The sequence below is a fragment of the Choloepus didactylus genome, chromosome 6, assembly GCF_015220235.1.
Source record: "Choloepus didactylus isolate mChoDid1 chromosome 6, mChoDid1.pri, whole genome shotgun sequence".
Classification (NCBI taxonomy): Eukaryota; Metazoa; Chordata; class Mammalia; order Pilosa; family Megalonychidae; genus Choloepus; species Choloepus didactylus.
Window position 1 is genome coordinate 134,250,161 of NC_051312.1, and position 61,957 is coordinate 134,312,117.

Here is a 61,957-nt window from a genome sequence, read left to right on the forward strand (position 1 = left end):
ATTCTCAACCTTGGCTTCACATTAGAATCACCTTAGGCAGTTTAAAAATTCCCAGTGCCCAAGCTGCACTCCACAATAATAAAATCAGAATCTGTGGGGGTGGCACCAAGGCATAGCATTTTTAAAGCTCCCCAGCCAACTTTGTGAATCAGTGGTATAAGGATACGCCAGAGAAGATGTGGCATACATGGGGAATACAATATATAAGGAAGTGAGCAGGGTGTTGAAAGTGTTGGTCAAACACGTGCCACGGTGGGTGCCCATAATAGAGGGGTCTATTGGGAAAGTAGGATCTCGGGTTAGGAGGGCTATGCTGTAGGGATATAAGATAGGAATAAAGCATAACCATGGAATGGAGCATGTGTAAATCGGGAATTCATTCTGTCTCTAACAAAATTAGGGTCTGTGTGTATCTGGAGGAGATAGTGGGCAGTGCCATCCAGATCTCAGGCAATGTGTATTTAATTATCTTCTCTTTTGGGAACCCTGGCCCAGGGAGCTCCCCCTGTCATTAAACTGTCCGGATGGTCTTGACATCACTTCAGCACTAGCAGAGCAAAGGGAGGGGTTCCTGGCTTTGGAAAGCCAGTAACAGGCATAAAGGCCACAAGAGAGTGAGTGGCCTTGATTCTTCCTTTAAACCAGAAGTTCTCTAAATCTGAGCTGTATCAGAGTCACCTGAAGCATGCATGCTTAGAGTGGGGCCCAGGTATCTACAATTTTAGTAAGTCTCTGAGGCTCTCAGTTTCAGAGCCACTGCTACCCCTGTGCCCGAACATGACACCTATTGAAAACATCCCAAGCTGCACCCATTCTCAAAGCCCAGTCTTCCAAGTGGGTAGAGAAGGATAATGTGCTTTAAATGACAAAGGGGTTCTGATCCCAGTTGATCATGCAGAAGGCAAGTGCAGGGCAGGTGCAGTTCCTGGGGAAAGGGAGAGTAAAATGCAACCTTCTCAACAGGGGTAAAGGGATGTAGAAGGGCAAAGGCTGAAGACGTCCTCATAGCTAAGGGCAGCTGTACAACAGTGGTCACGGAGCCAGGGCCAGGCCCCTAGGCAGCAGTGAGACTTTGTCACACACACCACCCACCTTCAAGTCTTGACAAGAAGTGAGTCCCAGGGCCCCTTGGTGCCTCTTCCGCCCCCGCTCATGATGTCATGGAAACCCCACAGCTTCTCTGTGGCTGACTCCTGGACTCCGCAGCCCGCCCTCAGCTGCGGTGAGGCAGCCAAAGGGCTGTGATAGGAGACTGAAGTCAACAAGCAACGGAAGGAGTGTGGTGGGGTGGATGCTTCACCCAGGGGACTAGAAAAGCCAGTGGCCAGGAGCTGAGGGGAGGTGGCCTGCCACCCTTTGTCCATGCGGGGCAGAGGATGGGCAGAGATGAAGGAAGGACACATGTGCAGGGTGGGCCTGGAGGACAAGGTCACGGGCAAGTCAGGATAATGCCCACCCCTTGTTGAGTGAAAGAAGACATTCTTTGTTGGCTGAACAAGGAGAGAAGGTACAATTGATAAACGGTGCTCCTCTAAGCCACCTGTCTCAGGTTCACTTTTTCCGAGGCCGGTTTCCTCCAAGATGGCTGTATTGACCATCATCCCGCTCTCTGAGGGGCTAAGAGGCGAGAAGGGGGAACAGTGAAGCAGGCTCAGAACTCTCTCAGACAGGACCCCAGCAGGCCCCAGAGATGAGAGCTTATGTCTCCCGAATCCCCCAATAGGACCCTTTGCACATACACGTCACACCTAGTATCAACCCCTCCATCCTCACCCAGCCTTTCCCCCATTCTTGTCTCTTCCCCCTCAGGGCTCACCTGATAGACCTGTTCATTCCTCAGCAGAACTTGAGTGTCCATAGCTAGAAGAACCAGGGAAAGAGAGTCATTAGGGATCTAGGAGGATGGGCCAGGGAGACCCCATGGGCACTGCAAGGGGCTGCAGCGGTCACACCCTCCACCTCCTCAGGAGTCCGCATGAGCAATATGGGCACACAGGTTATTTCAAGAGCCAGTTGTAGGACAGTCTTAGGGCATTGGAGAGTGACTCCCAGGTGAGACCAGACCTCACCACCAGTCTTACTCCCTAGCAGGTACATAAGCTCATTCACCCACTCTGCTCCCTCCACTTACCTCCAGAGGATCTTCCAGTCTCATGTCCAGCAAAGCAGTAGACTCCTACGGCCAGGAGCAGAGTGGCAATGATGTCGGTGATGATGATGCCCACCAGGGTGGCGGAGTCCAGCTCCACACAGTTCTGGCACACTATGGGGGGAGGGAGGAGAGAGGAGAGGCGGAGAACCTTCAGGATTGGGGAACAACCTTCTCCGCCTCCCAGAGCAATCCCAGCATCTCTCATGTCAAGACCCAAACTTCAGTAAGATCCTGGGAGGAAGGTGTGCTGATGGCCTTGCTGTGTCCACCTCCACCCTTCATCTCCAGGAATCCAAAAAGTAGTCTCTGCTTTGTGCCACCTTAAGCAGCAGGTGGGCCAAACCACTCTCCCAACCAAGCCTGCAGTCCCAGTTCCCCTCCTGCTCTTCCTCCCTCAGCTAAACTCTGTCTCCCACTCTGAGGCCCCCAAAATCCAGGCTCATACTATTAGTATTTTTCTAGTTTTTTTAGAGAACAGGTTGGTTCCCCACAGCCCCTCCAGCCAGAAAGTTCTCATACAGAGGCACATTCATTCCATCCCAAAGGGTCCAGGAGGCACGTACTTCGATAATATACTTGCATAATGGATACTTGGTCAGTTTTATCATCCGTCCTGTTACACTGATACACTCCTCGTGGGTCCAGGATGCGTCTTCCCAAGTCCATACTTTTATCTTCTGAGGACAGTTCTCCCATTGTTCCCTCTAGCCTCATGATGCTGGCATTGCAACTCAGAAACACTCTGTCCTCAATTTCGTCTAACTTGAAGGGGCTCACTAAGAAAAAAAAAAAAAATACCACAGTTGGTGCCAGCTCTTTTCTTTGAATTAGACCCCTTGTTCTGCAAAGGCTTGTACTAAAGAAAGACCACTTTGCTAGTCTAGGACAGTACATGGTTTCACGAGAGAGAGACAGACATCACAAGAGAAAGGCTTCAGAATGCTCCTCATGAACTACAGAGGCAAGGACATGAGGATGCAGTGCAAGCAGAGGACAGGCCTTGAGGGACACAGAGCAAAAGAGGAATCCATGGAGCTGGGTTGATGGAGAAACTTCCCAGAGATGAGTTCACCACTGACCAGAAGTGGGAAGCATGGACTGCTGAAGCACACAAGGGAGATGGAAAGGCAGATGCTTCCTCAGTTGGAGATGCCCCATCTTTTTCTCCAAGAAAACCTCTAATCCTACCTCCCAGCCATCCACAACACTTTCTATTCAACATATCATCCTCTTCCCTCTTCATGGTCCCCTCCCTGCAACAACAACCAAAGGAATGGGCTCTCACTACCAAAGCCTTAGCCAGGGCTAGTGATGGTTAGGGGTGGGGGAGAAGCTGGTATAAATTGGCAGCCCAAGGTTTCAGAATGGGAATTCCCAAGTAAAGATTTTTAGCTGTTCCACTGTTGCTGAGAGAGAGGGTAAAATTTTTTTATTGAATCCTTTCTTGGAGCTCCAACTCTGTGTCATCCTCACAAGTCAAGGCTTGTGGGAGCAGAAAGCTGGAGGTGGGCACAGGGTCTTTCCAAATCCACTAAATTGTTCTGACAGACCTCGAGCATCTCTGTAGCCCACCGAGGCACTGAAACCTATATCTCCAACCCCAGGGAAAAGTGGAATCTGCATTATCCCTGAGTATCATACTCAGTTACCAATTTGGATACAAGAGTATCTCATAGGACACTTCCAAATAGCTGCTCCTTGTGCCTGTGAAGCAAGCCAGGAGTGGAGTGGGGGTTGGGGGGTAGATACTCAGGGAGATGCATGTACATGAGACACTTTACATCCTATGGGTATATGTTTCTTTGGGATCTGTGTGCAGTGGAATCCAGGTATCCAGTGCAGCTGACTATTAGATGACCAATCATCCTGGTTTGCCCAGGACTGAGGGGCTTCCTGGGACCCAGGACTTTCGGTTTTAAAATCAGGACAGCCCGAGACAAACCAGGACAAGTTGGTCGTCCCACTGACTGTTCAATAACTCCCCAAGTCTGCCCTCTGTCCAGCTAAACCAATAGTTAACTTTTCTCTTAAAGCATTCCCTTGAGTGTTGGGACATGGGTCCAGGTGGTGATGTCTAATCAGATAGCCAAAGGACCAAGAATCCTGATCACAGAGGCTACCTGCCATTACCACCCTGGGCCCAGGCATGCACACACCACACCATTTCCCACAGCTCTCCGGCCCTCAGAGAGATATTCAAGACCAAGATGCACCCCTAGCTGGAGTCAGTCAGAAGTCAGGGGCCCATGTTATATCCTAACCCTGCCCTCCTTGACATCCGGGGGGTGCCCGGTGAATTGAAGCAAGACTGAGGACTTTCAGGTGGACCTCACTCTCAGTGGTATTGTCCCTCCCAGGAGCCTTCTCCAAGATTCCCACCCACCCAGAGAAGCCTTACCTTGGGGGAGAAGGGCAGCCAGTATCAGGCCAGCCAGAAACTTGCTGTGCTCCATCTTCCAGCCAAAATCATGCATTTGACCAGAGTCCGGAACTATCAGTCAAGGGAGAGAGCTGCCCTCCCCCACTGACTCAGAGGACCCGGAAAAGGTGAGGGGTAGGGGAGGAGCCAGAAGGCGCCTACTTCTTTGATGGTGGAAGACTGTTAGGGTTGGGGTAGGCTGGGGATGGGGTAGGAAGGAAGCAGGTGCAAATCGCACTTTCTTTGAGCTGGGAGCTTGGGGGTGGTGTAGAAGGGAGAACAGAGACTATGGAAAAAGTTGCCTGGGCTTCTAGGAAGTGAAAGAAGCTTTAGGATGGCCTTTCCTGTGTCACCCATGAAAAAGCAATAACTTCAGAGTCCCTGTTAACAACAGAACTACATTTATGCACTACCTAAAAACTGCCATTTCTTGAAATCCCTTGCCTCAGAGGAGCTGTGAGCCCCTCGACAGCTTCCTCTATCCCTGTTTTTTCATCAGGTTCCCTTCACTGGGCAGTCTGGGACACCAGACCAAGCAGCTGCTTGTCAGTGGAAGTTTAGGGTTTGGAGCCATCCAGGCAGAAATTTGAATCCTGGCTCCAATACTACCTACCTGCAGGGTCTGAGCCAGTCATGTAACTTTTCAGAGCCTAATTTGCCCCAGGATTATTGTAAGGATTCGAACAAACGTATTGCGTGGTGCCTAACACATCACGTGTGCTCAATAAGAGGTAGTATTAATTATAATATAAGTGATTCACTGGCAGAATTGAGCCTCCCCAGGACATAAATGGACTTTCATGCCCTGAGGCCAATGGGGATCTGAAAATCTACACTGCCCCGGTTGGACTGCAGTTTACCTGAGGGCAGAGATTGTGCCTGTCTCGCTCACTGTTGTGTCCCCACACCCAGCTTGGGCTGGCACATGGAGAGCTCTGTAAATATTCGACTCACTGACTGTTGGGCTGAGGGAAACAGGGACCTGAGGTCCGGGAAACACAGTCCCAGCCCTGGCCCCTGGGAATGTGCTGGCCTGTTTTGTGGAACTTGTCCCACCTACGCCCTCCCAGGCAGGCACCACTTTGGTGATGTCATCTTAAAAGAAAGGGAGAAATCCCTGAGTGAAGACCTGGGCTGAGGTGGCTTTCCATTCAGCTCCAAGCACCTGAGGGTCCCCAACTAAATTCACTAGTTCTAGCAAAAACCAGTAGCAAGGAAATGTGCCTTCATCCCGAGGAACAGGGCTCAGGATCATCTGCCACCCAGCCCTCTCTCCCTCTCCTTCCCTACCACCTCCCATCCCCACTCCATCCAGACCCAGAGCAGCCTTAATGGAAACACAAGAGACACCTGCAGCCTGCTCAGCGCCACACCCCACCCCCCTTCCCGCCTCCCACACTTGAAGCAGAGGGTGGAGGCCCTGTTTTCTTGCCTTGTCGCCGGGGCGCCAGCCCTGTGGGGCTGGGTGGAGCTACCGCGCAGGCTGGCTGGCTGCTAAAGGCTGCTCAGTGCTTCTGAGAGGGCAGGACAGAGGCTGACATGGAGCAGGGGAAGGGTCTCGTTGGCCTCTTTCTGGTTATCATTCTTCTTCAAGGTAAGGAGTCCCCAGAGGGTCTGGCAGCCTGGGAAACAGCTTAAGGAAGAGGCCATCAGTGGGGAGCCGGGAATATTAGGATCCCTAACCTCAAACTTACCTCAGCTGTCACCCTGGAGTTGGAGAGGGAAGGGGGAAAATAGAGCCTCCTAGCGTTCTGTGTTAGAGAGAAGCAGTCCCACGTGAGAGAGAAGGGGTTCTTGTCTCTGAGAGATCAAAACAGAGAACTTAACTGGCTAGACAGGGGACCCTTCTGCCGCCATCTTAGGCTTGAACAGAGCCGAAAAAGCCAGGAAGCGGAGAGGAAAAGGTACGCGTTCCCTAACAGAGCTGGAGTTAGGAGCAGGCCTCTGAAGCAGTCACTCACCCAGCTGGTCATCTGGTCAACAAATATGACTGAGGAATGCAATAGGCCAGGGAGACATAAATAAGAAAAAAAGTCTTCTACCCCAAGTTGCTCACGGTCTGATGGGGAAGAGAATTTCAATGTTACCAGTCTGGGTTTGAGGTACCTGTATCTATATTTGTTTGGAAATATCCAACAGGAAGGGGTGAACTGGGCTGAAGCCTGCAGATTGGGCTAGAGATGGTTCTCCACACATGGAGGGCAGCTGAAACCACGAAAGTTGTTGAAATCACACAACAAGTGAGGCATGAGGGAAAGGGGGCTGAGGACAGAACTGTGAGGACACGAGGCTTTAAGGAGCAAGTAGAGAAAAAAGTTCAGGAGAGACAAAGCAATGATCAAAGAACTGGAAGAATCAGGTGAGCATAATTCGATGGAAACCAAGGGAGTTGAGAGAATCACCCCAAGGAGAGAATTACCAAGAGTATGAAATGCTACAGCAAGGTTCATTAATAGAATAATATATTTAAAAGTTTAAGTCTGTGGGATTTGGCAAAATAAAGGTCATGGATGACTTAGAACAGTTTCAGTAGGGTATTGTAAGTGGAAGCCAAATGGAAATGAATAGACGGTGAAGGGCAAATGATGAAAAGCAGCAAATGTAGACTATTCTTTAAAGAAGTTTGGATGAGAATAGAGGAGAGATTGAGTAGTAAATAGAGGAGGAAGTGCAGTCTAGGGAGAATTTTTTTTTTTTTTTTTTTTTTTTTTTTTTTTTTGAGAGTGAGAGAAACTTGAGCATATTTCTAGGCTAAAGAAAATAGAGCAAGATCCTGGTATTGGTTTTGGAAGGCAGGGGTCAAGAGCACGATCCAGGGCAGAAAGGGAAAGGCAACCTTACCCTCTGAGACTTGGAGAATGGAAGTACAGATGGCTGTGGACATGGATGGAAAGAAGCTGTTCCGGTTTGCTAATGCTGCTGTTTTGCAAAACACCAGAAATGGATTGGCTTTTATAAAGGTGGTTTATTTGGTTACAAAGTTACAGTCTGAAGGCTATAAAGTGTCCAAGGTAAGGCATCAGCAATTGGGTACCTTCACAGAAGAATGACCTTTGGTGTCCAGAAAACCTCTGCTAGCTCAGAAAGCAAGTAGCTGGCGTCCACTTGCTCCCCAGTGGTATTTCAAAATGGCGTTCTCCAAAATTTTGCTCTTGGGGCATTTTGTCCTCTCTTACCTGCAGCTCCTCTTCAAAATGTCACTCTCAGTTGCTCTGGGATCCTTCTGTCTGTGAACTCCTTTATAGGACTCCAGTGATCCAATTAACACCCACCCTGAATGGGTGGGGTAACACCTCCATGGAAATTATCCGATTAAACATTCCACTCACAGTTGACTGAGTCACATCTCCATCTCAAAGGATTCCAATCTAATCAAAACTAATACATCTGCCTCCACAAGACTGCATCAAAGAATATGGCTTTTGGCAGGACATAATATCCCCAAACTAGCATAGAAGCTGAAGGGAAAGGGCCATAGCAGCATCAGCGTTATCAACAAACTGAGGAGGAGCCAATGCCACCTGCTGAAACTGAGCTTGGTGGGGTTCCAAGGGGGGCTTGAAGACAATGGGAGTTTAAAATCATTTCTGAGGGTACAGAAGGAAACCCTGTGTGAACTTGGGCACTGCCTCCCACCCCCTCCCCCATCCCTCTGGGGATCAGTTCTTAATCCAGGAAACTGGCTGCATGAGCTCTTAAATCCTAGGCAGTAATAAGACTCAGATATGCAAACTTAAAAGATGTCAGCAGTCAGTTTGATCCTCTCTCCTGTGGAATTTGAGTTATAATGAGGGTTCTCTCTGTCTGTCCCATGGCGACAGGTGCTCAAGGAAAAGGACTAGAAGAAATCTGCTTAACTGTTTTCTTTCTTTTTTCTTCATTAATTCATTTATTCATTCACACATTCATTCAACAAATATTTATTAAGCAAGCTCCTAACATGTTCCAGGCACTGTGCTAAGTACTATTCATGGACAGTTCAGTTCTGCATGAGATTTTTTTTTTTCAGAGGTGTACAATTTTTATTTCAAATGATAAATACAGTCTTTTTTCTTTTTTTCTTCAGCAGTTTTATTGAGATACATTCACGTACAATCTGTCCAAAGTGTACAATCATTAGCTCACAGTATCATCACATAGTTGGATACCACATTGATACCATTTTTTGATGCCACAATTGATAACACAATCAATTTTAGAAAATTTTCATTATACACACAAAAAAAAACAACAAAACTCAAAACCCATCTGCATGAGATTTAAAGACAGTTGACTCCTTCCTGGAAAGGAGGATGTGATTCCAGTTATTCCCATCGCACTCAGACTCAGACCCAGCTCTCCCCTTCACTAGCCACACCGTCTCTCACGTACTTTTCATATATTCCAGTATTCTTTGTATTCAGGATGCCTTTCCCTGTCTGGTGAATTTCTATTCATTCTTCAAAGCCAGCCAGATGTCATTTCCTCTATTCAGCCTTCCCTGACCCTCTACCCTTGTGCAAAATCAATAGCTTTTTCCCCTCCCTATGCATTCATATATATGCTAAAAGAGCATCAATAAGTTCTATTATATTAATGGTATGTGTGTTTATTTTTCCACTTCATTGTAAACTCTTTGGAAGTAGTGACTGGTTCTACTTATGACTGCCCTTTTCTTTGACAGTGTCTAAACTTGTCAGGTATATTGTACTTAGTAAATGTTTGATTGAATCCAATTGAATTGAACTCCAGTACAAGGTTTCTCTATATGTCTAACATGAACCTCTACCATTTTGAGTTTTGAAACAGATTAGGGCTATTGGATAATTAACTCCTTGGGATATCCAGGGTTTCTACAAGAAATGGATCATCAAGGCTGAAGATGGCTCTAAAAGGTTCTGGATCTTTGTCTAGGGCACACATACTCCTTGCCAAGCTTTTAGCTGCTCAAGGGGCAGAGCATTCTAAACTGTACAGCAGTACCCTGAATCCAAATCGGTGATTTAGGCTATAATCCGGGGAAGTGGGTATAGATACTGTGCTTCCCATGGATTAGGATCTCCATCTTGGCCTCAACTGACAATGGAAATGATACCTCCAGGCATCTGAACGATCCCATGCTCAGCTGATCCTCTGTCTCTCTTCTGTCTACAGATACTGTGGCCCAAAGCAAACAAGGTAGGTGAAATGGCTTCTTTTCATCCTCAGATTCTGAGGAAATTCACATAAATATGGCTTCTTACAACAGTAGTCCTATAGGAGTGCTTAGGACCAATAGGATGGTGGGGGGATGGACAGCTGACTTCTCTGTTGTCAGCTGAATCGATGACCAACCATGAACTGTTCTTGGCAGAGCAATTAATTGCCTGGTTCTTGCATGAAAACAGGACCTTAGTAGCTAGGCATGACTCAAAATGTGACCCATGAACCAACAGCATTGGCATCACCTGGGAGCACGTTAGAAATGCAGAATCTCAGCCCCTCTCCAGAACGACTGATTAGACCTGAATTTTGTTGTTATTGCTGTTTGTTGCATTTATTCCTGTAGAAGTTGACAGGTGAATAAACTAACATAGTTTTCACTCAGTGGACTTGGCTATTCTCCACTAAATTCTATTTTTTTCACTTTTTATTTTGAAATAATTATAGATTCAGAATAAATTGCAAAAGAAGTACAGAGAGGTCCTGTGTACACTTCACCCAGCTTCTCCCCATGATAATAAATAACTGGTACATGATCAAAACCAGCAAATTGAAATTGGTACAATACTATTAAATGAACTATTATTTGGATTTCACAGTTTTCTTTTTGAAATAATTTTAATCATTTTAAGAGTACAACTCGGTGACATTAAGTACATTCACAATGTTATGAAACCATCACCACTATTTCTTTTCAGAATTTTTCACCACCCCAAACAGAAACTCCCTACCCATTAAGCAATGACTCCCCCTCCTCTCAGCCCCTGGTAACCTCTAGTCTACTTTCTGTCTCTGTGAATTTGCCTATTCCAGATATTTCATGTAAGTGGAATCATACAATTGTCCTTTTGTGTCTGGAGGATTTCTCTTTCATAATGTTTTCAAGTTTTTTCTATATTGTAGTATGTATCAGAATTTCTTTCCCTTTTATGACTGAATAATATTCCATTGCATGGATATACCACATTTTGTTTATCCATTCAACTGTTCATAGACACTTGACTTGTTTCTACCTTATGGCTATTGTGAATAATGCTGCTATGAACATTATGAGCAAGTATCTAAGTCCCTGTTTTCAGTTCTTTTTGGTGTATACCTAGGAGTGGAACTTCTGAATCATAAGGTAATTCTATGTCTAACATTTTGAGGAACTGCTGAACTGTTTTCCACAGTGGCTGCACCATTTTTATATTTCCACTAGCAATGCACGAGGGTTCCAATTCCTCCACATCCTCACCAATACTTATTATTTTCCATCTTTTTATTATAGCTATCCTAGTGGGTGTGAAGTGGTATCTCATTATGGTTTGATTTGCATTTCCCTAATGACTAATCATGTTGTGCATCTTTTCATGTGCTTATTGACCATTTGAATATCTTTGGTGAAATGTCTATTTGAGTCCTTTGCCCACTTTTTAATTGGGTTGTTTTTTGGTTTTGATTTATTTTGTTTTGTTTTGTTGCTGTTAAGTTGTAGGAATTTTTTATATATCCTGTACATTAATCCCTTATCAGCTATATGATTTGCAAATACTTTCTCCCATTCTGTGGGTTGTCTTTCCCTCTCTTGATAGTGTCCTTTGCACAAGAGTTAGAACCTGAATTTTAGTAAGATCCCCCTGTGACTCATGTGCACATTAATGTTTAAGGAGTATCCCTCTCTGCTCTAATGGTCTTGTCCTGGTCCCCTGGGGCAGGGAGAATTTCAGAGACAAAACCCATACCAGGACCATGGCCTTTTCCTTTTCAGGAAAACCTTCAGTAAAAGTAGATACCAATCAAGAAGATGGTTCGGTACTTCTGATTTGTGACTCAACTGAGAAGAATATCAGATGGTTTAAGGATGGAAAGGAAATCAACACCCTAAATTCAACTAAAAATACGTGGAATCTAGGAAGCAGTATGAAGGATCCTCAAGGGATGTATCAGTGTCAAGAATCAGGGGTCAATTCACTACCACTCCAAGTGTATTATAGAAGTACGTAATCCCCTTGGGTTTATTTGTTTGTCATCAAAATTAAGCAGTACTTGCTGTTCTGGTGAGCTTCCTGCCTGGGGTAAAGACAGAAGTAGTTGCTGAGCAGTGGTATAACATCCAGTTTTCTTAATTTCAGCTTGCCTCTTTTTGAATATAGCAGGTCAGTTCCCTCAGCTTCTTGAGAAAACATAGCCAGTTCCGTAATGCCTGGCTTACCTTTGAATGGTAAGCATGGGTTGGAGCTGTTCAGCTCCTTCTGTAAACTGGGAGGGTGAGAAGAGGATGGGGGAATTACAAGGTGAGCAGCAGTGTGGAGTGCAGGGCCTTTGAATAAGAAGGGGATCTGCTCTTCCTCCTATTCCATATAGTTCCTAGTAGTGAGACTACATAGACTTCTCTAGGGCTCCTGGGAGCCCAAGGAACATCAAGCATTGATTCTTTGTCCAAGGATATCCCCAGTAATTCCCCTGCCATATCACTCACAGAGGGAGGAACCTGCTGCCCCAGATGGAGACGTTATTGCTGTAGGCAGGAGAAAAAGATCCAGGAAGAACAATGTTCACACCCTGATGGAGGCTTGTCCCTTCCTTTTCCCGCAGTGTGTCAGAACTGCATTGAACTGAATGCATCCTCTGTATCTGGCTTTATCTTTGCTGAAATCATCAGCATTTTATTCCTTGCTGTTGGGGTCTACTTCATTGCTGGGCAGGATGGAGTTCGTCAGTCAAGAGGTAAAAGTATGTTCTTAGATGAGAGATGTGGCCACCTGGGACCCTCAGCTTCCTTTCTACTGAAAAAAAAAAAAAAAAGACCCATAGAAGAAAGTGAGTTGGGGCAGGAGAAAAGGACATTTGGTGCTGTTACAGGATATTTACCTGTCTCACGTTCCCACTCACTTTGTGAGTTTGTTTTTTTTATCGAAGTAAAACATACATAAAGAAAAGTGCATGAGTCACAAGGGTCCAGCTCAAAAAAAGTTAACGAAGCAAACATACCCATGAATCCAGCCCACAGTTTAAGAAAGAGTCTATTCCCTTCACCCCAGAAACCCTTGTCATCACTTCTAGCCACTGTGTATATCCAAAAGTGAGCACTACCCTAACTTCTAAGAGCATGGATTAGTTTTGCCTGTTTTTGTTTTTTATGTATATGGACTCATACAGTAAGCACTCTCATATGTGGCTTATTTCACTCAACAATATGCTTATGAGATCTATTCATATTGTTTGGTGTAAGTATAGTTCACTAGTTCTTATTGCTATTTAGTATTCCATTATGTGAAGATAACCCAAATTTATTATCCATTCTACCTTGTGTGTGTACGTGTTTGTTTGTTGTGCAGCTTCAGACAAGCAGACTCTATTGCCCAATGACCAACTCTACCAGGTAAGAGGTGAGGAATGAAAGTGACATTGCTACAATTACTGAAGGTAAAATTTCAGGATTTGCAGGCAAGTTATTTGGAAGATACTATACACCTGCCAGATGAAGGGATAGCTATTCCTTTGAGTAAAAGTGATAAAAATAAAAAGGGTTGAGAGAGACTGAGGTCAGGAGCTAGTGAGAAAAAGTTGAAGAACACGCTCAGAGGAGCATTCAAAAAAACTGTATATAGAGCTTCCATCTCCTTGCTCTCTCTCTGCCCCAGGATTATGAAGTACCCACTCAAAGCCTTGCATATAAAAAGCACTTAATAAATAAGCATCAAATTAATAGAGCATGGAGGAAAATGGGCTTATGACTATACTATCCCTTTCAGCCCCTCAAAGATCGGGAGGATGACCAATACAGCCATATTCAAGGAAACCAACTGAGGAAGAATTGAGCTCAGGACTCACAGTAGGTATATCCTTCAAACACCCATTCAAAAAAGTATCTTTGCATTACCTGCCCTCCCAGCTGCTGCTAAGTCTATCTCCCTTCCTTAAGCAGCTATAAAGATCAGACTATGAGGTGGGGCTAATAATCATGGAAGCACTTTTCTAGGAAGACTGGGGCCAGTACTGATTTTCTTGGCTTAAGAAAATGTGAATGCTGTGTGTATCTACAGATTCTCTTATAGCAGGACCTTAAGCAATAGAGATGCTGATTAGTAATTAATATAAGGGATTCTCACTCTTGAGAATCTGCACTATTGACATTTTTGGCTAGATAATTCTGTGATGAGGGGACACCCTGGGCACTGTGGGATGTTTAGCCACATCCCGGCCTCTATCCACTAGATGTCAGTAGTATCCCTACAGTTGTGGCAATCAAAAATGATTGCAGACATTGTCAAGTATCTCTTCCAGGGCCAAATCACCCTTAGTTGAAAACCACTGACCCAACTAACATTTCAATCACTCCTCAGAAGTTCTGATTCATTCACTCAGTCGGAAGCTTTACATTAAGGAAGACAGGACTGCAAGCATTATTTGGTTTTCTGAACCATTTGCAATTTTTATTTTTTCAATCCAGGCATTCTCCTTTCTATCCAGCTGGCAGTATCATTTGGAGAGCTCTAAATCTAGACTCAAGATTCCCAGAGATGACATATGGAAAAGAGAGGCCATCAGAGAAAAACTTGGGCTAGTCGTAAAATGTAAAAATAGAGAAACTTGCAAAAAATGTGTGATGTGCAGGAGCGCCACCTATCGGGAGATTTTTCAGTTAAGGAAAAATGACAAGATCAAATAATCCCATCTATTTGCATAGAATTTTTAATTTAGTTCTTGCATAGATCATAATTCACACGGTTCAAAACATGTAATAAAGTCTCCTTCCACCCAGCCAACCAGAGGTATTATAGGCATATACAAGCAAATTCTTAAATCCATATTATTTCTCCCTCCCCCATTTTTTACACCAATGGTTTGTTACTATGTATCTTGCACTTTTCATCTAGTAAAACCTGATGCACCAGTATTTAAAGAGCTCCCTTTTTTCTTCTGCAATCATACTGGACAGATATACTATAATTTATTTAACCAGTCTACTATTGGACATTTAAGTTGGTCCCAATCCTTTGCTCTTTCAACAATGTTCCCATGACTAACATTGTATAGATGACATTTAAAAAACAATTTTATTGAAGCATAATTTACTTACCATAAAATCTACCCATTTAAAGTGATTTCACCTGTTTTCAATGATTTTTAGTACATACACCCAATTGTACAACCATCCCCATATTCCAGTTTTAGAACATTTCCATCATCCCCTTAAGATTCCTTAAAAGGGGTGATGGACACTCTCTGTTTCCACCCCAATCTCAGGCAACCACTAATCTATTTTCTGTCTCTTTAGATTTGCCTTTTCTGGACATTTTATATAAATGGAATCATACAATATGTTGTCTTTTTGTATCTTCTTCTTTCACTTAGCATAATGTTTTCAGGGTTCATCAATGTTGTAGCATGTATCAGTACTTCATTCCTTTTTATTGCTGAAGAGGATTCCATTTTATGGCTATTGACATTTTGTTAATCCATTCAACAATCAATAGATATTTAGGCTGTTCCCACTTTGGGGCTATTATGACTAATGTTGCTATGAACATTTTCATGAAAGTCTTTGTGTGCACATATATTTTCATTTCCCTGGGGGTAGATACTTAGAAGTGAAGAATTTCTGGATCATGTGGTAAATTTAACTTTTTAAGAAACTTAGAAAACTGTTTTCTAAGGTGACTGTGCTGTTTTACATTGCCACAAGCAATGTACAAAGGTTCACACTTCTCCACATCCTCACCAAGATTTGTAACTGTATTTTTTATTACAACCATTCTATTGGTTGTAAAATGGTATCTCATTGTGGTTTTAATTTGCATTTTCCTAATGACTAATGATGAACATATTTTCATATGCTTGTTAGTCATTCATGTATCTTCTCTGGTGAAATGTCTATTCAAATCTTTTGACCATTTTTTAATTGGGTTGTTTGTCTTACTATTATTGAGTTGTAAGAATTTATATATTCTGAAAACAAGTCCTTTATCACATATATGACTTGCAAATATTTTCTCCCAGTCTGTGGCTTTTCTGTCCATTTTCTTAATGATATCTTTTGAAGTACAAAAGTTTAGAATTTTGATGAAGATGATCATATGAATTTTTTTTAATGGCTTGTGCTTTTGGTGTCGCATATAAGAAATCCTTGCCGAATCCAAGGTAACAAAGATTTTCTCCTACATCTAAAAGTTTTATAGTTTTAGATCTAACAATAAATGTCATTTTGAACATGTTTAAGATTAATTGCAACATAAATACAAATAAATTTATTTGCTAGGCCATAATGTATCTGTGCTTGTGATTTTTAAAATACTGCCAAATTGCACTTCATAGAGGTGGTACCAATATATACCACAGCCAGCAATATAGAGTGCCTGTTACTACATGATCTTTCCAACAATGTATTAAACTTTTGAACTTTGCCAGTCTAATAAGTTAAAAATGGCATCTCACTGTATTTTTTTTAATTGTGATAAAATGCACTAATAAAAAATTTACCATTTTAACCATTTTAAAGTGTACAATTCAGTCGCATTAAGTACATTCATCACTGTCTAGTTCCAGAACTTTTCCATCACCCCAAAAGGAAACCCTGTATTTCTTTAAGCAGTCACTCCTCATTCCACCCCACCCACCCCCTCAGTCCTGGGCAACCACTTCAGTGTAGTTTTAACTTACATTTTTTAATAAAAAATGGGAGTGAGCCATTTGTTTTCCTTCTTCATGAAATATTGGCTATCCCATGGACTTTTTCTTATTTACTTCAACAGCCTTACGCACGTGGGAAATGAGGTCTTTTTTGTTATAATAGTTGCAGATATTTTTCCAATTTTGTCATTTATTTTCTGACTTTGGTTGATTTTCCATGCATGTTTTAAAAATATCTGTATGTGATAGAATTCTCTGATCTTTTCTTTTATGGCTTCTAGGTTGTTTCATATTTACAAAGGTCTTTCCCACTTAAAGATTACTCTTTTTAAAAAAGTTCTCCCATGAATTCCTCTAGCATTTTTCTGGTTTCTTTTAGACATTTAAATCTTTGATCCACCTGGAATTAATTTTAGTGTATAGCCTAGCATAATTGATCAATTTTTTAAAAAGCAGTTGTAGGTTTACAGAAAAATCATGCAGAAAGTAGGGTTCCCATATAGCCCCTCTCACATAAAGTTTTCCCTGATCAGCTGTCTGATCAACTCTTAAAACAGATAGCCACCCAGTTATTCCAGAACTATGTACTGAAAAATCCATTTTGTTCACATTGATTTTAAATGCTACGTTGCCACCCCACCCTCACCAGATTGTAAACTCCAGAAAGGAAAAGACTTTCTTCACTGCTGTATCTTCAGGAACATGCTAAGCACTCAAATATCTGAGTAAAGAAACAACTTGCAAAATTCCCATTGCCAGAACTCTTTCCTCTTGAACGGCATGATGCTTTCACTGCCTTCTGTATTTCATAACAACCGTGTAGAATGTACGTTTCCACTTTCATAAGAAAACTGAAACCCAATCAAAGGTAACGTATTTTAGCACACTGCTTGAAACCTAAAAGGTGCTCAAAATTTTCAGCCGTTATTATCGTCGTCATTATACCTGCAAAGAATAGCAGAAGCTGCTTCAAAAAGGCATAGGACCGGGGGTGGGGAGAAAAGAAAGTAAAAGCCCACAGAGGTGGCGGACAGCGTCAAGGATTACAAACCCACTTCTGCAGTCCACACACGAGTTTCCAAGACCGCGCCTCATATGCCACTAATTTCCAAACCGCCCCACCCGGATCCCCGCCCCCAGAACCGGCCCACGGCCACTTCCTGTCAATTCCGCCCCGCCCCCAGCCGGGGCCAAGCAAGCTAGCGCGTGCGCCGTGGGGTGCTTGCGCGCCAATTACCGCGCAGCAACAAACTCTGCTTCCGACGCGGAGATGACATGCCACAAGTTCTGCGCCTAGTGATTATGTAAGTTCCGGTTGCCAGGCTGACTCGGAAGTGGGAACCCTTCGGCCACTGAGACTGTGGTGTCGTCGCTGCTGGCCCTTTAGGCTCTGGTAAGAGAGGAAATAGCTTGAGGGGAGGGAATCAGAGGGTCTGCATTGGGAGTGTTTTCCTTAGTCGAATGCTGGTTCAGGCTTCTGCACTTGGTCCTCCTCCAAATTCCTTCTTCTGTGCCTTTCCTGACCTGTGACCCTCTCCTTCATGAACTTCAACCTAGTCTAATTTGGGGTCTCTTACAGTGTCCCAGCTTCTGGTGTCTCTCTGCACATTTCTCTCCCCCTCTTTGCCATGCCCATTGTAGAAAAGGCCGGAATACTGGGCTTGCACATCTTTTGACTTTCTTTCTCTAGAATGTGCGCGGATTGGGTGGATCTCCCTTCTTGCTCCAAATCTCTTATGGAACCTAAAGAGACAAAATATGAAGAGCAGAAAATAGGCGGCCACATGCCAAAGAAGATGAAAACTAAGTACGAGTCGCAGAGTAATCAAGCCATTTGAATACATATGTTGATATGTCTTAAGGCGAGTTATCTGTTTACCACTCAGAACTCTGTTGGCACACTGCTTCGTGCCCCCTCAACAGTTATATCTAGAAGATACTGATAAAATTGAGTAGTCACAGCTCAGAAACTTATGTTTTCGTGGCTTTTCCTTTTCGGATCAATTTTTTGCTTCCAGAGCAAGGATGTGTTTAGTCTCACGGGCATAGACTGTTTGGTTCCTCTTAGGAGCCTACCTGAGATAGAATGAAACTCAAGAAGAAATAATGTCTGCTTTTTGACTCCGTAAGACCCTTGTTGCCTGGATGTATTGGAAGGATCTGTGGCCTTATTAGCATGGCCTGAGAGGATTATTGGGTGAAACAAAACAATGAAAAGTTTTTTGTAATTCCTATTTTGGTTTGATTGGATGTAGTACCCATCAGGACAGAGCCTTTGTGGAGTATGATTGTAACAATCCCAGTGTTACAAAATATTCCAAATACTTCTATTTAGAAAGAATACCAAGTCTGATGGCAAAACATTTGAGTGCTCATCCCTTTAAGAGCTGATAATGAACTGATAAAGACACCTAAGGAATTAGTAGTACTGTTAATAAACAAAAGATTGACTCATGGGAAGATAAAAAAATTTTGTTGGGCTAGTAGTAGACAGCTAGATGGTAACCCTTGCAGGGGATATATGACAGAAACTTGTTTTCAAGTTTCAAAAAGAATCAAATCCAGAAGCTTCTAAGAATTGGTGATTGGGTACCATCCCAAAGGCTAACAGCAGGATAGTACTGTATCTCTTGTATGAAATTTGAAAATAGGAGATTATAAATCTCAAGTGACTGTTGAATATTAAAACAAACAAAATCACGGTTTCATTTTATCAGACCTTTCTTATGGGCTGGGTGACATTCAGGTACTCTCATTTAAATTTGTAAGACCATTGAACAGATCTAAACTGGCGTTTCCACAAAGGTTCTCACCAAGTGATCAGTCCTCCCTTTTCCCATAAAACTTTTCTTTAAGCGTGTAGACAATTTCAGCCCTTATCCTATAGATATAGTTTCTGCACAGATTTGAAGTACATATGAAAAAGATGAGTTTGGTAAGATAGGCAAAAACCTTTTTGTTTTTCACAGACAAGAGAGATTTGTTTCCTTTCTCTTATTCTACACAAGCTGAGATACCAGAGAGGCACAGGGCTATTCCTATAGCTTGGACTTCCACTAGAACCCAAGACAGATAGTAAAGCCCTTAACTTGAAGTAGGATCATGAGTGCTGCTATTAATTACAACGAGGTCAGGAGTAAAACTGCAGGTAGTACTGAGATATTCAATAAATATTTAGGATTTTGTAATTATGATTATAGTGCCAGACAGAATAGGAAGAATAATCAGATACGAACCTGTACTCAAAGAGTAAAATAAAAGATCTGCATTAGGAATACAATGTAGAAAGCTATAAATTCTAATAAAATATAGCTAAAATGTAATAGAAACTAGCTTTTTTATATAATGTGATAGTATAATTTTGAGAAAGGAAGAAATATTTATGATTGGTCTTAAGAGCCTTTCTGTGCCATATGTTCTATGTTTACAGCTTTCACTTTCTTTTTACATAGGTGATGCAGGTGATGCATTTCCTTTGTGTTAATCTGAACTTGAAAAAAACCCAAAACATTCAAACTGGCTTATAAAATAAGGATAATTTATTGGCTTTTATAACTGAAAAGTCCAGAAGATTTTCCCTTACCATCTCTCAGCTCTGTTTTCTTTTTGTTGGCTTAGTTTTAGACCAGATTTTCTTCAGATGATGGAATGATAGCAGCTTCAGGTTTATACCTTAACCAGCCTAGCAACTCAAGCAGAAAAAGAGTTCCTTTATGTGTAGATTCAGTCAAAGGCCTGGAGCTGGTGTTCACTCTCTCTGATAGTCATCATTAGGGCTTGTGTCCACTATGAATCAGTCACTTTGACTGGAGGATACTGTACTCTTTTTGGCCAGGCCAATTCCTGGAGCTAGTGGGTAAGGTCAGTCTCTTTTGAACACATGGACTGAGAGGAGGGTGATCCCCAAAGGAAAAATTTGGGGTATCATGTAAAAAAAGAGGATAATATTTTTTAGATAGAACATAACAAGATCTCACTACACTTTTTGTATTCCTCTGGACTTCAAGGTACATTAGGTTGGAGGTAGGGTGATGGTCAGCTAACAATGAGACAACTCTTGGGGTCTCTGTATATTAGGGGTAATAATTAAGCTTACTCCGTAATTGGAGGGGGGATAGTTCTCTCAAGGATTGTTGCTGATTCCATCTGACAGTCCAGTCCCTTGAGGCAGTAAAGCCCTATACCATGCTGAGAGGAAACTAGACTGCCTAAGTCATTACAACTGATTAGCCATTAGCGCTTATGCAGAGGAGCATGAAGCAATTGGTAGAGATGCCTCCAAACTGTCAAGAAATGTTATAATCTTTCTTCCACTAATAAACAAGGGTAACTTTTCCTACTTGGATTAGCATTTGTTAATACGATTCTGTAAGGTGGCTTACCTCAGTAAACTAAAGATAGACTAAATGGTCTTTTTTTTTTCTCTTCCCTTATTACCCCCCACCCCCACTCTTTCTAAGGCCTTTGCCCTTGCAGCAATTCCTCATCCTCAAGAACAGAATACTCATATTCTTTGTCTCTTCCCAGCCTTTTCAGCGTTGTATTTCTATGCTGTGGCCTTTCAGATAGGGGAGAAAGTCTTTCAGGGAGCTCTGCTCATCCCATTGTGCCACTGAGTCCACTTGATGCTTGAATGAGGAAATGTAATCAGAAGAGTACAAATGCAGGTTCAGTCAACTCCACGAAATACCTTTGAGGTGTATATCTACTTCCTATCACACATATTGTCCCTGACAGTTGGAATTTGCTTGCTTCCTCAGTGTTGTAAAAAAAAAAAAAAAAAAAAAAAAAATCAGATAAACAGTGAAAGTTAGCAAATAAACAGTGGAAGTTGAGCAAAGATCATTTACTTTTTAGTAGGAGAAGTAGCAAGTTTTAAGCCTAGAAGTAGAGATAGATTGCATAATATTTATTAAAAACCCACAACATGAAGCAAATCTGTTTCCTTTCCTGATTTGCCATTTTAGGTCCAACATATAGGCTTAAATTTAGTTTAAGCATAGCTGAAGAATTCCCAGCTCTAACTGAGCAAGTGTTCTTTGTTCTCCGCATGGTGAAGGAGAACTGGTCTGTCAGATTCATGGGAATTCAGTAGTTCTTGTTTTATTATTTTTAAATACCAGAGTGTTGTTACTATTAGTAGATGAATTCTCTCTTTGGCTTCAATAACTATTTCTGTTTAACCTATATTTTTAAGCATATAGCAAATAAAAAGATATGTCACCAGATAGATGAATTCTGGCTGAACATTTTTTAGGTTTTTTGAGTTTAGCTGCCTCCAAATCAAGCTACCTTGTCCAGTGGGTAGGTTTGTAAACATTTTGCCAAAAATGACTTGAATCTTGGAACAAGGATTGGAAAAAATGTATTCAAGGAATGGGAAAAGAAACAACTGTGGGTAAATTACAGCTGTTATGTTACCTGCCTTTCTAGGTCTAACACTTGCTGTTTTCTACAGCCCCTCCCCCTAGGTCTGGATGGAGAATACTGTAAAGTGAAATGACAGACCAGGAGAATAACAACAACATCTCAAGTAACCCCTTTGCTGCTCTTTTTGGCTCCCTGGCTGATGCCAAGCAGTTTGCAGCAATCCAAAAAGAGCAGCTGAAGCAACAATCTGGTAAGTGGAGGAGCCAATAGCAGCAGATGAGATGACCAAGAATGGAGTCTTCCCAAATTAAGTATTCTTTGGTTCCTTAATTGTAATTGGAATTTATAATTAGGGCAGGAGTTGTTTTTGTTTGTTTAGGGCATAAATTAATATTTGTTTGTTTTGTTGTTTGTGCTTTAGGGTCTTCTCTCTCGCTTCCCCTCCCCCTTCCCCTCTATAAAAAGAGACAGGATCCTAACAGGTGGTTCCATAGTAACAGATGCTATTCGTGGTCCCAAAGCTGTCAAGCTGTTTTATTTAAAAAAAAAAATAAAAAGAATTAACTAATAAAATTTACTTAAATAAGTCTGCTTTTTAACATGGGAAACTGAGCTTCGAGGTTTAGCTGTGGAAAGCAAGTCACATGCAGCTGTGGAAAATAGATGTGTGAAGGGAAGAATTATAAAAGTTTTTAGGCCTATACACAAATAAAAATTTGTTCCTAGAGCCAGTACTTCACAGGTCCCTCAAGTGAAACACTTCTTCCATTCCACTGATGGGCCTCTTTTGTAGCTTATTGCCATTAGGACAAACTTAGCCCTAATGTGAAAAAAAAAATTAGAATGATACTTCACTATCAGGAAAATTGCTTTCCTAATCTGGGATTGAATTTAAGATCAAGTCCATTTTCCTGCCATCAGGAAACATACAGATAGAAAAATTATGATGATGTTTCTGAAACATTTTAGTCTTCTGAGGGTATTCACAGTCTTTCAACCAGAAATTGTTCCCTTTCTCCTCCCTCCAAAAAGAAAGATAGTAGCTTTCTTTTAAGAAAAAAAATGTCAACATTTTCCCTTTATTTGTTTATTTTTTAAAAAATGTATTTAGATGCATAGTTGAGTTGTGGCTTTGCTCTCTGGTTAGGATAAAAAATAAAGAGCAAGCAAGACACAAGAGTAGTAGACAGGGTGATGGTGATACAAGAGAGGAATAAATGTGATGCTGACTTTTCTTTTTTTAAGCAGTTCTGTTGACATATAGTCACATACCGGATAATCCATCCAAAGTATACAGTCAGTGGCTTTTCGTAGCTTCACAGCATTGTGCATTCATCACCACAATAAATTTTAGAACATTTTCATTACTCCAGAAAGAAAAACCCCATACCCCTTAGCAGTCACCTCTCAATCCCTCTTTCCTTCCCCATCCCTACATAACCACTAATCTATTCCTGGATGCTGACTTTTTAACATGATTTGAAAGAAGAGCTCTGTTTCTCTGCTTCTGAAATCTCTCCCAGATTTCTATGGTTAAGGCTGAGAATGTAAAACCCTGGATTAGGAGATTGTAGGAGCGAAAGGAAAGTGAGGAATAGAAAAAAACAAGGAAATGGGAAAGAATAATTAACAGGGATGTGGCTGAAGGAAATTTCACTAACCAGGTTCTTAGCTCCGATCACTGGAGTTCAGAGAACATAATAGTATAGGGGCAAAATGACAGAATGCCCTGTTGACTGCTGTCAGCAGACAAGGCTGGCTAGAGGTGGGAGCGTTGCAGGCACCAGGCAGTGGGGACAAATCAGGCACATGCCCTTCTGTTACTATTTTGGCACCTCATCATCTTAGTTTGTTTACACTGGGTTTGTCATGCTATCAGGTCCAACCTGTTTTCCACAAGCAACTGGTATTCTGCCAAAACTTTTGGCCTTCTGTATTGAGCTTCACTTTTACTGAACTCTCACACTGGAGGCACTCTTCTGAGAGTTTTGCCTGGACTTTCAGAGTAACCATTCAGTCAGTTGAGAAAAGCAGATACAGACCTCATATGTGGCTTTTAGTGGATAACACTAAATTTATAGTCATTCAGCTTGAGTGTGATTCTGAGTGATATTTTTTTTTAATTCAGTTTTATGGAGATATATTCACATACCATACAGTCATCCATGGTGTACAGTCAACTGTTCATAGTACCATTGTATAGTTGTGCATTCCTCACCCCAATCTATTTTTTGAACATTTTCCTTATACCAGAAAGAATAAAAATAAGGATAAAAAATAAAAGAAAGAACACCCAAATCATCCCCCTCATCTCACCCTATTTTTCATTTAGTTTTTGTTCCCATTTTTCTACTCATCCATCGTACACTGGATAAAGGGAGTGTGAAGAGGCATTTTTTTAAGGTGCTTTATAAAAAATTAAAGGGTCAAAAAAGAAAAAACTAACAATCCAGAGAGAGAAAGAAAAAAAAAAATGATATCAATAAGCAATTCATATATGACAATCAATCAAATGATTAAGAAATCCATTCTCATTAATAATTAGTGAAAAGCCAGTTAAAACAACAGATAGTTTTTCACCTATGAAATTTGTGAAGATTGAAACAGGCACTCTCTCATATATTATTGGTGGGCATGTAAATTAGAGCAGTTTTTCTAAGGGTAATTTGGTAATATATGTTGACTTTTAAATGTTCAAGCTCTTTGACCAAGCAGTTCTGCTTCTATGAATTTATCCTATGGAACCTCTCATATAAGCGCACAAAAAGACCTAATTATATTCTGTGCAGTATTGTTTGAAATCATGAAAAATTGGAAACCCAATTTTTGAGAAATAGCTACATAAATCACAGCACATGTGTACAATGCAATACAATGAAACTGTTGAAAAGCATGAGATAGGCCTATAAATGACTTCAAGGAAAAAGTGTTCACGTTGATTAAGTTTTAAAAGCAAGCTGAAAAGCAGTGTGTACAGAATGAGCCTACTGAAAAAAAAAAAAAAACTAAAAAATCACAGTAATAAACATTAGCACAGGAATAGGGAAACAATGTGGAACACTTTGCTAAAGTGGTTATAGGGAATTTGGCTCACCAGAGACTTTCTACATTACATTTTCCTGTATAATTTTAAATTATTACAACAAATGTATCTCTTAAAATCAGGAAAAAGCCATATGGTGAAAATAGAGGTATTTTGATCTCTTAGGTAATTCTTCATTCACTAGGATTCTGTAGGGAAGGTAATGAAGTGATTAACTTGTTTCACACCCAAATTGTCCTCCTCTTGTATACATTTATTATTTTTGGTAGTATACTTATTTCTTTCTTGAAGAGAGGGCTGTAGTGTTTAAAAGTCTTTATTTTCTTGCAGATGAAACCCCAGCTAGCCCAGATGACTCGGATAATAGTGTGTCAGAGAGCCTGGATGAATTTGATTACTCTGTGGCTGAGATTAGCCGTTCATTCCGTTCACAGCAGGAAATATGTGAGCAACTCAACATCAATCACATGATCCAAAGGATCTTCCTCATTACTCTGGACAACAGTGAGTTATATAAACTTTTAGCCAGTCTATTCATTATTCTCTTCTTTCTACTTGAGTAGGGACTTGTTCTCAATAACCTATTGCTTTTAATAATTAAATGTACAGTATTCCCTGGAACACAGGGTTTATGCTACAGCGAAGCTTTTAGTGTGATCTAAAAGCAGTATTTAGGCACAGTTCTAACATTCATTCCCATTTTGATCCTGACTGGGCCATATAACTGCTTGCTTTTTCTACCTTAAAAGAGAAATGAGAATGATAGCCAAACCCATTTTCTTCCTAAAGGTGACCTAAAGTGTCAGATGGAAGCCCCTATGGGAATCAGACAGTGTTTTTCCTATGTGCCCAACTGTAGTTAAACCCCAAAGTTAGTGCTGCTATCTTATCACTGGGATTTGCTCTTTAAACTTCATGATGTTAGGTTTATAACAAAGCCCATGCTGTGTTACTAGGGGGGGAAATGTAAGTCTTAGATACTGCTTTGTGTATGAGGATCATTCTGGTATTACCTGAGGACTCAGAGTTCAAGACAAATGCTGTCAAGATAAGTTTTTTTTTTTATTAGAAGCATTATCCTTAACATACCAGATTAAAAACCATTTCCCAGGTGACCCGAGCCTGAAAAGTGGGAATGGCATCCCCAGCCGTTGTGTATATTTGGAAGAAATGGCAGTAGACCTGGATGATCAAGACTGGCTTGATATGAACAACATTGAGCAGGTACCATTCTCACGTTCCTATCATGTACCCTCAGCAAACATTGGCCATGCAGCTGAATTTTGCTCGCCTTTCTCAAACTGACTTTGCTTACCTCCATCTCTTACACTGTGGTGTTCCTCTTTTGGAATCTTCTCATCTGCTATGGCCATGTGTCCAAATCTACCCATCCTATAAAACCTAATGAAAATACCATCTTATTTATAAAGCCTTGCCAGGTAGGAGTTGTTACTCCCTCTGAGTTCCCAGAATAATCTATGGACATCTTAGGCAGTTGTCACTTTCTGTCTCATGTACTGGATTTTTTATGTATCTGTCTTATCTCCCCTACCAGACTCTTTTTGGGAGCATTGCTCCTCTCTTTTTCATCTTTATATCTGTTCCAAAATCAAAACAGTGCTTTGTATCTTGTATAGGTGCCTGATTGACACTAAAAGAACAGAAGTATGGTGAGAAGGCACTTGACAACTTGCAATTTAACTTTACACATTTAAATTACCTTTCTATAAGTCTAGGTGAGGTCAGCAATCACAGAGTAGTAGATTTCACATAAAAGTTTAATCACAGATTCTCAACACTGTTCAACAAATTTTCTTTTCATGCCTGCTGTGTGGTAGGGACTATACTAGATACTTAAGGCTTGATTTAAGATAACTATATGTCTACAATTGTTGTCTAATATTTTATGGGAAGAGGCACTCTCTGAAATAATAAGATACTGGGTCCTTCTTTCCCTTTCACTCTATTTCCATAGGTATGATTTTCATGATACTTACTATCTAGAGATAATCTATGTCAAAATTACCTTACATATCTTGATGTTCTAAGATTAACTTGACAATGGTTTAGTTTATTCTTTGTTTGTTTTCCTTAATAGGCCCTGTTCACTCGCTTATTACTTCAAGATCCAGGCAACCACTTGATTAACATGACTTCTTCTACCACGTTGAATCTCTCTGCTGATCGAGATGCAGGGGAGAAACATATTTTTTATTACCTTTACTCCTGCTTCCAAAGAGCCAAGGAGGAGGTAAAGGAATAATCTCCACTGAATACTATTATTATGCTCTTGCGTGTGACTTTGATATGTAAACCAGGGTTGGGTCAATGTCTTTTATGTTAATTTTATACCCATCATAGTATACCTGGAACTGTATATCAGAAGCATTACTAGTTTTTCTTCTAAAGCTTTGGTCTTCCCTTTCTGTGGCTTATGGTTCCTTGGGCTCCTTTCTCCAGTTAACCAGTGCCTCCTACTCTCTCTACAAATCTCTTACCTAAGCACATTCTTAAGAAAAAAATCTGATAAACTCATTTCCACTGAAGCGTGAACAGTAGATTAAGCTAAGCATGATCACTTCCAGGGTTGGAATTTTTAGCACATAGGTGATTCCTTAAGCCAAAGAAGAATATCATAAATTTTCATGTATCAACAGAAAAACAATACTGTCTTGGGACACAGTGTTTTTTCCATTTTGTGCTGTGATGACCTTTGTTTCAGGTCATAGAGCTAGACTCTTCCCTCTCTTCTTCATGCCATTTACAGATTACCAAAGTTCCAGAGAACCTGCTACCCTTTGCAGTGCAGTGCAGGAACCTCACTGTGTCCAATACCCGAACAGTTCTCCTCACTCCAGAGATCTATGTTGACCAAAACATCCATGAGCAACTGGTAGATTTGATGTTGGAAGCCATCCAAGGAGCCCGTGAGTACATAAGCAAGATCTTTGAGCATCTGCGTTTTGATTTGGAACTTAAAATTCCTCCAATTGCATTAGAAAGTCTAAATTAAGGAAGAAAGCTCACGCCTTTGGGATTGAATACCAGTTAAGGTAGAAAGCTAAGTATTATTTCAGTTAGACAATATCCAACCAATTGGTACTAGAAAATTGAAGTTTCACAATAGAATTATCAAAAGTATTGGAAGAGTAAAATGCCAGTGTGTGAAGGCATATAAAAATGCTGTTGGTCTCCTTTCTTTCTTACTTATCTTGGTTAGATTTTGAAGATGTTACAGAGTTTCTGGAAGAGGTCATCGAAGCATTGACAGCAGATGAGGAAGTTCGAACATTTCCAGAAGTCATGATTCCAGTGTTTGATATTTTATTGGGCCGGATAAAAGATCTAGAGCTCTGCCAGATCCTTTTGTATGCATATCTAGATATTCTCCTGTATTTCACTAGACAAAAGGATATAGCAAAGGTAGGTCTGAAAGGTGTTATATTTAGTTAAGCTGGAGATTTGATATTTCATACTTCCCTATTCTGGGGGTGATTTTAGGTATCTATTCTAATGTTAAGTATTACCTACAGAATAAGAGAAAGATATATTTATTGATTGTTGTGTAGACGTAACTCTTTGAGGCTCTATCACCCCATCATCTTTGGTATCTTACCATATGGAGGAATAAGCAGGACTTGTCTTCTCCTACAGGTTTTTGTAGAATACATTCAGCCGAAGGACCCCAGCAATGGGCAGATGTACCAGAAGACCTTGCTGGGAGTAATTCTGAATATCTCCTGCTTGTTGAAGACTCCGGGTGTGGTGGAAAATCATGGCTACTTCCTGAATCCATCTCGCTCCAGTCCCCAGGAGATCAAAGTACAGGAGGCCAACATCCATCAGGTGGAACTGTTTATCAGGATATACCAGTCCCCTGATCTTAAATTAAGTAGAGTTTCTTCAGGAAGCAGATGCAGATACGGCTGCTTGAGCCTCTTTGGGAAAGCAAATTGATCTGGTTGGCTTTCTACCATAATTGTGGAAAAAAAATACTCTTTTTAGAATGTGCTAAGACATGTATGACCTCTATTTGGGCTTCTCAGCATAAATCATAATAAAGGTCTGGCCGACATGAGGCAGTAAATGGCTGAGTTTGGGGAGTTTAAGTCTCCCATTTCACCATTTAATCAACACATTTCTAAAGCAAGGGTTGGCAGACTGCAGCCGTGTCCAAATCTGGCCTACTACCTGTTTTTGTAAATAAAGTTTTGTTGAACACAGCCATCCCCATTTGCTTATGTATTTATGGTTTGATTTCATGTTATAAAAGTAAAGTTGAGTAGTTTCTACAGAGACCATATGGCCTACAAAGCCAAAAATATTGATTTTCTTGCCCTTTGCAGAAAAAGTTTACTGACTCCTGCGCTCAGACTCTCAATCTGCATTTTGGCATCTCGTCAGGAAGTCTCTCATAGGTTCCCAGATATATATATTCAGAACTGGGGGGATGAGATTCAGGGAGAGTGAGGGGAGAGATTAGGATTAGCATATGGTTTGAAACTGCCAGTTGCTAAGGTTTGGGAGTAAAAAATAGGACTGTGAAACTGGAATGTTCTGTGGTTGTGTTTTCTGGTTAAACAGTTCATGGCTCAGTTCCATGAAAAGATCTACCAGATGCTGAAGAACTTACTCCAGCTCTCTCCAGAAACCAAACACTGTATCTTGTCCTGGCTTGGAAACTGTTTACATGCAAATGCAGGCCGCACCAAGATTTGGGCCAATCAGATGCCAGAAATCTTCTTCCAAATGTATGCCTCGGATGCCTTCTTTCTGAATCTGGGTGCTGCTCTCCTGAAGCTATGCCAGCCATTTTGCAAACCCAAATCCTCTCGGCTCCTCACCTTTAATCCTACTTACTGTGCCCTGAAGGAGTTGAATGATGAAGAACGAAAAATTAAAAATGTACACATGAGAGGTAGGGCAGACCTGGGCTTCTCAAAACTTTGTGTGTGTGTGTGTGATGTCCAAGACATTCACTCCCTTATTCTTTTTCACAAAGGCTCCTCTTTCTTGAAGATGAAGCAGAGAGAAAAGCTATTTTGAATTTTAAAAAGAGACAGACTTAAAAAAAAATACTGGTAGCTTTCAGATGTGCTTTAGTGAGACTTTCTCTCTAGATTCGACAGCCTTGGGTATTCATTCATTCATTCTTTATTTAAAAAAATGATCAAAGCATAGTTCCTGGCCTTTTTGAACTCAGAGGCTCCAGGAGAAGGCAGATATATTAACAGAAGATCATAAAATGGTATAGGGCTAAACTATGGGAACACAGAGCAGGAAATGAATAATCAGTTCTCCAGAAATTGGGGGTAAGGATGTTTTCATAGCTGAGTCTTAAAAGAGGAGTTGGATTTTACCAGGCCAAAAAGCCTTATATAGAGGGATTAACAACTATAAAGGTACAAAGCTATGGAATGGCTTGACCAAAGAATAGTGAGAAGCTCAGTGTGGCTAGAGCAAGTGGGAGGAGAAGGAAGGGGGTGTGGGAAGTGGCAGGAAATGAGTCTAAGAAGGAAGAACGTTGGGGCCAGATGGGAGAAAACTTGAGCAATACAGAGAAATATAAAAAAGAAAGTAAAAATCACTCATAATCCTGCTATTCTAATTGAATTCCTCTTAATTGTGTATTTCCTTCCTATGTTACAATTCTCCTAATTCTGAAAGTAATATGTGCTCAAAAGCAAATAATCTTAAATACAAAAAACACGGAACTTAAAAATAATCTGTTGTTATCATTTGGAAAAATCTATGGTATTAACATTCCTTTTGACTTTTGGTGATTTTATGGTCAAATTAAAGAGACTTAACTGTATTTTTGTAGATTGAGAGAGACCAAAAGATGTTTTGAAACAAGGAAGTAATGTGATAAGATTTATTTTTAAAAAGATTTCACTGGTAGTAGTATGAATGTTAGAACTAAAGTAGAGGCAGACTAATGACCAGGATAGATGTCTATGATAGTTGTCCAGCCATTCACTGTTGCTTTTAACTTCTTTGAGGTTTGGACAAAGAAACCTGTTTGATCCCAGCTGTGCAGGAACCGAAGTTTCCTCAGAACTACAACCTTGTAACAGAGAACCTTGTCCTGACAGAGTACACTTTATACTTGGGATTTCACAGGTAACTCCTCTGATGTCAGTGGGAAAGGTCTAGTTAGTTGTGTTGATAATCAGAAAGTTCAAAGTGATTCTTAGAGATCTCACTTTATTGTAAAGGCTCATGGTAGGATCTAGTAGGAAATGAACACTGTGTGCATTTATTTGTGTTACATGAATTGGTTTTGTCTAGATAACAAATTTGTTTTCAATTTTTGACTTAACTTTTTAAAATTAAAGATACACTAGTATTTTTCTCTAAATTTGCAAATTTTTCAATCACTGTCTTCCTATTGCCATCTGGGAAAGTGAAATTATTTGCATTTTACATTTCACTTTCTGTTCTTGAATTTTCATTACTTACTACTTCTGATGAGGAAAGACCAAGCTCTTTTATGCAATGTAGAAGCAAAATTGGCAGAATTAAGGAAATGTTAGTATAAGGGATTCAGATGGGATCAATAGGACCACAAAAGAACTATGTATCTAAGGTAAAGAGGATTCTAGAAATGTGAACATTTGAGAACTAGAGTGTATGCCCTCTAAAAATGGTTCTGCTCAGTCTGTAATTTTCTTTGCCTGATTTAGCTGATTCCGACTACAAGTAAATAAGGAAGAAAAATAGCAATTCAGTCATAGTGCTAGTCTACTGACAGAATATAGAAAGGAATATTAGGGATAGCAAATTTTCATGCCTTTTCAGGATACTTAACACAGAACCTTTCCCAAATCCCTCAGCAAATTTCTGGAAAAATGAAAATAATGAAATTGTGTCTTTTTCAGAAATTTATTAAAAGCCAGGTTCTATCTGTTTTCTCAAAAGAGCAACACTTCTTAGAGTTTTTCTGTCACTGACATTTAAAATGATACAATAGGTAAAAATTCATCATGTGCCTAACTTGTTCAGCTCCCTAGATTCAAACACAAAAATAGATGTCTACCAGCTACCTCATAACGACTAGCCCTAGACATTATCTTCATGGCCAAAGGAAATTACTTTGGACTGTACACATAGAGACAGTTCTCCATAATACTACATTGTGGGTCTTTCTTTAGAGAGCATTTGACTGACCCTCTGTGAAGAATAATTTAATTTTGTATTGAACCACAGAGAGCTTCTACTGCATCCTGGGTGTCTACTAGTTTATATGTGTTCTTTACTAATGCAGAGTTCCTTTTCACCAGCTTAGTTCTCTATTAACCATAGAAAGACCATCAGTATAACCCCATCAGAATATAGTCATTGGCACTTGTGTGATGTAAAACTATCCTGCTGACATCTTGTGCTTTACCTAGTATTTATTTTACGTAATAATAGTCCATTCTACACATTGCTCAACCAGGCTACGCTTCCTTGGATGGTGTGTTTCAATTAAAGGCTGCTAACTATTTGTAATTGGCTTCAATTATGTTAAATACTTGATAACAATTTCCTGGTCCTATGTGTCTCACCTCTGTCCTATCAGTAACTTTTGTGAATGTCTTTGTGTCATAGCAAGTGCAACTCCTTACATCCTAAAAGAGAATTCTAGAATAAATGAGGATTTGTAGACTGTTCCTGTATGAGCCTCCTTGACCCAGTCTCTTCTGCTTTCCTGGGGGCAGGTTACATGATCAGATGGTAAAAATCAACCAAAATCTGCATCGGCTGCAGGTTGCCTGGCGGGATGCTCAGCAAAGTTCTAACCCTGCTGCTGACAGCCTCCGTGAGCAGTTTGAACGACTGATGACCATCTATCTTTCTACCAAGACCGCCATGACTGAGCCGCAGATGCTGCAAAACTGCCTAAATTTGCAGGTGTCCATGGCTGTCCTTTTGGTCCAGCTGGCCATAGGCAATGAGGGCTCACAGCCAATAGAACTAACTTTTCCTTTGCCAGATGGCTACAGTTCTTTGGCTTATGTGCCAGGTAAGCAGGCTCTCCCTTGGGAACTTCCTATTTATAGCCATCTAAATTTATAGCCATCTAAGTTTAACTGGGTCACTGTGGAAGTTTAATCCTCAAAGTAATCCTTCCCTAGTTATCATTCAATGGTTTTTGGAGAAACAACTCAAATATGTAAATATTATCTGCTGGTGAAAGTACGGGGGTCCTAACAGCTTAATCTTCAGCTTTGTGTCCCCACTACAGTCAGGGTTTTCAGAGCTGTTAATTTCTGTCATTAATATTTTTTGTTATTCAACTTATAAATTTTATCTGTCTAACTCTCCCTGTGTTTTTCTTTAGAAATAAAATCATCTCCTGTTGGTTAATCCAGAAGGGAGAGGGAGATTGTGTGGATATATGTTGGGGAGGGGGTAATTGTTGTCCATTGAAACGGATTTTTTGTTCTTAATCACTGTATTAGTGATCTATTGCCGCATAAAAAATTACCCCAAAATATAGCAACTTAAAACAACAAACCTCTTAGCTCACAGTTTGTGTAGGTAAGGAATGCATGAGTGGCTTAGCTGGGTGGTTCTGCCTTGGGGTCTCTCACCAGGTTGCATCCAGGCTATCAGCCAGGACTGCAGGCATCTGGAGACTTGACTGGGGCTGGAGGAGTCACTTACAAGCCCAGTCATGTGGTTGTTGGCAGGCCTCAGTTCCTTCCTGGCTATTGGCCAACAGCCATGTTTCCAGGCCACACAGGCCTCTCCACTGTGCTGCTCACAATAAGACTGATGGCTTCTCCCAGAGCCAGTGACCAAAATGGAGGCTGCAGGCTGTGGTAGCCTAAACTTGGGAATGACATCCCTTCAATTCTTCTGGGGTGTATTTTCTACCCTGAAACAGTTTTGGGGAGGGAAACTAATACAAGGGTATGAATCCCAGGAAGCAAGGATCATTGGAGGGCCATCCTGGAGGATGGCTACCATAATCATCTGTTATCCTTATTACAGAGTCTCCATACATCCAACAGGTTGTTTAAACCACAACTAAACTTGAGAGTAAAAAAAAAAAAAAAATTAGTTTACTTTCTTAAACTCAGTAATAGGAGTTTTTAACACTACACTTATGAGTTAATGGTATTTACTATTCATATGTAATTTATCCCAGTTTTACATTTGAAGACATAATGCCCAAAAAGGTTCATATACCATTCATATATTTACTTGGATAAAAATGAAAATTAACATATTTAAAAAAGAGTCTACATTTATTAACTTGTCACTATTCTTACTGCCTACAAAACAGTAACCTTTAACTTTTATTTTTAACCTTTTTTTAACCTTTATTAAGGAGGTTGAAAGAGAGGAATATAAATGTATCTTAGTACAGATAGATAGATGTTTGACTAATTCCAGAGGATATTTTCTCTTTCAGAATTTTTTGCAGATAACTTGGGTGATTTCCTCATTTTTCTCCGCCGCTTTGCTGATGACATCTTGGAGACATCAGCAGATTCCTTGGAGCATGTCCTTCACTTTATCACCATTTTCACTGGAAGCATAGAAAGGTGAAGTAGTGACAGCTTGGCTGTGTCACTGTTTAGAGCTGCAAAACATTCAGAAGACTTCTAAACCAAGAGATAAACAAGCCTGAATCATAAGGGGTTGCCTTCAGAAGTTATGTTAACATTAATGAATCAGCTGAGCATCCTTATGGGTAGCCAAAAAGCCCATTCTTGAGAGGCATAATAAGCAAAGGACTTTGCCCACAGAGAATTTGAAACTGCATATAAGGTACCGACGGGAATTCTACTGCTAGTCCCCGGTTAAAATAGGTTCTATAATGCCAGAAACCTTACCAGGTGCAGGCAGGTTCTAATATTCTTCTAATAATTGTATGATAGCAAAGTTGCTTTGGGCTGGATGTGCAGTAAACTTAGGTAAATATTCTTTCTGATCTCAAATCTTGTCACTCAGAGTTCCCAGTCCTCTTTCCCAAAGAAAGATGTTCACTGTAACCTGTAGAGTTGTCTTGAATTTTTTGGTGCCTAGGCTAAAGGAAACAGAAGTTCTATGTATTTAAGTGAAGATGTGCTGCAAAAAAGAGAGAGAGAGAAAGAGAAAGATCCACTCTCCCCTGAGCCATGTCTGTGAGAACTAGGTAGAAGCCAATCCTTCACTGGGCTGAGCAGACCAAATGAGAAATCCTGAGTCAACAAGTATTTATTAGGCACATATGGTATGCATTGTGAGTAATAAAGAATAATTGTATCCTGGCCCTTGCCCTCAGGAAGCTTGGAAAGGCATATTCCCAGATAAAACTGTCAGAGAATAGTGAGCAATAAATAATATGTTATTATAGAGAAGTGAAAAAGAATGGCTGAGCACTAAATAGAAACTTAAGTATTCACCCCCATACTTAGTAAGCTGTCTTCCCAAGAGCCAAATGATGTGCCATGTATTATGCCCCAGAAATTAGCAAGTTTAAAACTGCAAAAGCAGATATGTTCCTGTAATGGTGGTATAGGATGTTTTGAATCCTCATGGGGAAAGAAAAAAGTCATAAATTTGGGAGTTAAGTTTTCTTCCTGGTCATCTTGTTTTCTGCCCTATTTGCAGGATGAAGAACCCCCATCTAAGGGCCAAACTAGCAGAGGTGTTGGAAGCAGTGATGCCCCACCTAGATCAGACCCCAAACCCCTTAGTATCCAGTGTGTTCCACCGGAAACGTGTATTCTGCAACTTTGCACATGCACCCCAACTTGCAGAAGCTCTGATCAAGGTCTTTGTGGATATTGAATTTACAGGTAAGGCAGTCCTGAAGCCAGGGTCCAGCATAGAAAAACTGATCCCGGTGGATTTTAATCAATATGTGAATGTCAGAGAAATATCATCAGCCCCCATGTTGAATACCTGCTATGTGCCAGCCTTGATACTGACCGCTTTTTTTTATTCATCTCATTAATTGGTCACCATCAGAATTTTATCCAATTTTCCATTGGAAGACATGGATGCCCAAGAAGGTTAAACTATTTTCCATGTCGTACATCTAATAAGTAGTAGAATCAGGGTTCAAACCCAGGTCTGTCTCACCTATAAAAAACCTATATACTCTTACCAACTTTATTATATTGTTTGATCAAATCATATTCAAGAAAATTAAATTGTCCAGTTAAAACCTGAGTCCTTATTTTTTTCTCTGCCTCAGATTTCATAATAGTGGGTAATGAGACAGTGTGCTGATAGATTCTTTAACTTAAGCAGACTGACTGTTAGATTAAGAATACCACTGAATTGTATACTTGAAAGTGGTTAAAATGGAAAATTTTATATTGTATAAATGTTACCACAATAAAAAGTGAAAAAAAAACCCAACACATTAGAGTAAACCATACTGTAAACTATGGACTTTAGTTAATAATATTGTTTCATCATTTGTAACAAATGTACCACACTAATGCAAAATGTTAATCCTAGGAAAAACTGTGAGGGGAGGATATATGGGAACTCACTTTTCTGCATGATTTTTCTGTAAACCTAAAACTGCTCTAAAAATTTTTTTAAAAAAAAGAAAGAAAAAATGAAAAACCAACAGGCAACATTCCCTTCCTCTCAGCCTTTTAAGATCTGACCCTGAGCCCTTATGCTTGAATAACGGCACTCCATCTCAGCCAATAAATAGGTATGTGAGGCAGTTATTTAAGATCTGTTTTTAAAGGGGATCCTACCATCCAGTGATATATACAACCTACATTTAAAGAGGCAATTAACATTTTACTGACTTCCTTTCCAGTCTTAGAATTTTGGCTCCCCTCTGAACCTTAGTTTTGGCTCCCCTCTGAACCTTAGTTTCCTCATCTGTAAATTGGGTCAAAGTGATGATTAAGTGAAATAGTGCATGTAATTTTCATAATACATAAGGAGTTGCACAATAAATCACATCCATTATTTCATTGTATGACCATTATACGGTTGTAATGATAGGACAGGTATTCTAATTTCTGTTTTATATCCAAGGAGGTAAAAGTTGAAAAAAAGGTTGAGACTTACTTAAGTGGAGCTAGAATGAAAACCTAGGTGTTCTGACTCTGTGTCCTACACTCTTTTCTCTATTAATATGATCCAACCTGAGAGCTCTAGTGACATCTTTGGTGTGTCAGAAACAATATAAACTTTGTACTTTTAGCTCCTTACTTGATTTTCTGAGTAATCAAGAACAGTCAACTACACAGTTGCAGTGTGGACTCAAGAATGTGGGCTTTACTTATGTCCTTTATAGCACATAGCTATCACTGCCACATGGCCAGCTCACAGGTCCCATTCAAAGTCTGATAGGGTCTCTGCATTTGGATATGGGAGGATTTGTTTCCCTTGGCTTTTATTTTGCAACTTGGTCCTTGTCCCTTGCTGAATGAGTTGTCCTTTATATCTGTCTCCCCTCCTGTACTGGAAGTAAAGCCACACCTCCAAGGCTTCAGAAACTCCCAGTGCAGATTTTGCCAGTGGGATTTGATTCATTCAGAATAAAAGAAAATACCCATACATAAACACAAGCTTCACTGTTTCTCTAATAGCACCACCTTTGCTCAATCTTTGCTCTTGTCTTACTCTAGGAGACCCCCATCAATTTGAACAGAAGTTTAATTACCGCCGTCCCATGTATCCCATCCTAAGGTATATGTGGGGGACAGATACCTATCGAGAAAGCATTAAGGTGAGAAATTTTGGTAAAAGCAGTTACTTCAAGTGACCCCCCAGTGAGTTGTGGTTTAATACTAAAATGGTTTTTTCTTGGGGTGGTACTTACAGGATCTGGCTGACTATGCTTCTAAGAATTTAGAAGCCATGAATCCCCCTCTTTTTCTCCGCTTTCTTAACCTGCTAATGAATGATGCCATCTTCCTTTTGGACGAAGCCATACAGGTAAAAAACAGATTTAATTGCCCCCATACCACCAAATCACCATAAGTACATAATCATAGTAACACAGTCCTTATGACCTTGGTATCAGTCTTGAACATCAGAAATTTGTGAGTAATAGCATAGTGTCAGACTTGCAGTTACAGACTTTTCTAGGTTATTGTTCCATTAGAGACCAAGATCAAGGGGCATTGAAGCCCCGTAGGCTGGGATGGATACTTTGGCAGAGTTGGAAAGCTAGTACAATGAAGCCAAACCTAGCGTGCACTGGCAGAACTAGTTACTGTAGAGAGAAATTAGAGGGTCTTGCTTTTGGTTAGTGACTTTCAGTCTTTTTCCAACCCAACAAATTGGTAACAGTGGCTCACTAAGGCAATGATTCTTAACCCTCTCTCCTAATAGATTACGATTTTTTACCACTCCTTGAAAAAGATCTTTGATTTGGGTTATTTTTTCCTATAAAGGCTCCAGATTGCCAGTGCTCTTCATCTACCCACCGCTTCCCAGATCCTTAACTAAATACAGCCAGGTGCCTCTCAGCTCCTTGGGTGTTTCATTTCCTTAGCTATCTCTTATGGAACTGCTTATTGCTTCTATAAAAAGTTCCCTTCCCTGTGATGGGAGTAAGACAGAGGTCTATCTTATCTCAGTTTAAAAAACAAGGAGATGAAGATTTAATCATGAGGGTAGCCAGTGGGACTGCCATGAGCTCCTCTTACTCATCAGCAATCCCCAGAGTAATTTGTATTTGACATTTTTATATATATTTATTATTGATGAGAAAAGTTTGATCTGCTTCTTGTCATAATTCTGTACTTTAAGATTTAAGATAGTACTTGTCTTAGACAAAGAGAACAAGTCTTATTATAAACAGACTCTCTTAAGCAAAAGCTGTGTAACAAAGAATAAAGCAGATGGTATTTTCATGGGACCGTAAGTTTAATACATTGTTCACTACAACAGCAAGCATGCTGAAAGATAGAGGGTTTTAAATAAATAATTAAGGTTCTCCTTTTAGACATTTTGCATATTTGATAGACCTTTGATTTTTTGGTAAGCAGTTGTTTCCTCTTTTTCGTGTTGTTGGGTTTTTTGTTTTGTTTTTTTTTGTTTTTTTTGTTTGTTTGTTTTTTGGGTTTTCCTGTTTTTTACTTCAGGAAGGATTCATCTTTTTTCCCACTGTAGCCTGTTTGTTTGGTTTTCCCTGGGTTTCAAAAATTACAGTATTTTTCCTCCTTTCTATTTCACATAGTATACTATTTCTTAGGAGAATTACCTTGGAATCTACCCAGGCTGAAATGAGTCTATATGAGGCCACACTTTTTTTTTTTTTTTTAATTCAGTTTTACTGAAATATATTCACATACCATACTGTCATCCATGGTGTACAATCAACTTTCAACATACTGTCATACAGTTGTGTGTTCATCACCCCAATCAATTTTTGAACACTTTCCTTTCTCCAAAAAGAGTAAAAATTAAAAAGAATGCCCAAAGCATTCCTTCCCCCAATCCACCTCATTTTTCATTTAGTTTTTGTCCCCATTTTTCTACTCATCTGTCCATAAAGGGAGTGTGAGCCACAGCGTTTTCACAGTCACACAGTCATACCATGTAAGCTACATAGTTATGCAGTCATCTTCAAGAATCAAGGCTACTGGGTTGCAGTTCAACAGTTTCAGGTATTTCCTTCTATCTCTTCCAATACACTAAAAACTAAAAAGGGATATCTATATAGTGCATAAGAATGCCCTCCAGAGTGACCTCTACTCCATTTGAAATCTCTCAGCCAGTGAAACTTTGTTTCATTTTGCTTCCCCCTTTTGGACAAGAAGATTTTCTCAATCCTAGGATGCCAGGTCCAGGCTCATTCCCAGGAGTCACATCCCACGTTGCCAGGGAGATTTATACCCCTGGGAGTCATGTACCACGTAGGGGGTTGGGCAGTGAGTTCACCTGCTGAGTGGGAAGCCACAGTTCTTTTTAAACTTAAGCCTTATGCTGAGAAATAAAGATCTATGTCTCTTATATTGTCTCTGGTTTTCCCAGCTTAGTTGACTGGATTTTAAGTCAGGCTTCTTAAATGTCATTTTCCTTTTGATTGCACTTTCCTCTTCTGATCTGTCCCACCTCTGGTTTCAATAGTATTTGAGCAAGATAAAGATTCAGCAGATTGAGAAGGACCGAGGTGAATGGGATAATATGACTCCTGAAGCCCGCCGGGAGAAGGAGGCTGGCCTACAGATGTTTGGACAGCTGGCACGTTTCCATAATATCATGTCCAATGAAACAATTGGTACCCTGGCCTTTCTGACATCAGGTAAGGATTTGAAGCATTGTAATGCTCAAGGTCTGCTTCACTTGAGGGATCAGTCCAGCTGAAACTAAGAATTCAGACTCTGGTGATGGTATCCTCTACAGTCTGAGAGGGAAACGAATCACTAGAGATGCTTCCCCAAAAAATGATGATGCCCATTTTGACAAAGGAAAGAGGAAATGCTCTTCTTCACATAGCTGCCAAAAAGCACAAGTTGGTATAGTGTTTCTTGAGGGCAGGTTAGCCATATAAATGTGTGTGTATACATGTGTGTGTTTTAATCTAAAAAATGTGTTTGCACTCTGGTTAAATGTAGTGGATCATACAAAGACATTTATCTCCACTCCCTCAAAAGCTGCACTGTCCAATTCAGTAGCCAGTTTCCACTTGGGGCTATTGAGCATTTGAAATGTGGCTAGTCTGAATTGAGATATGCTGTAAGTCTAAAATACACACTACAAGACTTAGTCTAAAAAAAAGAATGTAAAATATCTCAGTAATTTTTTACATTGATTACATATTAAAATGACAATTTTTAGTGCTTCAGTTAAATATGAAATGACAAGAAAGGAGCACTAGACATTTGAGGAAATCCTCCAGCATGAATGAAACACAGATAATTGAAAACTTTTTTTTTTTTTAACTTTAAAAAAGAATCTTCATAATAGTCTCAGAAGCATAAGAGAATACAGCATTTGGGAAACAACCAAGAGGCAATAAAACGGATTATTCAAGATAGAGTGAAAATATAACTTCAAAAATTTTAAAAGTTTATTTGAAGGGCTAGAACATAAATTTAAGGAAATCTATGAAAGTGCAACAGAAGTTAGAAAAGAAAGTGTGGAAAATAGAGGAAGCCTCAAAAGAGAAAAATGGAGGGAAGGAAATGATCAGAAATAATACAAAAAAAATTTCCCAAAGACTGAAAAAACAGACTGTGGATTGAAGGGGCCTAGCTAAAGTGCCCAGCACAGTGAATTGAAAAAACCCACACGATAGTATATCATTGTGAAATTTCAGAAAATGGGGTTTAAGAGATGATCCTACAAGCTCCCAGGGAAAAATCATGTCCTGTACAATGGTTTAAGTATCAAAATGGCTTTGAACTTCCCAACAGTGATTTTTGAAACTAGAAGATAATACAACCTGCCTTCAGATTTCTGAGGGAAAATCTTTTTTTGGTTTAGAATCCTATACCCAACCAGTCAGTTCAGTTTGAGGGACTTTTCCCGACATCAGGGTATCAATTTACTTCCAGTGTATCCTTTCTTGAAAAGCTACAAAAGAATATACTCTGTCAAAATGAAACTATATAATCATTAGGATACTATGTAGCTTTGCTGTGAATGATATTTACATAGTATTAAAGATATAAACTCTTAATTATATATTGGGGTGAATTTGTATTTGGGGGAAAGGGAATAGAAAGTAAGAATGAATATATGCATATGAATGTAAATATGGGAAAGCTGGAAGGATATATAGCAAAATGTTAACAATGCTTATCTTTGGGTAGTAGGTTTGATTTCTTTTGCTTGTCTATATTTTCTAATATTACTGTAGTGAAAATGTATTACTTATATTATAAAAAACAAGTAATCCTCAGAGTTCTTCAGGTAAAACTCTTAAGGCATGAAAAGTAAAAGATTACTGTTGATTGAGTTTTCAGAGACTTTGGCTTTTTTTCCAGAGATCAAATCACTGTTTGTGCACCCCTTCCTGGCTGAACGCATCATCTCCATGCTTAACTACTTCCTGCAACACCTGGTTGGCCCCAAGATGGGGGCCTTAAAAGTCAAGGACTTCAGCGAATTTGACTTCAAACCGCAGCAGCTTGTTTCAGATATCTGCACTATCTACTTAAATCTTGGGTATCTGAGATTGAAATTGGACAAGCCAGAGGGGATTCTAATATTTTAGTTTGGGGTTTGATAGTGGAATGGCTGGTTGGTAATTTTATGGAAATAGAAAATAAATAGTTCATTTCTAGTTGGTGAATGAAGAAATTTTCTTTAGTTTTAAATAATGAGATTTTATATGACTGGGTGGGACATTATTTAGGATTCCCAACATTCTGCCTTGGTCTGTACAGAGATAAACTTTACTGGCTGTACCACTGTTTGGAAAAGTAGTACTCTTTTAAGGCCACAGGATACTTGATAGACTTACTAGAAAAATAGAACAAATCTTTCTATGTCAAAAGAACATTCATGACTTCTAAGTGATGGGGAGCCTTGTTCTACAACTCATTCATTATCTTCTGCATTTGACCTGTCCCCTGATGCACAGTTTCTTTCTGATGCTGACCTTCCAGGGACGAGGAGAACTTCTGTGCCACTGTGCCCAAGGATGGACGTTCCTATTCCCCGACTCTCTTTGCACAGACAGTCCGAGTCCTGAAGAAAATAAATAAGCCTGGAAATATGATTGTGGCATTCAGCAACTTAGCAGAGAGAATCAAGGTGAGGAAGAGGGAATTTGCTGTATGTTAAATAAAAATCACATTGTCACTGCACCTCAGCTGTTCTGCTTTATTCCCTGTTTCAGGGGGATAAAAGAAAGCATTGCCTCGAGAAAATAGATGAGTTTTCTTGGTCCATCAATAAGTAGAACTACCAGAGTCTTACTACTATTACTTTTTTTTTGATGTAAGGGTGAGAATAGAAGAATGATATAAGAAGCTACTATTAGAAAAATGTACAAAAGTTTTTATGAAAATTTTTCTGCACAATGTTACCAAGAGACTTGAATATCTAGGATGTAAAGCAGAGGAACTTTTTAGATAGAATTCAGGATTCATCAGTTTCAGTCATTGATTTTTATTGATTTTCTCTGTTCTCTGTATTTGTGGTTGGCTTATTTTGGAATATGCGTACATTTTAAAGATTAAAGAATTGTGTTCAGCTAATCCCTTTGGTTGGAGTATGACAGAGCTCCATTAGCAGTTGTGGAAAAGGAAAAATCATGGTACAGAAATCTAACAGAAAACCTTTCTTATTGATAGTAATGTTCCCTCTTGATTCATTGAAGTTATTTATTAAGTTGGGCTTCATCTTTGCTTAGAGCTTAGCCAGATGGATCCCTGAGGAACCAGAGTTGTGAAGGAATCAAAGGTTGAAACCACTTTTAAATTCCTATACCTGTTTGGTGCCTAATTTATGTATGACAGTTGACAATCCTATTTCCATATGTGAAGTTTGGCTGCTGTTGAGATTTATGTACCTAAAATCAAAAATTGCTTTTCAGACAAAGGCCACGAGATAACACTGTAATTATGCAAATAATAACCTCCTACCCTCTTTTGAATTAGGACATGTACAACAAGATGGTTGCCAGAAGGATGTTCTGTGTTTACTCCTTTTCCTGCTAACAGTTAAATCCATCTCAGAGTTAGGGCTCAGGGCTAAATTTGCTCCTTTAATATCCATCTTGGTCTTGAGAAAATAAGCCGAGATTTGTCATTATTTGCCACTGTCGGGTTCTTGAGGACCAAGATTAAGGTAAGACTTTGAGCCTTCTGAATTCAGCTGCACCATAAATTCACCTTAACTGCCAGGTGTTTTGCACTCAGTCTCTTGCAGACCTCCAGCAGCAGGAAGAGGAGACCTACGCCGATGCCTGTGATGAGTTCCTGGATCCCATCATGAGCACACTGATGTCTGACCCAGTGGTGCTGCCATCTTCCAGAGTTACTGTGGATAGGTCCACCATTGCCAGACATTTGCTCAGGTATGCCAGTCCTAAAGAGCAGACTCATGAGCACAGACATACATTTGTTTGCTAACATCTCTTCTTCCAAATAGCGATAATGTACTCTACATTATGCCGCATATTTTTAATTCATTGATGTATTGGGAAGGGAGCATGTTGATGGAGTTATGTAACTTGATTGTTAAGGATTTAAACATCCAAAACAAGATAGCTTGTTGAGAAATGCTGGCTCTAAACTTACCTCTTCTTTCCTTAAGAAAATAATTTCTATCAACATCATGTTATAAAATATATCAACCTGGAATACAAGTTCATCTGCAATTGTATTTTAGTTGTAAAATTATAAAAGACAAATGGTTTTTGTTGTTTTTTGTTTTGTTAAAAAAAAAACAAAATTTTATTAGGAATATTTAAGGCATATGGAAAATTAGAAAAAAATATAATAGGAACGAATATCACCTACACCTAGATTTAGGTAATATTAATGTATTGCCATATTTGCTTCATCTCCTTTTTTAAGTAACACCTTGATTAAGAAATTTACACAACTTACAGTTCACCCATTTAAAGTGTACAGTTCCGTGGGTTTTAGTATATTCATAAAATTGTGCAACCATTGCTACAGTAAATTTTAGAACATTTTCATCACCCCAAAAAGAAACCTCACACCCATTAGGTGTCATTCTCCATTTCCTCCTAACCCCCACAGCCCTGGGAAACCACTAATCTACTTTCAAAGACGAAAGTTTTTTTAAAAAATTCAGGTTTTATCCTATACTTACCACATGGGTTAACCTTATTCTGCTGCTATAGTTGTACTCAGTGGTGTTGACCATGAATTCTCCCTAGTCTTCCTGCTCTTTGGACCATTTACTCCCCTGATATTTACAGAAAAGACAGGAACAGTAGCCATAAGTAGTATCTTACAAGCTATTTAAGCAGCCTCTTGACTTTTAAATACAGCATTAGATAGAAATGGGTACTGAGAGAATATTGCTGTTTAAAATTAAGTTGACCCAAATTTCAGGAAACACTGTTTTTTAAAATATTGACAGAATTTTCTACTTCATGGTATTTAGCATTAAACATTCACTGTGTGCTTGATGCTGTGCTGCGTAGTGTCTTTTCTAGAGTGTCAGTGGAAATTTATATTTTATATTGGCCTCAGTTTACAGAGAAAAGATACATTAGACCTGAAAGTATGTGTGTTACAAACCTTCTTACCTGCTAGGCAACTGCAGCATGCATTTACTTGTATAGCAATCAGCTAACTAAATCCAATGTCAATCTATAAGGCTTTGTCCCTTTTTATATATAACTACATACATTATAATTCAAACATCATACACTGTTTCAAGAATCTGTCACTTTAAACATGCACAGCTCTTTACACTGACGTGTGTACAAGGGTCTCTGTGCCATAGGGAAATCTAAAGATTAGTGACAGAAGAATAGCATTTTGTAAACCAGTAGAGGAATCAGATATCATCTGATCAGCAGTGTGGAGATAAAGTTTGTTAATACACAGAGAGACAAAGTAGCTAAGTAATCTGTGCCTTAAAAACAAAAACGTACTACCCTCCTGAATCACTCTTTTTCTCTATCGTTCTTTCTTACCCCAAGTTAGCACTGCACTCAACCTTATAATGTACTAGTCACTATAGCTTCAGTTTCAGTCAAAGTGAGATACCCAGGTTTCCTTCTCTTTTTGTCTTAGGACAAAATTTGTGGAAATAACCCCATTTCCCTTTCTCTCTTTGACACAGTGACCAAACAGATCCCTTTAACCGTAGTCCCCTCACCATGGACCAGATCCGGCCGAACACAGAACTAAAAGAAAAAATCCAGCGATGGCTTGCAGAGAGGAAACAACAAAAGGAGCAACTTGAATAAATACTGTGAACTAAACAAACCAAAAACACCCCCGGAGTGTAGATAAACAGTTGTTTGTGGTTTCTCTCTTTCTAGTTCTGTTCCTTTTTCTTTCATTCTTTTTTTTTTTAAACTATACTAAATTAGAGAACTGCTCTTACTCAAATTATGATCATTAAGATTCCTAAGAACTTTATGTGCTCCCCTGCCTTGCTGAAAATTATACTTATTATAGCATCACCAAGTTGGGAGATTATCACAAATGTTCACTCTTTGTTCTCTCTTCCTATTCTTTCTTCTTCCTTTTCTTACCATAAATTAATTATGTTAACGTCAACTACTAAAACTTCCTGCCACCTTACTGTTTCTCTTCCGAGTACTGCTCAGACATTTTTGGTGAGCACTGCTCTTAAGTTTATGATGTCATATACTTCACTGACAGCTGATATCATCAGAAAGAATATCAGAAAGACCTGTTACTGAGGTTTTAACTAGCCCTCGGGAACTGGGCTTCAGTCCTTTTTCCTTATTACAGCTCTGTAATGTTACCGAATAACTTCCCGTGAAAGCAGGTACCTCAGTGTTTATGTATCCCTTTTGAACGAGATGATAGACAAGATGGAAAAAAAAAAGGAATCTTGTGCAACTTCTGTTGGTAGCCTTTAATTCTGTGTTATCTTGTAACTCAAAGATACCATCTTGGACAAAAACTCTCCACTGAAAACTTAATTCTAGAATATTTTTATAAGGATTAGTAGGGCAAACTTGCAGTTGTAACACTTTATTTTAAAATGAGGAAAATAAATAGAAGATGCTGGACCTTTTTTCTCCCATGAAAATGTGTTGCTGCAAGGACTAGACCCGAGCCGAAGAGTTAAGCAACAGATGTTTTAACTATGAAGAATGCCATTTTAGGAGACTAATATCAATAGTATATCTCAGTTTATGTATATACCCTGTGCTTTTTTATATTGGCCTAGTGTAAACAGACTACCACTTTGTATTGTCTCTTACATGGTAAAATGTATGCGGTGTGTGGCCATGTTTACTAACACTCATTCTAGATAAATAAAATTCTGAAACTATAAAATGTACATAGTTAATGTTTGGCCTTGTGACCTGAATTCTAAGAGCTGCTTCTAACTCAGCCTTAGGTCATCAATTAACAAAGTAGGGATTTGAGCACAACCTTGTCTGCAAACCATTTTAAATACCCACTTAGCCCTTTGTAGTTAGTAGGTGGAGGGCCCTACTCAGTTGTGCACCTGAGCATGCTGAATGAGGCATGTTCCCCTATGGACTGTCCTTCTCTCTCTCCCTCTAAGGCTGAGTATATGATAAGTGACAATGAGAGTGATCTGATCTGAAAACAAGGGTCACTGCTTCATTTAGAGGACACTGTTATTAGCCATGGTCTCTTTCAGATAAGATGGTAGTTTTATGATACTCCAACACAAGTTGCTATAAGCAATCCTTGATGTGTTTTTGATGGTATCAGCTGGAAAACCTCGAATCTGAGAGGGCATCCCACACTAGATATAAAGTAGATATTGTCTTTTGCCATGCTTACAAATGAAAAAGGAAGTGTAGGACCTTCTTGCAAATGGCAGAATGTACGATATTAATTCAGTGTGCTCCCTGGGCCTTTAACACGTGGGTCAACAGGATCTGTTTATTTTCTTAAAATGTGCTTCATACCATATTTATTATCTTCCTCATTTCAGAGAATGAATTGTGTATAAAATAAGCTTCTGTCTACTTGCATTTATCTTCCAAACCCAATCTAATAGGATGTTTTCATTTTTAAAAGGAGGGGGTGGGGTGGGAAAGAAACAGAGTTTTACAGGAGAAAATTGGAGGGAAAAGTGGGCACAAAACCTCAGAAGGCAGCTGTTCCCAGCAGCTCTCTAGTTAACCTCTGTGCTGCTTCTACTATCTCTGTATTCTACTTCTGTGTTTAGTCTTCAGATTGCAGGCCTTTTCTGGCAAGCTTTCCCACCCCCCAGCTGTTTTCCTGAAACTTTATGAACGGCTCTGGCACCACTAATGCTGCTGAATATCTTTAAATTTGTCACAAAGGCAAGTGTATAGCTTAAGGCCACTATTCATAAGCAAACAAAATGTCCTTTGTGCCTTTTTTCTTTCTAGCTGTGAAATAATTTAAGTTCATCCAAAAAAAATGAGACTTTTAATACTTACCATCTTGATACTACATAGTGTATATACACACTTGGAAGCTTAAAGAGGTGTTTTATAATCTGGAACGCAGCAGCAGTTCTGAAACTATTAGAGCAGACTTCCTAACATACCTAGTTTATTTATGCATTGGCTTTGCTGGAGTATGATAGAAAAATGAAGACTTTTTATCAGCTCTGGTACTGCCCATAACTTACAAGAGGGTAATATTAAGTCTGGATAATTATTTAAGTAAATCTTATAAAGCATTCTGAGCTTTTTTTTAAATATAATTTTTAATAGATATGTGAAAACTGAAGGAAACTTTAAAGGTTTTTTAATGAAGCAGGTAAAGGTGCCAGTTGCTTATATGGTATCACACGCTACAAAAGCTTCCTTACTTATTTGATGCTGGTTGCTAAGCAGCCATTGCACAGAGCATAAGTCTACTGGATGCTTTTACAAGCCAGAGGCTAATGCTTCACTATTGATGTCGTGAGGAAATAACACATTCTCTAACTGCTAAGTAAGAAAAGAACCCAGAAACAAAGAAAATGAAAAACAAAACAATATAAAGGTTGATTGAAATAAAATAACTGTATTTTGAAATGTTCCAGGAAAGTTACTTCTTGTCAAACTTACCTGGGGGTGTTTGTTCGAAACTTGTATTTAATAAAAGAACACCTGACTTAACAACCTTTGTCATCACTTACTTTATTACGTTATTAAAAGCTAGTGGCTACCATTTCACACCCATTACAATGGCTGCTATTTAAAAAATAAAATAAAATTACAAGTGTTCACCAGAATGTGGAAAAATAGGAACACCCATTCATTTTTGGCAGCAATTTAAAATGGTGCACCCACTGTGGAAGACAGTTTGGCGGTTCCTCAGAAAACTAAGTATGGAACTACCATATGACCTGACAATCCCACTCCTAGGTATATACCCAAAAGAATTTAAAGCAGGGACTCCAACAGAGATGTGCATACCAATATTCACAGCAGCATTATTCAGAATTGCCAAAAGATAGAAGCAACCAAAGTGTCCATCAACTGATGAATGGATTAATAAAATGTGGTGTATACATATAATGAAAAGTTATTCAGCCATAGAAAGGAATGAAGTCCTAATACATGCAAAAACATGGATGAACCTTGAAGACATAACGTTGAGTAAAATAAGCCATACACAAAAGGACAAATATTGTATGATCTCACTGATATGAAATAATTAAAATAAGCAAACATCGAGCCAGAATCTAGAATATAGGTTATTAGGTGATAGGGATAACATATTAACCTATAACAGGAGACAGGGAAGTTAAGGTTTAAAATGTCCAGGTTCCTATTTGGAGTGATACAGAAATATTTTGATTAAGGATGGTGGGGATGGTAGCACAACATTGTGAACTTAAATTTATTAACAGCGCTGAAATATATATCTAGGATTAAAAGGGGGAATGTTAGATTGTGCATAGGGTAACAGAATAAAAGTTTTGTTAAAAATCCATGGGATTCACTCCACCGTGAACCCTAAGTTAAACCATGGACTAATAGTTAATAGTACAATTATAAAAATGCTATCATCAGTTTTATCAAATGTTCCACACCAGCGCAAGCTGTTAATAATAGGGTGGTATATGGGAATCTTGTATTTTGTGTATGACTGTTCTATGTTCTGTAAATCCACAGCTTCTCTAATAAATTTAAAAAAAAAAAAGTTAGTGGCAATTTCAGAAATACTTCAGAAACTTTAGAGGACTCTGACCTTCGCTTTTTTTTCATAGTGGTAACATATATATAAATATATAACAACATTTGCCATTTTAACCATTTCTAAGTATACAGTGGCATTAATTACACTTAAAATGTGCTACCATCCACTACCAAAACCTTTTCATCATCCCAAACAGAAACTCCTACCCATTAAGCAATAATTCCCCATTTCTCCCTCTACCCCCCAGCTCCTGGTAACCTCTAATGTACTCTCTGCCTCTAGGAATTTGCCTATTGTAGATATTTCATGTAAGTGGAATCATACAGCATTTGTCCTTTTGTGTCTGGCTTATTTCATTTCACATGTTTTCAAGGTTCACCCATGTTATGGCATATATCAGAACTGCATCCCTTTTTATGGCTGAATAACCTTCCATTGTATGTATACACCACATCCTCCTTATCCATCATCTGTTGATGGATCCTCCCCTTTGTATCCACCTTTTGGCTATAGTGACCCTCAAGCTTTTTTTTTTTTTTAAGGTAGTCTCAAATATGTACCACCTGGCTTACCTAACCTGCCTTGCCAGGATTCTGGAGAAGAACCTGGGGTTATAATTAGAGGATAAGTCTCAGGGCATGTTTTTCCTAATCAGTTTGTTTTTGGCTTTACTTTTCTTATTCTTACCTGGCCAAAATCCCAGGTCTTTCATTTTATTAATTCACTATGATGTTCCCCTTTCTGGTCCCTTATTGGTATGACCTCTGCCATGGCCAGGCAGCCTAAATCAACCCAACCATTCCCCTCTGCTCTAATATCCAAGCTAGAGACCACTGTTGTAGAAATATGACAGAATCTTTAGAGTGGTGTGACCACAAACTTGTGATCACTAACATTGCCTAGCAACCCTTCCTCTACGTGTCCTTAACTTTCTCAACAGCTATTCCAAACTACCCTCTTTCCTCCAATTCTCGCCCATCCACACATTTACCCTTCACACTCAGATGACCTTGCCTTCAACTTCACTGGGAATTTAGAGACTCAGAATCTCCACTTTCAAGCTTCTCTCCCATCATCCCATCTTTGGAAAAGGCCCTTCCACTCTAAGGCTAATTCCTTCACCAACCTTCCTGCCTCTTCAGGAATCTTGTCAATCCCCTGCTATCTTCAATCTCTCCCTTGAATTCCACTTCCCCTTGGTTTTCTGACTTAAGATACCTCTATAACCACATTTCCTTTCTTCACTCATTCACTCTGGCTTCTATACTAATTCTCTGAAACTGTTCTAGTTAATGTTGTAGAAGACTTCCATATTGTTACATTAACTTTCTCTTCGTTAATGTGACTTCATTATCTGAGGCAGCTGAATCACTCCTTTATGGTGCTGCTCTTGGCTTCTCTGATATCGCTCCCAATATTTCTCCCCACCTCTCCAACCATCCCTTCAATTAGCATTTTACTTTTTCTCAGGGCCTCCCAGGTACATTATCTTTCTGTCCTTTTCATCAAGTGCCACTTCCCTACATACATTTTTTTCTTCCAGTCACATTAAACTAAATTATAAGTTCCAATCGTTTGTAGTATAATACTGTTCTCTTATACATCATTTTAAGGATCTCCTCCTCTAGGAAGTCTTCCCAGATCAACACCATGCCTAATGATACTGATGCTCCTTCTTTGTTTAAATTGCAATCTTTGCAGATCCCAACTATGACACTCACTAGCTATGTAGCCTTGGACACCTCACTTATCAATTCCATTCTCAATGGGGACACTACCTAACACGGGCTTTCTTTAAATTTCAAAATGCTTGGCAACCTGGAGGCCCTCAGTAAATGTGATTTTGTTTTACACACCCACATAGGTCCTTGTGGCTGATTAGGGAATTAGGGGAATCGGATTCCAATCCTGATACAGGATGCGGGAGGTGGGGTTGGAAGGAGACTGGGATTACAAAACATCAGCTAAGGAATTGTGTGGTACCTGCTCTGCCCCTAACTTCATCATTGGCCTCGGACCCTCTCAGCCTCCGTAGAACAATGGTGCTGGTCCAGAAAATCTAAATGATGCCTTCCAGTGCTGACTTCCCACGTTCTCTCAAAATAATTAAAAAAAACACCCTACGCAGAAAAGATACGCGCCAAGGCGAGCATCCGTAGTTCATGGCGCATGCGCCTTTCCTCACCTCGCCGGCCTTCAGGACCTCCGCGAGTGGCTGTCCCAAAAAGTGCCTGTTCCTCTGCGGATTGCCATCGTCCTTCACGCGATCTGGGATCTCATCTTTAAATATCTACTTTCTCCTCGGCGACTGAACAAAAATTCTGACCAACTGAGTTCCGAAAAGATAGTAGGACACCTAGATATCTTGAACCGGCGCTCAAAGAGGAGACCTGACCTTGGAAGAGAGACGGGGTCCTGCAGCGGGTCCTTCCCGGAGGTGACATTCAGTGGGCTTTTGGGGCCGACGAACTATCCATCCTGGAGTCATGGCCCAGTTTGTCCGAAACCTCGCGGAGAAGGCCCCGGCGCTGGTCAACGGTGAGCAGTGTCAGGGCGCTGAGGCGGGTACCTCGGCGGACAGAGAGGCGCGTATGAGCGTCTGCTAGTGAGAAGGCGGCTCCGCTACCCCGAGGGGCCTGCGGAAGCCTGGGGATGGCCCGAAGGTGGAGAGAGCAGGAGGCAGGTTTTTTCTAGCGTTCTGCTTGCATGCTCTGCAGCTTAGACTCGATACAACCTAGAAGTTTCTGGATTCTAACCGGGACAGTAAAGAGAGGTATTGTGAAGGGAGCGGGAGTTCTCAGCAGCAGCCGCCATTACGCCCCCTTGGATCTCTGGGAATAGGAATATGGAAGGATTGAGCCTTTTAGGAGAGCTAGGAAGAGGAAGGGTAGCGACATGTGAAAGCACATTAATTCGGCCTCATCAGACTGTATGGTTTTCTTTGGAGTATTTGGAAGTCTCTAGGATGGGTGAGCTTTTGAACGTTGACTTTGCTGTCTGCTCTTGCCAGATTTTGAGGTCCTTCCGCTTTAATGGGAAGGAAATGCTAGGTGAAATTGAACTTTGTGGGTGAGTGTCCCTGCCCTAGTAAGCATAGAAATGAATGCGTATAAATATTAATCTTCATTGTCATAGTATAGTATTTGTGGAGTTTTTTCAGTTTAAAAAGCCAAAGCCTCACTGGGAACCGCTCTTTCATAGCCCTGGATAGTAGTCTAGTGTTACTGAATATTTCAAGCATCTGCTGGGTAGCAAGCTATTCATTTTATTTTCGACTTAAATTGCAGTAAGTTTCTTTAATAGATGTGCTAGGGTCTAGAAAGGTGTTGTAGGGCAGATCTCTAAATTGCATTCGCGCAGATTTTTTTTTTTTTAGTGCTTGTTAAAAAACACACACGTGTGATGTTTTTGAACTTATTTCACTGTATGGTAGGTATTTTCTTATTCATTTTCATCTCCCTTCCATTAGTAGCCAAACAGTTGAGTAGTTATTGGAGGCTTTACCGTGCCAGATACGTGATTCTCTCCTCCTACAGAAACCGACAGTCTAATGAGACATTTTGCACATTTTTCCCAAAGGCTCTCTCAAGTTTACAAGCTAAGGCTCATCAAGATATCTGTTGTTAAAGCTCTACAGCTTTATATAAATAAGAAGAGAAAGATTAGAAGCTTCAGTCTTTAGATTTAGTGGATGGTTTGAAGCAAATCTTTTAATTTTCAAATAGATTTTTTCCAAAGCATGACTTTCATATCTTTTAGATGGTGTGTGTTAGGAGATGGCAAACTAGTTTTAATGATAACCTCCAAAAAGAAAGAAATATCAATGTAATTTTTGTTATGGAATATATTATATAAACCCTTCCCTCTGTTAGTATGAATAATTGAAAGCTAACTTGCTGTTTTTCTGAAAGTACTCAGAAAGGAGGACTCACTGTGGCCCAGATGTTAAAGTGGAAATACATCTTGCTTTGTAGCATAACTCAGTGTATTAAATGTGAACTTTAAATACCTAATAAACATTACTACCTATTAGCTGTTACTTCCGGGGGGGGGTGGAGATGGAGCAAAGAAACTGATGGAAATAAGTAATTTTATCATCAAATTATACCTAGAAAGGTCACAGAGTCTGATTTTTTTTTTTGTTTTTCCTGTTAACTAAACTTGAGATTTTATTTGGATTTCACCAGTTTTTCTGTTAATCTCTTTTCTGTTCCGGATCCAATCCAAGATACCACATTGCATTTAGTTGCAATGTCTCCCTGTGTCTTCTCTGGTCTGTGACGATTTCCCAGTCTTTCCTTATTTTTCATGACCTCGATAGCCTTAAAGAATACTGCACAAGTATCCTGTAGAATGTCCCCAATCTGGATTTGCCTGGAATTTTTCTCAGGATTAGACTGGAGCTATAGGTTTTTGGAAGGAATACTACAGAAGTGAAGTGCCTTTATCACATATCAGGAGGCACATGATATCCACATGACGTCACTGGTGACGTCATGTGGCTAAAGTAGTATCTGATAGGTTTCCCCACTATTTTTCCCTTTCCATACTCTGTTTTTTGGAAGAAAGTAAATCTAGCCTCTAGCTTTCAGTTGGCACCTCTTTTCCTCCACATGCTCCAATTTTTTTGTGGGTTGTTGTTGTTTTAAGCCTTTCCTTACTTTCTGGTACCACAAGATGGTTCACATTCAGGTTGTATTTTCCCTGTCCCAGCCTTAAAATCAGCCATTTCTCCAAGGAGCCCTGGTTCCTTTTACTGGCAATGGTATTTAAGATCTGGGCACTGGATATGTTCCTTGCTACTAGGATATCATCGCTTCTACACCCTCTCAGCAGACAGAGCTAGGTAATATAAGTATGTATACTAACCCATGTATATACACATGTATGTAACAGTTTCTGTCTGTATCCATCTGTGTGTGGGTGTGTATTGCTAAAGATGAGTTCATACAGCTGTCTCCAACTCTAATCCAGTACCACCAAGTTCATTCTTGCATTTGTTCATCTTTAACTTCCCTCTTCTGTAGTGGGAAACCTGGGCCCCACCATCCACCATTCATTCACTTAAGTTTTGTTCATCCACTGTAAACATGTAAAGCAGTTGCAGATGTTTTTAACCTATACCCCTGAGAAACAAATTTACCAGCTAAAGTGCAATGTTTATGTGCAGTATGCTGGTTCATTTTTTTTAAAGAATGAAATACCTGTATGTTAAAGATAGTTTTAAAGACATTTGGTTGACTGTTCCTCAAGACTGTACTTTTTGATTGCCCTATCTTACAGCTACTGACACTTCTATTTAGAACTACCTCTTAGAGCTTTGTGTCGGCTTAAAAACTTACCCACGGCTCCAAGCACAGATGAAGATGGTGATAATAATTCTAAAAGTAGTGAAATACCCGAATATAGTCAGTTAGTGATAGAAAAAGCTCAGAGAACAACCTTGGATAACCCATCTTTTGAATAGACACGTTATGGGTGTTCATGCATTTATGCTATTTTCATTAGGTTTCTCTTGTAATGTTTTTTATAAAATGCCTTTTTCTTGCCAAAATCACTACCATAGTCTTACATTTACCCTAGTTGTTAAGGATCTTTTTCTCCTGAAACAGTAAATACCTTGAGGAATTTCATCTTAGTAATAGATTGAAGATTTGGCTGCTCCCAACAATAAATGTAGTCTTTACTTTTATTACTTGTGATGTTTTTGAAGGAAGAGCAGCTGTGCTTTTGTTAAAGAGAGGTTTAATCCAGCACATATTGATGAAGATACCAAAAAATGGGTGCTAATTGTTGTAATTCCATGTGGATTTGTAGCCAATATTGTGACAAGTTTTAATCTTAAGGGTGTCTTTTACATAGCTCCTTCCCTCTCTTCACCTCTTTCCTCTAAATTTTCTGGTCTCTCAACCAAGAAAATATGGTAAAATTGCTGTTTTCTTGTTTTTGTATCTAACACCTAGTAGAGGAGTTTACAGTTAACTGTATTTGCCATTCATAAATGAAATAGCAGGCTGGCCAGTAGTGAAGTCCTGGCATAATTGAATGTTGAGCTTCCTGCCTGATTGAACGTCCCTGTGACACAGGTGTTCTGATCTTTAAAAGCCTCTTGTTACCAGGGAGCAGCTTTGACTTTTCACACCGGGTGCACATTTGGTACAAGCAGTGAATGAATGTGATGCATGAATAAATATTTGTGTCCGGCCCACACATCTGCTTCTTTCGGTCTCTAGTGAGTTCATCCTGGCTTTTTTGGTTTTGTTTTGTTTTGTTTTCCAGCTGCTGTGACTTACTCAAAGCCTCGATTGGCCACATTTTGGCATTACGCCAAAGTTGAGCTGGTTCCTCCAACCCCTGCTGAGATCCCTACAGCTATTCAGAGCCTAAAAAAAATAATCAATAGTGCTCAAACTGGTAGCTTCAAACAGCTCACAGTTAAGGTAACTATGGTCTAAATGAGAATGTATATGCATAACAGAAAATGTCTTCCCTTGGGATTTTTCTGATTGTTTTGATTAATATATGTGTTTTCCAGTAAGGCTGAACCCAGCATAATGAATATTATCTCTTTTGACTGCCTGCGAAGATATTTACCTTTCTAATTTTGTCATCTGGGTAGAAATAATTGGGCTATTTTATGTCTTGGTAGACTTATCCTGTAACAAAGAAGTGAACATTTCTACTAGGTAACATTTTTTCCCCCTTTTCTATTTTGGTTAGATACTAAAATAGGATAGCTTGCTTTGTTGAATCTGTACCTTTTTTCATCTGCCATGGAATTATCCCCAGTTTGCTAAAAGGTCTCTTGTATATATCACAATCAGGAAGCTAAAATTCATGTGGAAGGAGAAAAAACACCAAAACCTGGCAATGATGTGAAGGAATATTGACTTGCACGAAGATAAAATCTAAAGACTTTTAAGAATCGGAACTTTATTTTTATTTACTTGATTCACGCACAGGATACAAAAAGCCTATTAAATAACTAAATTATTCCTTTAGAATATATATCCATGGAAAATATAATTATTTTTCTAATGACTTCCAATTACTTCTTGTTTAATTTGAAGGGGAAATTTTACTTAGAAATGCCCAGTTTTGTGGGGCAAGGTATTTTTTTCAACTGGAGTATGGAGATCCATGAAATTTGTGCTTGCATGAAACAGTTTCTTTCTGGAGCCAGATATGTACTTTCTCTCTTCGAAGTAAGAAAATGTTGAGTTGTGAAAACTGAGTAGCTACTGAATACTTGAAAAGAGTTGAGCCACATAATAAATGAATACAAATGATGTCTAAAGGGAAAGATAGAGCTCTTCATCTTTCAGCAGATTTTTTTTTTAGCCGGACAGACATGTCCATTCAGAGACTTGCTTTTCTGTATCTATCCTTTCATATGAATGTCCTGTCTAAATGTGTCAGCTATTTTCAGGATGTGGGTTATTTTAGGGCTCATAAAGTATCCCATAAACTAATAATGAAAGGGTTAAATCAGTTCAGGTCTTTAAAGAATGCTTGGAAAGAATTTATAAGCTCTGGACTACTTACCTTATGTAACTGAAAGCTCAAGGGTTCTCATCAGTTGAACAAAAGTTAACCTCAGTAATTCTTGACTTTGACTAGCATCCTTATATTCTCTGTCACTTAATCCTGAGGAAGCATGGTGTTAAGTATATAAAAAAAAAATGTATCTTAAAATTTGTGCTTCTTTTTTAGGAAGCTCTGCTGAATGGTTTGGTGGCCACTGAGGTGTGGATGTGGTTTTATATCGGCGAGATCATAGGCAAGCGTGGCATCATTGGCTATGATGTTTGAAGACAAATCTTTACCATCTGATTATATTTGGTTTAATATTTGAGTGTTCTTGGACCATGTGTGATCAGGCTGCTATCTGAATAAATAAGATAATGTGTAAAATTCACTGTTTTCTCTATCATACACTACATGGAAGATCACAATTAAGATGAACTTGACATGAAGTTGATGTGTCTTTTGCTTGGTTACATTAATACAGCTCTAAATGCATGTCTCTGCTTAGCCTGAAATTGGAAAGGATATTTGTGAATATATCAAGCTGGTTATGTGTATATATGAGAGAACATTTTAGCTTGGGACTAGGGTTTGAAGTATATGATATTTAAGCTTTATTTCCAGAAAAGTAGCAGAAAAGGACTTGAGAAGACTAGAACTTGCTATATTAGAAGAAATAATAACACCATGTGCCAAAGTGATGTAGTTAAATCATGTCAGTGATCATAAAGAATAAAGTTTGGATGATTTCTCTTTGCTAAAATCACAGAAAGGCCCTTTTGATAGCAGCTCTGTCTGTAAATGTTGGAGCTACTTCTTGTCAACTTAAATACAGCCGCCCCAAGAGAGAATAGCAGGGTGGTATTCTAAGTGTATCTTTGTAACATCTTTAACAGGACAAAGTGAAAGGCATCCATGACCTGCATTTTAATATATATCATCTGATTTTGATAGGTGTTAAGTCCCTAATTGGTCTGATTTTATGATTTTTAGAACCTATCTTTGCAAAAGTAAAATATCCTATAGATATTTAAACCAAGTTATAACTTTGAGGATATAGGAGACTGATCATTCACTAATTGGCTTTTCCTGGGGATCTTAATCCTTGGTTGGCTCGATTGGTATATTTTGAAATCCAGTGTAACTCTTGCAGCCATAGCAAAGCCTGCAGTACCAGGTGATGATAACCAAAAGTTGATTGCATGTTTATTGTAAAGCATCACGGCTCACAATATAGTATTACTCCTTTAATAGTATTGATTCTTCATCCAGTCAGTCCCACCTTTACACTGCATTTAGAACACTGCTGCTTTAGCGTAAGAAAGAGCATAGCTTTCCTAAGTAATAGGCAAGAAAGTCTCCATAGAGACTGCTGCTCTTCTGAAATATAAAGTATTGCCTAACTTAACTGCATCTGCAATTTAATACACAGGTGGTCAAAACTGAAACTACCTCTTTTCAAAAAGTGTGCGATAACTTTAAAAATATCCATAGCAAAAAGTCTGAAAAGATAGTGCCTACTTTTTTAATGGTTGTTTTTATGTGTTTTTGTATTTTATACCATGAGTGAGTATTAAAATTAACCAAAAAAAATTTTTTTAAGGTATGACGTCAACTAGCACTAGTAGGAACCTACAAAGGCCTAGTTGACTCATGATTTTTTTATAACCACACAGTCATCAGACAGTCCTCAGAATAAACATTTACTACTCACTTCACTGCTACTTCCTCCTCCTTTGCCATACAGCATACCTCTCATTTCCACTGTGGCTAATAGTGCATGTGTGGAATTTTTTACGTTAAAATAGCAGTGGGCTCTTTGAAGTGGCCACTTGGCTTCACCAAGCTTGTTTCTTCTTGCCCTCCTAACCTCAAATGCCTTGTCTCATAGCAGAGAATTCTTTAGATTATCTTTCACTGATTGAACTTTCGCATGCCAAGTGTTTGCCACTGGCAACTTGAGTATAATTCAGATATTTATTGTGCACCTCCCAAATTCCAGGCACTATGCTAAACGGAAGAAACATTCGTGAACAAGACTGTATATTACCTGTTACAGCTTGGTCTAGTGAGACAGGTAATTAAGCATACAATTATAGTAACATGAGAAGTGCTCTAATGAGGGAAGTGGAAGGTATGCTTGAAAGAATCTAACCCAGACTTGAGAAGGGAGTTTAAGAAAGGCTGTCAGAGGAAGTAGTGTCTCAAGTAGACCAGAAGAAGAATAAGAGCCAAGAATGGATCAAGGTAAATGGGACAGATGGAACAGCCTTTGCGAAAGCTAGTAAAAGTCTGGTGCATGGGAAGTCCTGAAAGAATTTGTGTGACTGACTCACCAGATGCAGAGGGGAATAGTGAAGTAAAACAAGCCAGATACTGGGAACCAGATCATGAAGTGCCTTTTATGCCGCATTAAGTATTGAACTTTATCTAAAGATAAGGTGGGTGCAATCTTGCAATCTGTGTTTTAATTGACTATCCATGTGACTCATGCATGTTAAAGTTTGAGAACCATTGATAAAAATGATCCAACAACCTGGGCTCTCGGTTCCGAAAACTTCCATGATTATGTCTTTCACCTTCCATGGGCGCTCATACATTCCCATGTCGGTACCAATGAAGTTTGTATAGTATATCAGCAAGTGACTTCAATTCCATATAACAAAAACACATATAAACATGATCCTGCTTTTTTCTTAGTACGTAAAAGTACAGATACTCAGTGATACGAAACAGGAGAGGGAAGAGTAGAGTTGCTAAAGTTCAAGCCAGTTATACAAGTAATAGTTACTGTGGCCCAAAGGTGTGACTCTATGGAAACAGCAGTCTACAAAGATAAGTTCTTCAACATAAATGTTAAAAGAGTGAAGCTTTTTTACTAGGCTTTCATCATTTCAAGACCCATGTGAAACTGTCCACATTGTGTACTTAATCCTTTGTTCTGTACACCTCAGCATTGTTCTACCAGGATAACTATTTCTCCTTTTCCATTCATCTTTTACATACCTAAATATTTCTTCTCTCCCGATTTCTAAGGGTGGCTCAGTGTTTTATATTTATATAGCTCTCTACATTTTCAGAGGACTTACACTATCTCATTTAACCCTCAACTTTGCTCTGAGGCATGTGGCATAAATGACACCATTTCACAAATCAGGAACTAAGCAACAGAAATACTAAGTGATTTGGCTAGGATCCCATGAGTAGTAAGTGGTGGAACTACAGGTGGGGCTAAGGTAATGATCCCATGTTGTGGTATGTCCTGACTTTATGCACGACCACCTTCTTGTGGACCTGCCTGCTTTATGTTTTCACAGTTCATTCTGCATTACTTTCCTTAGGTTCTCATTCCTGTTTTGCCATACTATGAAGTTATTTAAGCTTTATTGTCCCATCAGGTATCAGCCTACCTAATCTTACTTAAGGTGTTATGTAGCTTTGTGGGACTTAATATTTCCTAAGTAGTGTGGTTTTTATTTCTATCAGAACGTGAATTTGTAGGATTATGCTCACTCTTGTGGTGAATATAGTAACAGTACCACCAGAGATAATAACCATAGCAGGTAACTTACACTTGGCCTGCTTACCAAATAAAAAGGCCCTAATACTAATAAAGTATTGACATGTGAGACCCATCACATCTGCCTTTAGCCTAGCCTCAATCTCATTTTAACAGCCATTGTTTCAGCCACACAGTTTCTAACCAGTCCCCATAAAAATGTCCAGCTTTAAATCTATGTCATCAGATTATGTACCTGTTCCTGATTTAAAGTTTTGTACCAATTGCCAGTCACTCTCCTTTACTTCACAATTTTGTCTCCTGGCTCACTGTCAACTCTGCAACACTACTTTTAAGTTTTGGCAATGTCAACGTTACTGGATCAGTAGTTTTCAAAGATGGGCCACAGCAGCATTAGCATCGCCAGGGAACTTAAAAATGAAAATTCTCAGGTTCTACCCAGACCTACTGAAACTGCATCTATCCAACCACCCATATCTTTCTAGGCCATTCCCTCTACTATCCAAACTACATTTATTTGTTGTCACTAGAACCATCAATCAATTGATCCTACTATCTTTTCATTCTCTCACCCCCTTGATGTCCCCTTTTCCATCCTTACCTAACATTTATATTTCATGGTCACTTATGATCACTCTCTTGAATATACCCTCAGTTTCCTTACCTCTTACTGACTTCGTTATACTCATTTGCCAAAACCACATCCTTGGCTAAATCAAACAGTCCACCTGCTCCACACTTGCACCATTATAGCTGGAGAGAAACAACCAAGGTGGCTGGTTTCACTTTTTCTTTTCTTTCCATTTTTTTTTAATTTTTTTAATTTTTGTAACATGTATACAACATATCGTTTGCCATTTTAACCACTTTAAAGTATCAATTCAATGGTGTTAAATTATATTAACAATGTTGTCCTACCATCACCACCATCCATTACCAAAATTTTCCATCTCCCCAAACAGACACTCTGAATCCATTATGTTTTCACTTTATATTCATGATCAGAACATTAAAAGAACATTTAATAGTACCTGGCAATCGTACTATATTTCTTTCGACCATTCACTTACCCCCTCTCCTAGATACTATTTCCTCTCTTCTCAAACCTCCAACACTTCCCCATCCTCATGGCAAACAAATGACCCTTGCTTCCTACCTGACTGAGAACATCGAAATGAGTACTTCCATTGACTCCCACAACTCCTCTACTCATGTGCATGCAACCATATATATACTCCACCTTACCCATACTAGATGGTTCTTGCTTCTGTTTAAAGCCAATCCCTCCACTTAATGTCCTGAGCCAGTATTTATCCCCTTTCCTACATCATTAGTGTTTTTCCCCTACTCTGTAAAATAGCAGGTGATTATTTAGCCCATCTTTATAGCAGAACACCTCATAAGTTGCCAATATTCACTGATTTCTCTCTTCCTATCATCTCTT

General features: G+C 39.5%; 4 protein-coding genes across 6 annotated transcripts in view; 3 read left to right on the forward strand and 1 right to left on the reverse strand.

Annotated features, from left to right (window-relative positions):
- The window catches only part of CD3D (CD3d molecule), a 5,649-nt gene extending 964 nt beyond the window's left edge, over positions 1-4,685 (reverse strand). The window contains exons 1-5 of the mRNA XM_037838749.1: positions 4,551-4,685; positions 2,716-2,928; positions 2,132-2,263; positions 1,817-1,860; positions 1-1,617 (exon numbers count right to left, since the gene is read on the reverse strand). The exon at positions 1-1,617 is cut by the window's left edge and continues 964 nt beyond it. Of these exons, the coding sequence (XP_037694677.1) occupies positions 1,552-1,617; positions 1,817-1,860; positions 2,132-2,263; positions 2,716-2,928; positions 4,551-4,626 (531 nt within the window). The 5' untranslated portion in view covers positions 4,627-4,685 and the 3' untranslated portion in view covers positions 1-1,551. The remainder of the gene's footprint in view (positions 1,618-1,816; positions 1,861-2,131; positions 2,264-2,715; positions 2,929-4,550) is intronic.
- A 1,338-nt stretch (positions 4,686-6,023) lies between these two features.
- On the forward strand, positions 6,024-16,230 carry CD3G (CD3g molecule). 2 transcript variants are annotated; one of them, XM_037841629.1, is made up of 7 exons: positions 6,024-6,165; positions 9,705-9,728; positions 11,503-11,730; positions 12,330-12,461; positions 13,073-13,116; positions 13,490-13,573; positions 14,188-16,230. In XM_037841629.1, exons 1-6 carry the CDS (start codon positions 6,111-6,113, stop codon positions 13,553-13,555), a joined length of 549 nt encoding a protein of 182 aa, XP_037697557.1. In that variant the 5' UTR covers positions 6,024-6,110; the 3' UTR covers positions 13,556-13,573; positions 14,188-16,230. The 2 variants fall into 2 exon arrangements, with proteins under 2 accessions (XP_037697557.1, XP_037697556.1); XM_037841628.1 differs by having other exon boundaries at positions 6,027-6,165; positions 13,490-13,569.
- A 1,440-nt stretch (positions 16,231-17,670) lies between these two features.
- On the forward strand, positions 17,671-48,442 carry UBE4A (ubiquitination factor E4A). 2 transcript variants are annotated; one of them, XM_037841631.1, is made up of 21 exons: positions 17,728-17,760; positions 18,058-18,174; positions 21,826-21,987; positions 25,111-25,284; positions 25,892-26,004; positions 26,879-27,031; positions 27,548-27,707; positions 28,001-28,203; positions 28,435-28,626; positions 29,365-29,698; positions 30,783-30,903; positions 32,484-32,788; positions 34,187-34,319; positions 35,371-35,558; positions 37,365-37,465; positions 37,561-37,674; positions 39,817-39,991; positions 41,679-41,859; positions 42,303-42,450; positions 43,560-43,717; positions 45,466-48,442. In XM_037841631.1, exons 3-21 carry the CDS (start codon positions 21,867-21,869, stop codon positions 45,590-45,592), a joined length of 3,201 nt encoding a protein of 1,066 aa, XP_037697559.1. In that variant the 5' UTR covers positions 17,728-17,760; positions 18,058-18,174; positions 21,826-21,866; the 3' UTR covers positions 45,593-48,442. The 2 variants fall into 2 exon arrangements, with proteins under 2 accessions (XP_037697558.1, XP_037697559.1); XM_037841630.1 differs by lacking the exon at positions 18,058-18,174 and having other exon boundaries at positions 17,671-17,760.
- A 3,298-nt stretch (positions 48,443-51,740) lies between these two features.
- ATP5MG (ATP synthase membrane subunit g) lies at positions 51,741-57,384 on the forward strand. The gene is made up of 3 exons (XM_037841632.1): positions 51,741-52,004; positions 55,746-55,906; positions 57,180-57,384. The coding sequence occupies exons 1-3, from the start codon at positions 51,953-51,955 to the stop codon at positions 57,276-57,278; spliced, it is 312 nt and encodes a 103-aa protein (XP_037697560.1). The 5' UTR covers positions 51,741-51,952; the 3' UTR covers positions 57,279-57,384.
- The last annotated feature ends 4,573 nt before the right edge of the window (positions 57,385-61,957 follow it).

Coding starts and splice junctions, on each gene's coding strand:
- UBE4A (XM_037841630.1), top strand. CDS start 21,867: ATGACAGACCAGGAGAATAACAACAACATCTCAAGTAACCCCTTTGCT. Junction 27,032..27,547: donor TCCAAAGAGCCAAGGAGGAG/GTAAAGGAATAA, acceptor TGCCATTTACAG/ATTACCAAAGTTCCAGAGAA. Junction 30,904..32,483: donor TTATACTTGGGATTTCACAG/GTAACTCCTCTG, acceptor TCCTGGGGGCAG/GTTACATGATCAGATGGTAA.
- CD3G (XM_037841629.1), top strand. CDS start 6,111: ATGGAGCAGGGGAAGGGTCTCGTTGGCCTCTTTCTGGTTATCATTCTT. Junction 6,166..9,704: donor GGTTATCATTCTTCTTCAAG/GTAAGGAGTCCC, acceptor TTCTGTCTACAG/ATACTGTGGCCCAAAGCAAA. Junction 13,117..13,489: donor CCAATGACCAACTCTACCAG/GTAAGAGGTGAG, acceptor TATCCCTTTCAG/CCCCTCAAAGATCGGGAGGA.
- ATP5MG (XM_037841632.1), top strand. CDS start 51,953: ATGGCCCAGTTTGTCCGAAACCTCGCGGAGAAGGCCCCGGCGCTGGTC. Junction 52,005..55,745: donor GGCCCCGGCGCTGGTCAACG/GTGAGCAGTGTC, acceptor TTTGTTTTCCAG/CTGCTGTGACTTACTCAAAG. Junction 55,907..57,179: donor TCAAACAGCTCACAGTTAAG/GTAACTATGGTC, acceptor CTTCTTTTTTAG/GAAGCTCTGCTGAATGGTTT.